Source organism: Camelus dromedarius, chromosome X (genome assembly GCF_036321535.1).
Source record: "Camelus dromedarius isolate mCamDro1 chromosome X, mCamDro1.pat, whole genome shotgun sequence".
NCBI classification, from domain to species: Eukaryota; Metazoa; Chordata; class Mammalia; order Artiodactyla; family Camelidae; genus Camelus; species Camelus dromedarius.
The window spans coordinates 16,061,512-16,117,738 of NC_087472.1; the positions used below are offsets into that span (position 1 = coordinate 16,061,512).

The window sequence follows — 56,227 nt, forward strand, 5'->3', positions numbered from 1 at the left end:
CGTATTTGCTAGTCCAAAAAAGATGTGCAACTTAACTATAACTCTGCCACCTCCTCCCCGTTCACTTGTACCCACTGCCCATTGTGGTCATTGTGGGTCTCTTCATTGGGGGAGGTGTTGGAAAGGCCTAAATGAATGGTTTAGTGGGTAATTTCACTAAGTGTTGACATTTAAAAAGTAGTCACAAGGCAGGGGGATCCAAAAGGGTTAATATCTATTTAGACGGTTATCCTCAGAATTCAGAAACCTAGGAGTAGTGGAAGTGACCCCATTAAGAACTTTAAGGTAGAGGATGGCTTCTTGAACCCTAAAGAGTTCAGTCCCTTGCCCTTCTCCTTTGGGGGTCTACTCTGTGAATGGTTATGAATTATTTAGAATATTAATGGGCTATAAATTCTCAGTTTGATTTTTCTACCTCAAACTTATGTTTGGATTAAATGTGTTTTCATACTTCTTATTTATATGAATACTGGATAGAGATTGGATTATAATGGAAACTTAAGGGCAATCCTATAAGGATTATGATCTTTTAGGTAGGAAAAATCAGTTTTCTTAGTATTTGCTGAAAAAGCACCATGTGCACAAAGATTAATGTGCTCAAATTTTATTTTCTTTAAAAATCACTTCAAATTGTAACCGTAATTTGTGCTCACAAAGCTCTAGAGACTACAAAAAGTGATACGCTAGTAAATGTTTAACAACTAGCTCTCTAAAAGAAGGGAAAACACCCTGATATATAGCATTTGACGGTTTCTGAGGCGAAAACACTCCCACCATGGCCAATTTTAAGCCACAAATGTGATATCACTAAATGCAGATTTAGGAAGAGATGCGTACTCTCGGCTCATATGAGCCAGCTCTTACAGGGCTCTGAATGAACTTTAAAATCACGGACAATCCAATTACATAGAATTATGATCACTGCCAACATTTCAGTGTTTTTCCAACTGGTCTTTCTGTAAAAATATCCATATAGGTTTTGATGAAGAGTCGTGTTACTGGTTCTTAGTAGGTAATACTATGTTTTCCCATTCAGATATTTGACTCCATTTTGTTTCCAAACTCAGATATTATATACACACTTAGGAAGGGCATAATGGTACAGTGGGTATATTTTAAGTGTTCTAATTTTTGTTAAACCTGATATTCTGAAAAGCATTGTACAGCATGACAGTTAAAAAGTTGTATGGTTGATGCAGATTTATTGCCTGTCTGACTTCAGTAATAACCTATGTAGGACTGATGAGAAGAGCATGATCCTTTATAGGAAGAGTTGCAGTTCATTTGTATGGCTTCATGCAGACTCATTACAGGTCTGGCCCATGAGAATATAAACACAAGTGAGAGAGGCCTTCTTTGTCCTATTCATATTTGCATTCCAAGTGTCTGGGATTGATCCAGGAATAAACTGTCTCCTAGTGGAGGACCTCAGGTCTAGATGAGGTCAGAGGGGCCCAGAGGCATCACTTTAAGAAGATCTGTCCAAAGTCTAGAAGGAGCTGATGAGGCTCTTCACTGTGGCCGGATCAGGCAGAATCTCCAGGGAACTCTGGTAGAATGCTGCGTTAGGACTCTGGACAGCATGAGTGCCTCAGGAAAGCCTCGTGCCTGCTAGGTCCCCAGAGAGCAGACCTGTGAGCTTCTGCTAGAGTTCTTCCAGAGTCAAGAGTGGAGGTTCTGCTCTCCTTGCTTGGGTCTTTCTCTGGCTGATGATAAAATGATTAATGTCTAGGTGAAGACTTCCTTAGAGGAGGCAGGGCAAGAGATGTCAGCTAGATGCATGGTGGGAAGAGAGTAAAGAGAGAAGAATGATTGTTCGTAGTGCACAAAGGTACATGTGTAGCCTGCTGCTCAGCGAGTAATTTCTCTAAATTTGATCTCTTCTCAACAGATCCAGTTTTACTGTTTCCACCTGGGCTGATAAGTGCCTGCCTCTCTCAGGATCCTTGTGGCGGTAAGGACACATGAGAGTCACAGAAGCGAAGCATTTTTAATTTTTAATAATAGATCATTTTGATTCACAAAATAAGCAAAATGGCTGCAGGTGAAGATTTTCACAGCTTGCATGAGTCTTAATTAGAAGCCTTGGCTGTGAGAGGAGCTTCTTCACTTTAAATATTCTATGCAAAAAAAGTGGTCCTTATCAGTTAAAGCTGTCTGATACCCAGCCATCAGGAGACCCCAAAACCCATCTGTTCCCTCGGACTTTGACCAAAACAGTCACCCACATATACCTAGTTAGTAGAAGTGTAGATCTTTTGGGTACTTTAACCCAGTAGAAATTTTGATTCCTCTATTAAGCAAAAACACTTTCCAGCTACCTATTTCAGCATTTCTCACTTACGGCTATTCTGTAAACCCGTTCTCCATTTGCACATGTAGTTAGGTTGGAAATGTCAAGGGACCACAGGGGGATGTTTATGAAATTCCATAAAAATATGCTTTCACAAAATTGAGGTTCATTGGTATTCTAGAGGAGCTGGTAATGACTTCTTTTCCATCTGAGTCTGCTCCTCACCCCTCCCCCTCACCTTGAACTTTTGCTTGCGTCTAGGAATCAATTTTGTCTAATTTCCAAATGTTGCTTGTCAGTGGTTTGGCTGGATTCATTATATATACACCCAGAATGGAAGGTAACTTGGTGCATCTTAATGACATAAATACTACTCTTATCCTGAAAGCTTTTTCTCCCTTCTTGCTATTTTGTTTTGTAATTTCTTAGCAGAATCAAGAGATATAGTGATAATTTTATTAAAATAAGGGGAACTCTTAATAGCACAATGACCCTACCGTCTGATTTCATGATGAACTCTACTCAGCATATGTAGACATTTGTGGGAATTCATATTTTTCATGGAGTTCTAATGAGTCAAAAGTGATCCAGAAAAGAATGTCCCCTGGTCACTGACTGTCCAGCTGTGGGGCTGACATACATTCCCTGCAGTCTGTCCATGCACAAACCAGTCAGGAAATAGAAGTTTGTGTTTTTTAAAACATTTCTATCAAATTTATATGAGTATGACATTTAAAGGGTAAAATAATTCCATGAGGTTTACTCATAAAAACAGTACTTCCCCAAACCCAGCACTGTTCCCCTGTTTTCTGCTCACCATGTTAATGCAGAAGTGACACCATGTGATTTTGCAATTGCAGAAATAGTGGTTCTGAAAACTGCTCAGAAAATCATGAGAGCACTAAAAGATTTAAGATGGGGTTCTTTGGCCACTTTTGCCTGTCTTTCTAAGGGGAGAAGAATTACAGAGGATAAATCCTCAGAAAGGGGGATCAGGAGAGAGGGAATGATGAATAAGAAATGGTCTCTTACCTCGGGAGGGCTGCAGCCTAGAAGGAGGGAGAGAGGGCTGGGAACAGCAGCACCGGGGAGAGCTGCTCCTAAGGCTGAGGATAAAACAGACAGACAGAAGAACAAGGGCTTTTGGTGTGAAAGGTGTCTTGGGCATTGTGTGTTCAGAGGGGTGTCTCCCGTCCCTTTCCCCCTTCTCATTCCTCCCTGTGCCTCAGCATCTCCCAACTGGACAAGTAACCTAAGGGATATCACAGATCTGGGAATTTTATTACTATGGTCTGAGATGTAGCCAACAAATACGGAAGGAAATAAATAAATATATATGTATATATACTATACATCAAGAGACAAAACCATGACTTACTACAAACACCACTTCTCCCTAACAGGTTTTAGCTTCAGAATATAGGCATTCAAAAGAAATGTCTAGCACTGTTGTCACTTGGTTTTTTAAACTTTCATGTATCTTCCCATCTTCTGCCTTGTGGTTTGATTCAATTAATAGTGAGTAATATCTAAAGATGATTTTTAGTGGGCAAAGATATCAGTGTAGATGGGACTTTAAATTTTAGTATCCTTGAAGGCAATCTCAGTTTGAGATGCATCAATTGCCTTAAATGCTTCCTGTAAATAAGCATTCCATCTGTAGTCTATTTTTTTAAACATTTGGGCAAAGAACTGGTAGCTCCATGCTTTTAGCCCTCTCATCTTTCTTGGTCTGTTATTAAAGTGGCAGAAAGACTGATTGCTATTGATACATGAGAAAAGGATGATAGTGTTCACCATCATCTTTATATCATCTAGCTGAGAATGATTCTTTTAGTCCTGCAAAGTTATTGTGTTCACCAAAACGCAGAAGATTTGGGCTCCACTGTAGGTGTTTTAGATACTAATTTCTTGGTGGTAGTTTCTCAACCTAGAAAAATGATAGCTCAAAGTCTTAAGTATGTAAGCACACGTCAGGAGTCCTCAGAAGGCCAGAAGGAGTCAGGGCAAATTAGGCAGTATGAAAGGAGTGAAGGGAAAATGTGTGAACTGGGAAGAACTCAACAGGGAATTCACCATCAGCCCATTTGTAAGGAGACCATCATCTAAGAACCTTTCAATTCTCAGAATTAGTTTATATATTTGATTCATTTCTTTCCAAAGCACCTTGAGCCGAGTGGAAAATGAGTAGTTTGGAATTGCATTGGATTGTTTATTCAAACCTGCAGTAATATGGGAAAAGCACTTAAGAATTGTAGATTTAAGGGTCCTTGATACAATGCTCCAAATACATGTAAGGAAAAAGCAGATACCAGTGCCCATTTTGAGTATACGAGAGAGAACTGCCCTTTGGCGAAGTTGAGAAGTTGGTGATGGAGGTGGCTCTTTATTTACCATTTTCTCTCTGAGTTGGTATAGGCTTTGCTGCCCTTGCCTCTTGTGGATTTTTATTGGGACTTTGAAAAATAGCTCTGGGGATAGGTGACCTCTTGACTTCTCATTTGTTTAAAGAGTTGAGTTTTCTGGGATAGATTTTTGCACGCTAGCTGCTGTTTGAGGGTGAGATTGTTCCAATATATTCCTCATGACACTTTCTTCAGCGTTTCCATATTCCGTATCTTTCTGCTGTGCTTTAATTTGAAGTCATGGTTGCTGCTTGTAATATTTCATTTCCCTCTTGTGATCTGTCATTGATTTTTCAGGAGGGCTCAGCTAAATTTCTAAGGTTTAATTCCGTATATTGGTCAGTTTCTTTTCTTTCTTATTTTGGGCTAGTTGTGTGTGCTGGGTTTTAGTGCCTTTTTCCTCTGATTTCTTATTTTCTGGCCCAGATCTTTGTTTTCTTAATGCATTCCTGTTTGTGGGGTTTCACAGCAATGACACTTCTGAAACTGATGTGTTTTATGTCTGTCAGATAGCATCCATTCTTCAACTAACTCCTGTCTCTTTTCTATGAACACCATCAGGCCATCTAAAATCTGCTCCCAGCTTTGGTTCTCTGTCCTCGTCCTGCTTGGCTAAACTTTACCATGTTTCATCTTTGATATGCCTTTCCTTATACCATAAATTTCTCTGCCACGTGCCCTTAGGAAACATGCAATGCCTATATGCCAACCCACCTACAGTAACTGTCACTAGAAAATCATCCAGTTTGTCTGTTACTATTTTATGCTGGCATTACTGGACTTTTCTTCTAATCCATCTAGTTTTTTGTTTTTTTTTTGTCTTAATCTTCAAGAGGTATTTTCCTAGTTGTGATTGTGCACACTCTGTGCTTCTTAATCATTTCCTGCTCATGGCTCCCTCAGTGAGTGGGGGTGGGGTCATCCCACTCTGATGACTGAGTTCTTAGATCTCATCATTTCTTAGTTTCTCGACAATCCTGGTCATCCTTTGTGATCTTTAACAACTTAAACATCCTTTTTTATATAATACACTCTTGAAGAGAATGTAGACCTGGGTGTATTTCCTTTCCTATTTTTATTTGTCCCTTTTGGTTTTCAAGATCTCATAGTCCCCTATCTGCACAGGTTGACTTCTAAGATGTCATACTTAATATTAAGAACTCTTACTTTGAACTTAATCTGTTTTCATTTTTCGCTGTTAATGTTCTTTGATTTGGCTGATTACTTAACTTCTCTGAACTTAATTTCTCTAAGTAGAAAATGGAGATGATAAGATCTGCCCCAGCTTCTTAAAGGGGCTGGTTATGAGGTCAGAAGTTAAGAGCATTGTTGAATACTGGGTCCTCAGAAATAACACGAGAATAACTAGTTGGTAAGGCAGAGCTGAGTTTATCCTTACCGTGGTAGGAAAGAGTACTAACTTGAAGGCAAAATGAGGATAATTATGAGGTTTGGGAATCTGATTAAAGGTGGCTGTTGGAGTATGGGAGATTGATTAGGATTGGATAAGGATCATGATATAATAGTTTGGAATTGGTGGACACAACAGGGAGAGGTTTTTGAGACAAGGTTACTGATCTTAATCCTATTTGAAAGTCTGCTGTTCATTTGAATATTTTTTTCCAGAAGTTTCTGGAATGAGCAGTGAGTTATTTGCAATGATTTTCTTCATAAGCAAGAGTTATCTGGAATAGGAAAGTCATGTTGATGAATACAGTAGAATAGTAAAATTATATTTGATAAGACAGCTGAAGAGTAAAATCATGTTAATGTAGGTAGTGAGCTGTGAGGGGGTAGATGCTTTTAGTTTTCAATATACAAAAGAACTTTTTAAATGATAAATACTATATAAATGGTGGTGGTATTCATAAGGCAAATGTTTTGCTTGTTTTTGATTCGTATGCCTTTTTACCTAAATGCAGTATTTTTATGCTTAAACTCAGTAGGAAGGGGAATCTTTATGCAAAATGACTAAGCTTCTGAAATGTCATTTAGCTCTCTTTGATGCCTGGGCCCAACCTAGCTTGAAAAAGTCGTGTGCGTAACCACTACACAATTTTCCTCAACCTTTTTAGAAAGTGAGTAATCATGAGAGATAATGAAGGGCAAATTCATGGGGTTTTAATTCAGGTTAATCCTTCAAAATGAGGTAAAATATATAGGAGCAGGTATATGCCAACTGAGTGAAACAAAACTCCTCACCTGGCCAATCAGAGACAGCCTTCTGTCTTCCTTATCTGAAAATGAAATCTTGGTAAATCCTTTCTAGCTTTCATTATGGCCTTAATGCTGGCTCACTAGTTAACTCCAGCTGCACAGTATACAGACTATTTTTAAAAACTCATTGGACATAAACTACAGAATACTTTGTTTAACCCATAGATTAATGTAGGTAAAATATCATAGGAAAATTATACTTAATATTGGACTAACAGTTAAAATTTAGTTCTCCCAAGATAGTTATTGCAGAGTCCATTATCTCCAGGCAACATAAACACCAAATTGATTAGTTCTCCTTTAATTTGATAGTCGAGTGTGAATTCCTTTTAATGTTTCTGATGGTGTTGTAGAAGATAAGTGGACACAGAGGAAAGAGTATTGTCCTTTGGCATATGTTACGGCTTCTAGTTTATTAGCTTTGAAGAGCCCTTGAGTGTTTGGAGTGGAGGGGGAAATGGCTTCAGGAGCTATTTCAAGTGCTTAGTGTTGGTTACTGTTCCAAATGGATAGCTGTGTTATCTGTGTGTATTGATGCATAAGAAATTACTTCAAAACTTAGCAGCTTAAAACAAAAATAATGATCATTTCAGAGTTTCTGTGGGTGAGGAGTATGGGTATGACTTGTCTGGGTGGTTCTTGCTCAGGATCTCTTTATAAAGCTGTGATCAAGTTGTTGCCTGGAACAGTATTGTCTTCAAAGCTCAGCTTGAGGAAGATCTACTTCCAAGCTCACTCATGTGGTTGTTGGCCAGTCCAGATCTTCAATAATTGTTGGCTGGAGACGTTAGTTTCTTGCCACTTGGGCCTCTCCAAAGGGTAGCTCACAAAATGGCGCTGGTTTCTCTCAGAGTGAGTGAGAGCAGGAGAAGATGCCCAAGATGGAAGCCACGGGTTTTTGGTAACCCAATATCAGAAGTGATATCCCATCACTTACGCTATGTTCTTTTTGTTGAAAGCTAGTCAGTAAGTCTAGCCCACTCTCAAGGGGAGGGAATTACACAAGGTTGTAAATGCCAGGAAACGGAGATCCTAGGGGGACATCTTTGAGGCTGCTTACCACAATGTCTGACTTAGTCCTGCAGTTACTTCAGAGGCCCAGCGGTCATCAGTACTGTCTTCATTATGAAATCTTGTGAACTTGAGGTATTAGCTTTTGTATGAGGCTGTATGTCCATGAGACCATTGCAAAAGAAAGAAATTCATAGAATCATAAATTCATCTTATTTTCTTGCTGGAAGGACTACAGGTATCACCTTGTTTAATGCTCTCCAGCATCTCAAGCATCAAGAAACCATCTGATTGTTTTCCCCATGGTCACAGTTTATTGTGACCTAAATAAACTACATTTAATAATAGTAGTAACACTTAATAGTGTTAATTTGGTTCCTCATCATGTAGAAATCTTTGGCACTGGAAATTATTAATTAAGGCTTCTAACAACCTATTGTTAATCCACTGAGTTGATAAATTTCTGCCTTTCTACCTTTCCATGTGGCTGAATTCGTGTTATTGTGCATGTTTATCTTAAACTCTCAGACTTGGGCAATAGACAAATAGTCTTTGACCTAGTCTACCTAGCTTCTGTTTTCACAGATAATTCAATAGATTAACACAACTTGAAAATGGAGGGGTAACATAAGTAAAGGTACTCAAATAGTCCTGATTTCCTATTATGATTTAAAAAAATAAAACTCCCTTCCATTATGGGATTTCCTCCTTTTCTCCTCACTTCTCTCTCTCCTATAGATGTGGGGCTGTGGATAAAACAGCTGTGCTTACAAGGTAATAACTGTTAATTGCAGTTGTGTTCAGTGTTGGTGAACTGTCTGACTGTCTGTCTGACAGAATCTTTTCCGATTCCCACCGTCTCCCATAACTGGGGCTTCTTTTTCGTTCCATACACCTGCCAAATACTCTCTCATCTCAGGGCTTCTGCCCTTGCTGTTTCCTCTGCCCGGAATGCAGATTTTAGCCATGTCTGCTCTGCTGGTATCTGACTCTGTACAGTCTCCTCGCACTGTGCTGTTTGACTGTTGGATGCAAGTGTGGACCATCACGCAATAGGAGAACTGGAAGAGGCCTCAAAGGCTGCATAGTCATTTTCTTCTCTTATTTGGGAGGTAGAAACAATGCAGAAATAGATTCGCTCAGGATTCAAAGAGTGCATCACATACTCAAAATAAACTCAGGACAAGACCAAACATTGAAGAGAATATGACAAAACATGGCAAAGAAATGATTCTTTTCCCAAGAATCTCACAATCTAGTTAGAGAGGCAAAACTAACTTAAATTCAGTTAATCGGTATGACGAGTTGAGAGGAAGGAAACATAGTCATTCAGATAGAGGAGTCTTAGAAATTTTTATTGGTGGGGTGCACCTGGTTTTGGCTTTCCAACAATAGAGCAAAAGTAAGAATCCACAGAGGGGAGGGGAGAGTACTCAAGAGGATAGAAAAGTGTGAGGTAAAGGGACAAAAGTGGGAGGGCGCAGATAGACCTGTGATCTTTAAAGCTGAATTGCTGATTGAAATCTGCACTGCCACCGGCTTTACACCCTTCCCAGCGCTGGTGCCACTTGGCCCCGAGTACACAGGGATTTTATTGGATTATTACATCTGTGACACTACGGCTATTAGTCACACTCAACCATCGGACCTGACAATATAATGATGTTCTATTTTTACTTCTGTCCTGATAATGTCCCAGAAGTACCAAAATTATGATCTAAAACTAATTTCTTGGCGTTTGGACAAGAAGTAAAAGAACAGAGAATAATTCTACACTCAGGCTATAACTCTCCAGAGTTGTTTAGCAGCACTGTGTTAACAGTTTTGGCTGTATTTTGCGTTAAGTTTTGCACTCCTCCCCGTAGGAACTGGTGAGAAAAATATCTGATCAGAGCATTTTTATGTTGTTCAAGGCTATCAAATGGATCCTCGCCTGTATATGTGTACATAGTTGTAACACTGATTATTTTGCAAGGTCAGAAGCAGAATGGCTGTTTTGTGCCACATACTAGTTGCTTTCCTGAATGTGGAAATACAACCAGCTACTTCATCCAGGCTTCTCAGAGGAGGTTTTCTTGGAGATCTGTGTGTGTGTGTGTGTGTGTGTGTGTGTGTGTGTGTGTGTGTGTGTGTGTATGTGTTTGACCCCTCAACAGAGAACTGAGTGAACTAATCCAGACCACACTGGAAATGACAAAGGTAGAGGCTGCCTAGAGGTTATATACTCCTGTAAATAAAAGCCACATTCTCAATACTCTTCCCTAATAATTTAGTCCACTGTCTCAGACTGTCACAGACAGGCAGCCTCTTGGAGATCGCTGTCCTCCGTAGAAGTGAAGAAATGTCAGCTTAGCTGGATCAGGACCGTGCAGATTCTGACTGAGCTGACACTGCAGTGTTGTCCCCTGCTTTGGATTGTTACTGTCATCCCACTGTGCACCTTTCCTCTTTGGAGAACTCAAAACTCACATTTCCAGGAAGTTGACAGTTAAACAAGGCTGTAAATTAGCCCCTTTTCATATGGAAGAATGGAACCATGGTGACCTTAAATGATTTATCCACAGTCACAAGGCCAGAAAGAGGCCTTGGTCAAGGATTTGTGTCACCAAGCTCTGACCACACTCCTGTTTGATAACTGCATTAATGTTTAGGAAGAAATGTCATGTAATTAGGTGGTTAATGTATCATTACTTAGACCAGCTGGTATGTACTACATGTGATTTTCAGCCATTGGAAAGTCTTTGAAATCCTTTTAGAATCCAAAGATTTAAAGTGATTTCTTATAAGTTTGTGTCTATAGAGTTGGATTAGGGTTAGGGCTGAGGTACTAGAGGTGGAAAGGGGAGCGTGATATAGTCAACATAGTTGAATCCAGGAGCTCCTTAGCATGCATGCTTTATAGTTACGTATTTCTGATTTCTTTATAAGCATGTAATTAGAAGGTAGAAAGCAGTAAGTGCTCTGACTGAGGTCTGGATCGGGATCTAATGTTTTAAATCAGCACTTGAAAGTGTTACTGTAAGGCATAGGCACAAGGGAGTGTCTTTCTTAAACACGTGTTTTCTGTGAAGTTGGGGAAATCCTCGGTCAAGATAGGAAATGAATAGAACCATTAGATGCCCTTGGAGAAAAGTGTATCATTTACTTTTTTAGTTCCCATGAAGTAGTTTTGGAGAACCATCATTCATTCCTTCATTAACTCAGCAAGCACATATTGAATTCTATTGTATTAATAGAGTAGATTGGGGACATGTAATAACTCACTATTTAGTTTATGTGTTCAAATGAGCAATGAGAGTGAAGTATAAAGCCAGGTTTAACTCTGGATGGACTACCAATTTGCTATTTTGAATAGTTTCCAATCTCAGCTTTCCCACTAAAACCTACAATTAGTTTGAATATTGTCGTACAGTGATTACCATACTGCTTGCAGTAAAATATCACCCTCCCTTAATTGCAATTTCTTTCACTCTTTCCATTTGAATTATTCATCCTAGCTTTGAAAGAATTCTATGCAAATCAACAATGTAGTAAGTGTGCTTGTAGTACTTTTTTCAGAAAACTATATTCCAAATCATTTTATAAGGCGGTGTGAAAACAGTCATATGACCAAGTTGGCTGTCTGTTGTTCCGACTCATTTTCTAAGTCAGGCCAGTCTGTGTTCACAGGCTGTCAAGAATGCTATGAAAGGGTCTTCTCAAGCGGGTAGGAGGTTAGCCCAGATGGCCTATATGGTCTTTTCTGGCTCATGAGTATGTGATTTGGTGACAGGCTAAATTGGTCTGATCAGATTGATCAGATAGAAACCATCTGCAAGTGACATTTAAAGGGTTTTGAATTTTTTTCCTTAGAGCTGATAAGGCCCAAAACTCAAAGCTTACCTTCCTGTTTATGGTAGCCGTTATTCATTTGTCACAGTTTGGAATTCATAGAGTGTTATGTTCAACTTATGATGCTATCACTTTAAGTTGTAATTTTTCTTCACATGCCTTTTACAGAATGCTCTGTCATATGTAACCATTGTGTTATTGAGGGACAGAGTAGACAGGGACTTCACAGAGGTCCTGTATATGTGAACGTATGTATTTGAAGTGGCTGCGTGGAGAGCTGAAGGAGCAGTGATAGTGTGTCTTTGGGGAACGCGCTTCCCCATCCAGTGCATGCGCCGTATGCATGCGCATACACTGCAGGGTGACCGTATGGCAGCCCATACCATCTGTGAGGCCAAGAGTTCTATTTGTAAAGATGCATTTTATTGGTTCTTAACTTTTTTTTTTTGGTCACAGATCAATTTGATAACCTCTTGACATCATATACTATCTCCTTGGGGGAAAAAATAGGCTTTTGCAAATATCCACAGATTCTTACAGTATTTAGACGTTCAAGGACTGCCTCAGGAGTCTGACATATTACCCAGGCTAAGAATTCCTCTTAATGTTATCTAAGCAATTATTCTTTTATTTGGTCATAAGACATTTGATTGCCTACCATGTACAGTGGGCTCTGCGACGGTTCCCTGCTAACCAGTGACATGACCTTGGGGCCATTCTTTTACTTCCTCAAATCTAAGTTTCCTATAATAAAAAATTAGTGTGTTCTAAAGCTATTATCCCTAAAGTCCCTCGTAGTGTTTTATTTACTCAGCCTTGTTCTAGGCACAGACGGGAATGTACAGTCCAAGCATCCAGTAAGTCAGGACAGTGACCAGAACCAGGCAAAAGCAAGAAAGAAAGGGAGCGAAAGCTGTTAGGATATTTGAAACCCAGACACTTAGGCAGAGAAACTCTGCCTCACTTGTGTGAGAGTAGTACTCACCGAGTCTGCCTCCACATGGTGGTACGTGATAGGAGAAGGATCATTAATTCTCATGTCACCAATCCTTTTGGACTATTGCGTGGTTGTTTTACTTTATTGTTGGGTTGCTTTTAAACTTTTTAGAAACTGAATTCTTTTCAACCAAGCATTTAATGGGTCAAGTTACTGTTACTGGACTGCAGGAGGTCGGAGAGATGGTGCCCTGTGTGGGGAAGCTCTGAGTGGACTTTCACACAAACCCTCCCAAGTAAATTCTCTTTAAACTGTTTGTTATTACAGGCTCTACTGAAAACATCTCTAAAGCTCTTAGTAAACTTGCCTCTAGGCTGCTTGTGTCTGTATTTATTCTGCCTTCAAATATTCATTTGCTCATGTCAGGATGTGTGTGCTTTATTTTTTATCCAATGTGATTTAATTTTATCCTCGGGTTTGTATAACTGAGACTTCAGGCTTGTATCAGGATGTCCAAATAAGTTCATTAGTTCTGGGAGATTTTTTTCTCCTAACAAGTAGAAATTCATCAACATTGAATCATGTTATCATCATTAAACCCATTACATTGAAAATATCTTTATACTCACCCTGGAGCTTAAATATGTCAGCCAGCAACAATCAAATGGCACCCAAACACTCACAGTTTTCTGAGAAGAGAAAATTAGCTGGCTGTAATATGTCTGGAAGATAAATCAGACCATCAATGTTTTATCATTCATATGAGAAATTTATATAACACATTAAATTCATCAGATCAACTGGAAAATTAGAGTAATTAAATGTTATCGAGAATTTTATTAGAAGAGCAGCAAAGACACTTATGCTGGCATACCACATCCTAAACACTGGCGGACACACTAGGCTAGAGGGTGTGATGGAGGAATAGACTCCCCGGAGTCCTTAGGAGTAAAGAGAGCCCAAGGCATCCAGACTCGTAATGGAATAGCCAGCACGCTGGAGGAGACGGCAGATACTGTAAAGGCTGACCTTAATCCCTTTTATTTAAATTTAAAACATTTTGAAGTGAAAAAATAGAAATGTTTTTAAAGATATGAATACCTTTGTGATGAAGGGCAAGAGCCTTCTCTCCCAAGGTTCTCTACCCCTCCCTAATACCTGGTTTTGGTTCTGGTATTTCCCTACATACAGATACTGCCTTAATACCCATTGTTTAAAATTTTCTCTTAGGAGGTTGCCTATTGTATTCTGCTCTAATGGCTCATTTACCCCATCCTCATCTTTTTTCTCATTCCCTCAAATTTACGTCAGTATTTCTCCTCTGCAACTTCAGCCACTGTAGTTCAGTGTCCATCTCTTGCTGCATCAAGAGGGCATGCTTAACAAGGACATTTATTTTGCACTTCTGTCCTTCCTTTCATTTCCTTCCCTTTTATGTTCTACACTCTGTCAAACATACCTTTGCTTTTACATTGTCAAGGTTGTTAAAAGCACTCTTTATTTTTTATAATCGCCTTATTTTGTGGAGTAAATCATTAAGTAAACTCCCAAGAAAGGTGTGTGTAAGGCAGAGTTTTTGAACTGGTAATTATCTGAGAATATTTTTACTTGGACCTCATACTTAATTGATCCTTGGTATAGAATTCTAGGTTCAAATCCATTGGCCCGTGTACACCTAAAACATGGTAAATCAACTGTAATTCAGTAAAGGAACAAAAGCAAAAAAACAAAACAGAAACCAAACCATGGACCTAGAGTTGGTTTACTTTCTTCTTTTTTTCTATCTTTTATTAGATAGATAATGGATCTCCTGGACCAATCATCTGTAAGATTCGTATTTCTCCTTACATGTCTCATACTTTTTTGCTCTGTGTTCTGGGAATACATTCTCAATCTTGGGAAACTCATGATTCATTGGACATACTTTTCTAGGCCACAGTGGACTTCCCACTCTCTGTCACCTGAGTCTTTCCTGGGTCCTGCTCTTGATAGTCACCACTCATAAGCTTCTTATTCATAAATTTGACCCCCACTATGATGATAGTAGACACAGATGTCATTAGTTCTAATCTCAGATGTATTCTCTAATAAATAAAATACCATCCATCTTTCCTCCCTGTCTTCTCCTTAATTTCTCATGAAAGTGTACCTTTTCCTTCCCTTGGAATGTCATCATGCAGTATGAGGCACCAATTACAGACTTCTCTACTTGCCAAAGCATGTGAAGGTTGCCTTTTACAATGCCATACCTGGGCTTTGAAGAGAATTTATTTTATGAACTTGTTGCAGAGCTAATTTCTATACCCTTTCTTCTTGAATCTGGGTAAATAAAAATAGTACAAGGTCATGCATTAAATGATCCATTTCAAAACATCTCAAGTAACAAATGGAGGAAGAGAGGAGGTTGCTTGTGTAGGAGTCTCCTTATCCAGAAGATTAGAAATTAGAAAATCTATAGTAAGAACTCTTTTCCTTTGAGTTGCTAATTAGCTCATTCTTAATTGGCAGAATGCCCTTAAAATACTGCCTTGATAATCCGAATAGTTTTTGCTTTAATATATATCAACAAGTCACTTAATTTAAGCTCTGCACTGCACTTTACTCCTTGAAATATATAGCATCCCTTCTGTCACAGAAATTCTTGCGAATTTTCCTGCTATAATGTTATGTTTTGTGCTAAATGGAGACTTTCCATGTGATGGGCTCATCCAGCCTCCCACTTGCTGTAAGATTCCTGGCACACTTAGCTCTACCCATTTCTCCTGCCTGCTAATCAGCCAAATCCTTCAGCTCGAACTGAATCCATTTTGTCAGTGGGTACAAGAAATAGGTAAATGAAGTAAGTTTTTCCTCCAACATTTAAACTATCTTGAGGTTCCCAAAGCAACAGATTGTGTGATAAGGGTAAGGCTTCTGATCCTAGAGCTTGATCTTAAAATTGGGAACTAGAAGGCACTGTTTCTTTGAAGAGATGTTTCCTGTATCTTCTTTCCCATTCATTGTTCACTTAAGCTGCTCTTATTAGAACAAAAGTTTCACATTCCATTCCTCATTTCACAACCTGTGAAAGTAAACACAGATTGTAATTTTGGAAGCAACAGATGAGGGGTATGTCTTTCATATTAGAAGTGATTGAGGGGAATAAGACATTCAACAACCATTGCTGTTCATTCTACCTCATTGAGACATTCATTAAAGACTCTCAGAGAATATGCCTCTCTATCTCTGGACTTAACGAAGCAGAGAGGGCATTCCAGAAGACAGTATCTTAGCACTTGAGAAACCATCAACTCCAACCAATCCATTAATTGCTTCTATAGTCTCCTTTTAAGATGGATCAAGGTTTTTAATAGACCGAACTTTTGGTTGTGCTTAATATTTAGAAAACCCACCATAATTATCTATTTTTACTGTATTCTGAAGCTGAATATTAAACCATCCAAGTGATGTTAAGATAAACTTACCTTGTATAGGGTTTAGACATGGTTTGCCTTTAAGATTATCCCAGTACATTTACTAGTGAATCTTTTACATGAATTGATATAACTTTTAAAACATCATTAATTTTGTGGGGAGGGTATAGCTCCGTGGTAGAGTGCATGCCTGGCATGCATGAGGTCCTGGGTTCAATCCCCAGTACCTCCATTAAAAAAAAAAACCTAATTACCTCCCCCCCAAACAAATAAACAAAAAAATAAATAAATAAAAATTAAAACATCATTAATTTTTTACTCTAATCATAAGTATAGTATGATAATCTACATAATGTTTTTAAGCACCCAAAGCAACTGTAAGAAGAAAGATTTTTACAATCCACGAAAAACAAAGTAAAGTATCAGTAGGCCATTAGTATTGGGAAAATAACAATTAAGTAAAATGTTCATACTGTGGTAAATAATGTTTTTTTAATTGTCTAATTTCAAGGCAATTCCAATAGCTGGACTGTTGTCAGATTTCTGTGCCCTTACACTAATCTGCTGACCAGAATGCACTTCAGCAGAGCAGAGCTATGATATTAGGGATTATCAGGACTCCTGTGTGTCACAGTGTCTCTTGCCACAGCAGAAGAGTGCTCCAACCTCTTAGAGAAATGATTGCATAAAACCCCAAACCTCTCATACACTAGCTCTCAATTTCACTGCAATATTGAATTCCATTTTGATGAATGCCCTTTTCTGTCATTCAGCATTCCACGTCTTGGACCCAGGAAATGCAGAGTCACAGAGATGGAATTGGCTGTGGCCTGTTGTCACTCTTTTGTGCTCTTAGACTAATCTGCTGAGCAGGATGCATTTCAACAGAGGAGAACCATAGAGTATTGGGAATTATTAGGACTTCTGCACTTCCAAAGGCCTCTTTCTTGTATCTCATATCTTGGATCATTCTTTGTTTTTTAACAGTCTCTTGGAGATTATTATCCGTGCTTTTAAGGAACGGCAGGAGTGGAAGTCAAGCCAGTAGATATACCATATGCTTCTGTTGAGAGAAGGCCTTAGCTAGGTCCTGGACCTATTTGTAGAACAGTCTTGGCTTTTGTGGCTTGATGGTAGGCATCAAAATTGAGAGGCAATCCCAGAGCTTTGCTTTAGGGGGAGATAAATTAAAGGAACTAATAACTTAGCGGAGTGTTTTTCTTTTTCTTTTTTTTTTTTTTAACTAGCGGAGTGTTTTTCTACTGCAACTTTCTTGGTGATCACAGGGAGCCTCCAAATCTATGATGCTTATATTATTATTTTTTTCCATTGTCAACCTTGTTCCCAGATTTCAGTTCTGTGAATAGGGGCACAAAACAGTAACAATTAGTGTTTGTTGAGTGCTTAGTATGTGCCAGCCAAAGTGTGAATAACATTAAATTCTAACTGCTACCTGGTGAGGTGAGCACTAATTCTCACTGTATGAGTGAGTGTAAGCTAAGAATACTAAACCTTAGAGCAGTTCAGGTCTTTCTCACCCAGTGGAGCTTGGATTCAAACCCAGGCAACTGGACTCTAGAGAAGGTGCGTGTCCTGTCTCCTGCCACAGTTAAACGCTTGAGAGACTCAACTCTTATAAGGCTAAGGAGTTTCTGAATTTTTTTAGTCTTATATTGCTAGCTGATCTGCCTTGCAAGGGATATTAAAAGAAGTTCTTCAGAGAAAACGAAAATGATTTAAGTAGAAAAGTCAGAGCTACATTAGGAAAGAGTGAGTATTGGAGAAGAAATAAATGAAGGTATAATAAAATATTTAAATTTTATTAATTTATTTAATAGGTAACTGTTCCAATAATAGTAAGAGAATGTTGGGTGATTACAGCATCTGGATAAGTGAGGCTGTTCACAGCAAAATTGTAAAGGATAGGAGTTTGGAATTGGGAATACTCTGTTATGAGATAGCAGCACTGCTCGTGAAGTAGTGTCGTATTACTAGAAAGTGAAATTAGATTAGTTGTAAATATATATTGTGAACTCTAGGGGAATCACTAAATTTTCTTTTAAAATACTGCTGATATGCTAAGAGGAGAGATAAAATGGATTTATATAAAATGCCTGATTAAAACCAGAGAAGGCAGAATTAGAGGAAAAGAATTAAAAAGAGTTAAGAAAAGGGAATAAAAGTGGTTACTAATGTCGACTGAAATAAATGCACAACTTAGAAGTTGAGAGTTATGTTTTATTTGGCGGACATTTCTGAGGACTTGAACCCCTTCAAGCCCGGAATGACAGCCTCCCAGATGCTCCGAGGGACTGCTCTGAAGAGGCTTGAGAGGAGCTAGGATATATGAGTTTTACAACAAAGACCAGGTAGTTGGAATATAAAAAGATTACTTGTTAACTAAAGAAAACCAGGCATCTCAAGTTAAAGAATTTAGTGTTTTTTTATGTATGGGAGGAAGCAAACATTTGGGCTCACTGAATTCATTCCTTTGACAAGCACCTAGCTATCTAGGGCCGTATCCTGTCCTTTCTTATTCTGAGTCCCCTCAGGGTGCACCATTGTGAGTGGCTGGGCTGCAGGCTTGTCTTCACTGTGGGGGTGGCGGCAGCCGCTGATGACTTGATGGCTTCAGCATTCTTTGTTTACTGATATGGTTTGCAGTATTTTTTGTTCACCCTAACATAATACATATTAATCCATCTTTGTCAGTAATCACTTTAAAGGCAAATGGTATAAATACGTCAGTTAAAAACCAGATTTTCAGGGTGGATGAAAAAGTTAGACCCAACTATATGTTGTCTATGAGAAACTCCTTTTAAATATAAATATTCAGGTAGTTAATGAGCAAAGGGATGGAGAAAGATGCTATCACTAAACAAAAGAAAGCTGGAGTAACTGTTTTCAGAGAAAATAGGCTTCAAAACTTGGAAAATTATTAGGGATAAAAAGGAGCATCACATAATGATAAAAAGGAGAAAACTCTCCAAACAAACAAAATTTTTAATGTGCTTACACCTAACAATAGTTTGTCAAAATATGTAAGGCAAAGCTGATAGAACTTCAAGGAGAAATGGATGAATCCACAATTAAGGTTGGTTGGTTCTGGTGCCCTTCTTTCATTAATTGATGAATCAAGCAGGCAGAAAATCAGTAATGGTATAGTGACCTGAAAAACACCATCAGTCAGTTTGATCTGATCAACACTTATAAATTACTCCATCCAACAACAGCAGAGTACATTTTCTCAAACTCACGTAGAACATTCACCAACATAGATCACCTAATTTCACGGGCTAGGAAAAGCGCCTAAACAAATTTAAAAGAATAGAAGTCATGTGAAGAATGTACTTGGACCGCAATAAGATTTAAAGTAAAAATCAATAACAGAAAAACAGCTGGAAAGTCTCAAAATATTTGGAGATTAATCAACACATTTCTAAATAACATGTGGATCAAAGAAGTCCCAAAATAAATTTTAAAATACTTTGATTTAAACAAAAAAGGGAACTACAAGTCATCAAAATTTGTGAGGATGCAGCATAAGTAGTGTTTGAAGGAAAATTTATAGCATTAAATGTATATATTAGAAAAGAAGGAAGATTTAAAAATCAGCTAATCTAAGCTTACACCTTAGGAAGGAGGAAGAGCAGTTTGATCCCAAAGTAAACATGGGAAAAGAAATAAAGGATCAATAAAAATTAGAGGAGAATTCAGTCAAATTAAAACAGGAAAATAATAGATAAAATCAAGGAAATAAAAATCTGGTTCTTTCTAAAGTGCAGTGAAGTGGATAAACCTCTAGCCAAGAGTAATGAAGATTAAAAAAAAGACACAAATTACTAATATCAGAAATGAAAGAGGAATATCAGTACTAATACAATGGGCATTAAATCTAAAACTTTCTAAAGTAACAAAGTCTATTTAAAATAAAATTTAAAAAAATGAATACTGATTAGGGGTTTACTGAGGGTATGTTCTTCTCTACAGATGATAGAGTGCATACGAAGGCTGAGCTCACAAAAGGGCTAGTTGAGTTTAGGGATCAGTTTCCAGTAGGCTATGGCTGCCGGGGATAATGGGACAAAGATGCTAGAGAGTGTGGCTTACCCAGGCCTACGAATGTATTTAGGGGCTATATTTAATTGTTGCTCACTAATCTTGGGAACATTGTTGAATTAATTTAGGTGTTCACAAAAATTGAGGCAAAAGTTTTCAAGATTGAGACTGACTTGCCTTTTATTTTCCCTTAAGGGAAATGGGCCTTGGTGGTCAGTAAAAGACAGAAATTGAATATAATGATAGCAGTCATAGTAGCAGCTAATAATAACAGTGCATATCCATTGTCTTTTAAACCGCCTTAAGCCAGGGTCTTGTCAGCGTAGCCCAAGTGCAAAGAAGAAAATCACTTTTGAATGACTTTGAATTTACATTAAGAATGATTCCCCTGATGCCAACCCTAGGATTATATGCAATTTCTTTCTTTTAATTTAGGTACAGGTGACGTACAATATTATATAAGTTTCAGGTGTACAATACAGTGAGTCACAATTTTTAAAGGCTATGCTCCATGTACAGTTATTATAAAATGTTGGCTGCATTCCCTGTGCTGTACAATATATCCTTGTAGCTCATTTTATACATAATAGTTTGTACCTCTTAATCTCCTATGCCTGTCTTGCCGCTGCCCCCTTCCCTCTTCTTACCAGTAATCACTAGTTTGTTCTGTGAGTCTACTTCTTTTTTTGTTATATTCACTAGTTTGTTGTATTTTTTAGATTCTATATATAAGTGATCATATAGTATTTGTCCTTCTCTGTCTGACTTACTTCACTTAGCCTAATACCCTCCAAGTCCATCCATGTTGTTGCAAGTGGCAAAATTTTGTTCTTTTAAAATGGCTGAGTCGTATTCCATTGTATATCTATACCACATCTTCTTTATCCATTCATCTGTTGATGGACACAAGTTGCTTCCATATCTTGGCTATTGTAAATAATGCTGCTGTTATGGACAGTGGTGTGCATCTATCTTTCTGAATTAGTGTTTCCATATTTTGGGGATATGATTATTTGCAGTTTCAAGTATGTCCCAATCTCTGCCTCTGGGTCACTGGCCTGTCAGTCTGGCTCCTGACAAAGAGAAATTCCTTAATTGGCTGTTCTTAGGGATCTCTAGCTCTCTGTTTTCTGAAAATAAATTTGTGTGGGTCAGAAAGAAGTGAAGGCAAGGAATGTCAGGAGGTTCAGGCAGGAGGGAAGAAAGACCCAAACCAATTGCCACCACATCTTCCCTACTTGTAGTAAGGGATTATGAGAGGGAAGAGGTGGAAAATTGGAGTGCTCAGATATTTGGGAAGGAGAGCCCAAGTGTCCACAGTTTGATGGCACCTGAACTCTACTATTCGTTCAAGTCATAATCTTTTTAAAAGCCGCTACCAAATACTACTGAATACTTATTCATTTCTATCCAGCATGGACAATGTCTTTTATAGATAGTTCAAGAACCCTGAGTACACTCTTTATGTTTAGTAGAGCCTGTGGATTATTCCCATGTAGAGGGAACAGCTCTCATTGGTACAAAATAATCATGCTCACAGCCACAAAGAGCATCACCTCTGCTATATGGACTAAGTTGTGTCTCTCTAAAATTCATATGTTAAAGTCCTAACCGCCCCCCCCCCACCAATGTGACTGTATTTGGAGATAAGGCTTTTAGGAAGTAATAAAGTCTAACTAAAATCATAAAAGTGGAATCTTAATCAGTTGGGATTGGTGGCCTTATAAGAAGAGAAAGAGAAAGATCTCTCTCTCTGCATGCGCACACACTGATGAAAGGCTATGTGAGACCACAGTTGCCAGCGACAACCCAGGAAGAGATGTCTCACCAGAGGACAAGCCCTCCTTCTGGAACTATGAGAAAATAGATTTCTGGTTTTTAAGCCCCCCAGTCTGTGCTATTTGTTATGGCAGCCCAAGCAGAGACACGCTCCATTCTTCTTTCTGTAGCCACTGAGGATCAGTGGGAGCGATAGCTGAACTACTGCTTACAGGTAAAGCACAGATAAAGGAATTCCTTGTGTGGAAGTCTGGCATTTACAGTTGTTTAAAGGGTAATTTGGCTTGTCTCTTTGTATTTTAATAGCAGAAAGACATTACACATAATAATTCAACTTTGTGGCTCACTCTAATCTAGGTCTGTGAGTGGAGGGTTTGCATTCTTTGCCTGAGATTTACATTGCCTGACACCTAATGTAATGACTTCCACGAGGACCATTGCTGCATCGGTGCAGCTCCAATCTGTCACTGGCAACATTCTAAGAGCTGGGGTGCCCCCCGTTCAATCAAGAAACCGGTGCTGTGTATAATTAACTACATCCCTTTCCCCCAACCCCACCAACTGCTACACATCACTTCTCTTAAAAACTCAGTGAGAGCAATATTTTCCCCACACTCCTCCCCTTTCAGTAAATGCAAACTTCGTTGTGCAATCAGTCTTTGAAACTTCAGGCTTTTTTTTTTTTTTTTTTTTCAGATATTCATGATTATGTCTCTGTTGCAGATTTCAAATGTATTCTTGTAAGGATGTCATTAGTACCTGAGCTCCCTAACTAACTACAGTGCTTCAGGAAGATCTTTGAAACTGGAGTTTCAGCCATCTGCCTGTATGCAGCAGCTCTCTCTGATTTTCTTCTAGAACTGTAACAGATGTTTTAGCTGATAAATAACACCTGTAATTTTATTGTCAGCATCGCAGTTCAATGACAGTACCTAAGAACCAGTCATTCGGTGGGCTAGGTTGAATGGGGTAATAGAATGTGGGACTGAGATTTCAAGGGTAAGATTTGATATGATTATTTAGGTTGTATCATTAGGCATTATTACACTAAATCATTTATCCAAGTGGATGGTCTTCAATTTTCAAGTCACTCAGATTTTGAGTGACAGATAAATTAAGAGAATGAGGTTCATTATGGGCAGTGAGAAGAAAAAAGTGCCTCAGAAGCTTGGAAAAGAACAGAATCTTAAAACCAGCTAAGCCCATAATGCATTCCAGTGAATTGTTAAGATGCTATTATTATGTTAAGAAGTTCTCTGCTTTCCTATAAAGGTCTCTGAGAGTATTTTCTGTTGGCCATTAAGACAGAGCAAGGCAAACCAGACAGCAATTGTGACTTGAATGCTCAGTGCTGTAAAACTATTATGTGAATCCATTTCAGCTTAGGTATGGAAGATGATGGTGTCTCAGTGCTGTTTGCATCATTAAAACTCAGGAGGGAAAATGTAAAGTGAGTGGAAAAGAGGAAGGTGGATAAAATTAATTGGAGCTGTGAGACCAATGACACTCCCACCCGGTCAGCCCCATCTGTAGTTAAAGAATTAAATGCTGTCTCTAGGATTCAGTCATTTCTTTCGAATCTCTGGAAGGCTGTTAACCTCTTGCCCACATGCAGGAAGCATAGCCTCTGGAACGGACTCTCAACTCTGTGCACTAGGAAATAGAAATCAGGATAAGGCAGAAGTTCTTAGCGTTTGTCCAGGAGAGTTCAGTTACTGAACTAGTGCATATCCTCATTACCCTGACTCTCTCCTCCGACCTAACATGACTCCTCGTGCTTTGGATCTTTGTGCTTCTCACCCACTCCTTTCACTTAATGAGTAGACTGGAAAGGTAGGATACACTCTGCGCTTAGATAGGTACCTAGGTAGGGTTTGGGTTCTAGTTTTGAGTCAGCCACTTAAAACCTCTCCGACCTGAATGCCCTCATCTGACAAACTTGGCTGTGACAATAAGGATCTTTTACATCTCAGCAGCAGCAAGAGTTCTTAAGTCTGGGCATTTACCCGCCTCGGAGAGGTCCCTGCTCTGTAGCCCATTGGCATGCAGAGGGAAATGAGATTTACTTACATCTAGAAAAGAGCATCGACCTGGCTTCTGAATTTTCACATTAAAAGATGAATCCTACTTACTCTGCTTGTCTCAAGCATGAACCTGTTTTCTATCAGTAGTAGGAAATACTAGCCCTGTACATTTTTTCTGTGCGTAGTTTTGTGAATACATGAGCTTGTACTATATTCGTGGTTAATATCCTCCTTACTTAGCATGTCCATGTCACGGGCTTGTTATAGTGACCATAGATCCCAGTGCTGTACACACGACGTACTAGGGAGTCACTTTCAATGAATGTGTTGGAAAGAAAAACAATTCAAAGTAGCTTTGAAGCAAGAAATGAAATTAATAGCATATTACTGAGAAATACTGTGGTGGCACTTAGTTTTGCATATAGTATTCTCTTTCTTTCTGTTTCTCAGCTGTGCTTTCTCTCATTCGCTAAGTCTTGGCTCCTTCCCACCTCAGAAAGGCCCTACCCATGTGGTATGAGGAGATGGCGGCCAGTACTCCCCCTTGTCTACATTGTAAGAAGAGATGCTGAGACCGGGGGACCCGGTGGTCCCCACGTGGCTCACGTGCGTCTCGTCTCCTGTACCAGTCTTGGTGCACAGGGGCCGTGGGTTACCATGACGGGCAGGCAGCGCTCTGATCCCCTGCTGACTGACAAATTCAGCAGCACTTCACTGCATTCTGCTCCTGGTCTGCTCAGCGCTCTATCACACTCTCACTGAAACCCACCCCACCATCTCCCGCCTTTTCCCGGGAATCTTTGTACAATCTCCTTGCTGGAACCACAAACACACTCTCTTTCCAGCTGAAAACAACCAAAAGACAAATCGATGTTTCCAGGGTTATCTGTGGAGGGACTTCTTTCCTCAGTTGTAAAATTCATTTTGTGAAGTCTTAAACAGGAATAAAAATCAAATTTTACATTTTCCCCACCCTTTTGGTAGTCACAGAAACATCCACTCTCTTTTCTGAATTTAAAAGTCAGCTCTTTAGATAGTTCTAAAGCCTTGTAAACATTTGGACTCACTGTATTCAGATGCCACTGCCACTTGTGATCCAAATGTCATCTTCATTCCCACCCAGTTGTGCTGTCTTAGTTGCCTTAATAACGTATAACCGGTTGTCTACTTTAGTCTCCCTTGAACTTGGACTCCACTGTCATAAATCATTTTTTCATTCTCCATCTCTGGGACCGCACCTTAAAGTCACTAAATTCCACATCCTGGTGACTCGTAGCGCCAAACTCTCCACCCAAAGGGGCTATTAACGGCTCCTGCAGCGTGCTTCATGCTCTCCCACTTCCTTAGGCTTGTTGATGCTGATCATTCTTTCTACAATTTCATCTCTGTGTTTTTTACCACTCTGTTATTGACTGCCAAAACCCCATCTGTGTAATACTAAAAGTGAACGTGAATGTGGACTAGAGACTTAAAGAGAGTATCAGGAAGCCGTTCACTGGAAGTAATTCTAGTGGCTTAAATAAGTAGGAGTTTAATTATTTTTCACATAACAACTATATCTTGGGTTGTCACAATTTCTATTTAAGGCTTCTTTTCAACATGAATATGTAGTTAATGATTAAAACTAAATATCATTTAGGCATGTTTGACTGCATGTAACTAAATATTTTACTGCATGTAATCCCAGCTACAGGGTCACATCACAGAAAGTGTGTTGCTAGTTAATTCACTCCTTGTGTAATAGCTCCAGATCATTAAGGATTGAAGCTCTTAGAATCTGTCATGTTGCTCTGCCATCCTGAACTTGTTAGCTTTCCAAATCAATTAATCTAAGATGACTTTTCCTCTCCCAGACTTTGGACTTAAACCTCATGGTACTCTTTACCCAGTGGTCCTGGGCTTTTAACTGCAAGTAACAAAATAGAACTACAGTAGCTTAAATACATGTGATGGTTATTGCAGTGGCTCGATGTCATCTTCCAGGAACCATGCTCCTGAGAAATTTTTTCACTCTCCAGTTCTGGTTGTATTTCATCTTCATACTTGTTATCTCCTGGAACTAATAAGCTTCTTTATTGCAGTCTTCATCTTCATATTGTTGTTTCGTGAGATAGGAAGGCTTCCTTATTCTAGCTGTCAAATTTGTATTCAGTCGGTGAAAAGGGAAAGTGAATGTTGAATGGCAAAATGCGTCTCTCCAGCCATCTCTCTTCTTTATCAGGTCCACGAACTCAGTAGACTCCTGCTGCTGTCTATTGACAACAGTGTCAAATGTCCCCAGCAGTCTGGGATGGGGGTTGGGTCAGCCACATGGAAGTAAATATCACAATAGAATTTCCAGAACTGGCGAGATACTAAACTATGCCTATAATCGCCTCGCTTGTGCTGTCCCACACAGTAGCTAATAGCCACCTGTAGCTATTTCAAATTAAATACAAATAAAATTTGGCGGGTGGGAGAGTATAGCTCAGTGGTAGAGCACGTGCTTAGCATGCACGAGGTCCTGGGTTCAATCCTCAGTATCTCCATTAAAACAATAATAAATAAATAAACAAACAAACAAACCAACCAACCTAATTACCCCTCCCCTAAAAAATAAATTAAAAAAATTCAGGACCTCACTCTCATTAGCCACGTTCAAGTGTTCAATAGCCACATGTGGCTGCCAGATTAGAGGCACTTCTGCAGAAAAGTTCCGTTGCACAGTGCTGTACTAAATGAAATCAGGTCTGTGAAGGGATGGTTAGTTCCCAGTTCTCAGAGTTGGCTAGTAGCAAAGCAGAGACCAGATACCTGATCTCCTAATGTTCAGATCTGTATTTTAAGTAGGTAGCATGGCTTTCTATACGTTTCTGCCTTTATGCTTAATACTGCTTTTTATTTTCAAGAAATTATACCTATATTTTGTTGTCGTTCTATGATCTACTGTACATGAGTGGCTGAAAATGCTACATGGGTAATCTGCAGTGTTTTCACTCCTCGTGCATGCAGCCACTTTACAGTATAGCAAGGGCCTAAATGACCATAAAGAAGTTAGTTGAGAGTAAGTGAGAATTGTGGTGAAGAAATCCGTTTTAGCTTTAATTCTAGTTTACTTTTCTGTGGTGGCTAAAAGGCATTGCCCCTTTAAGAAACCAGATGATAAAATCACATGCTTCTGAGGCTTAAATAAATAAACGAGGAATACCTAGAGGCACAAAATGTTGCACACTCTTTAAAAAGCTTTTTAGATCCTCAGCCTGGAGAAGGCCTAGAATGGAAGAGAAAAGTGCAGAAGCTAAGATGTTGTAAGAGTAATAAAGAGGAGGCAGGCTGTTAGCACCCAGGTTCTATGTAATAGCTAGATATAAATGGAAACATCTGGTTTAAAGCAAGTGTAAATAGCCTTGGGTGATAGGAACAAAAGAAAAGGCGTTAGTTAAATAGGGAATATTAGAAGTAATTAAGAAATAAGTGACCACGCACTTGAATTTCTTTTTTTTTTTTTGTCATCGTTTATTTAACTGGGCTATTCCACAAATAGTAAATGGAAAATATTGAGCTGAGTGTTTTGTTTTTTATCTAAAAGTATATGAGCCCCTTATCTGGTTTATTGCTGTCATTTTTGATTTCTTAATATAAATTAAGTTGGCTTGTCGGTGCTGCCTCAGTTAGTCTTCATTAATCACCTTGCAGCTATGGCCAGAGGTGAAAGCTTCCCAGAAGAGTAAACATCATCCCTCTGGTAGCAGGTCTTCATTTCTAACCCCTTTTTATAATGAAAAAACCATAACACTGAAAATCAAATACTTGGTGGCCACCCACTCTAGCGTATTAGTTAGGACATATCCAGTGTTCTTGAGTATAGGCCTCATTTTTTTCTTACCAAAAAAATTCAACTTTTCCCATAACGAATTCCTCTGATTCATTCAATCTCTGTGCATGTTTTCAAGTCCTCAGTACAGAAGTAAGTAACCAGTACAAGCACCTATAGGTTGAGAGGACACTGGTTCCTTCTACATACGTGCTTCAGCTGTTTGTACATATCCAGAAGACATAAATAGAAATCCTTACTGTGTCTTGGGAAAATACCACACGGGCAAATCCACTGAGAATCTGAGTTCAGGTCTTAGCTATGAGGATGTGTGCTTTGCCAACATGTACAGTGATATTTAAAGAATATAAGAGAATTTGTGCTCTTGAGCAAGTCATTTATCCATAAGCTTATTTTCCTCATTTGGAAATAGGGAGCTTGGAGAAGCTTTTGTGGCCCAAATTTCATGACTTTGTATTGGAAATATCCCTGCCCCTCAGTGTCTGAAAATCGTTAAATATGTCACCCCTCAGCACAAATGAAAAAATGGACTGGAAATTGCTGAAAACAACTGCAGTAGAAAATGCCCAGTACAACTCATGGTCTCTTTCCATGAGAAAATTGCAAGTTCCTATGGAACTTCTCATGAATTCTGACCTTTGTCAGGGGACATTGGATAAATCAACCTATTGATCAATCTGCTGTCATAAATCTAATTTTCTTTCCTTCTTTGAGTCTGTATACCTGTGTGGTGAGTGACATGTCCAACAGAAGTCTGCACAGTTACCCAGCAGCTCCTCCGAGGAGTTAGCACAGGTTCCCCAAATTCCAAGGCATTTTGCTTATCAAGCGGAAGCAAGTAAACGTAAAAGAAAGCAACTTGTCACTGTAGTGTTGCTCTAGGGTATGTGAGCTCTGTCACACATGCTCTCACGTGTCCGGTCAAAGGCATGGGAAAGTAAAATCCATAAAGTCATAATTATGAAAATAGGGATATAAAAACAATAAAAGCCAGATCCCTTTCGATGGCTTGAAAGTCAACCCCAAAGTAAGAACTCTTTTTACAATTACACTATGTTTGTCAAATCCAAACCAACCCATCATTTAACCCTATGAATTAATTACTTGACTTAACATTTATCAACTGGGCATACTGAATACTCGCTTTCCAAAATATCACTGGAACAACCTGTTGCCAAGAAAAAGCTAGCTGAGTTTATTGCTTACTTCTGTAAGGGAGAACTTCATATTGACAGAGTCTAATAGTGGGTTAGGATAGGAAGGGAAAGGCTGGGGTATTGAGACTTTGAAATCTGTCCTAATGGGAGGGGGAATTTGATTAAGATTGGGTAAAGATCATGATAAAATGGTTTAGAATAGGTAGGCATGGCCAAACAGGGTTTTGGAGGCAAGAGGGTCAAAAAGTCTTAGGGTATAAACTGTGGGTAGATGCTTTCTATTGAAGAGTTGCTGGAATGAGCAGTAAAGCTGTTTGCAACTTGCACCCTCCTGGGCAAAAGTCTTTTTAAAAAGTAAAGTCATATTGATGAAAATAGTGGATAGTAGACTCATGTTAATGTAGACATTAAGCTCTGTCTTGGTTCTCAGCACTTATGTACTGGGGGAGTACATGTGTCCTGCCTCCCATCAGGTGCTTGTGTATTTGAAAGTTCACAGAGATAAGAAGCACGAGTTGAGGGAAGAGGGATAGCACTAGGTAGGGAGAATGATGGACAGATTCACCAAGGAGGTAACATTTGAGCCATGTCCTGATCGTTGGTTATAAGTTTAGAGCATTTGAGTGGTAACGTAGTGTTTCATGTTAGGGGCACTTGGCTAGTCACATCTCCCTTTCTTCTTTAAGGGTTCATTCAGGGCAAGTAAAGACTTTCCCATTTTGCCAGAGTCCTGTGGAGGGGAAATGAAAGCAGAATCATTGGGTGAGGTTCAAGGCCCTGTTTTTCAAGGCTTCTGGGCCCCCTGAAGCAAAGTGGCGTGTTTCCTTGTCTGTATTTTTTTTTTAATATATATAAATGTAGCTCAGAACTTGTGGCAGAGCTTCTTCGCTCTGCCTTCTTTACTTTGAGGATGGGCTCCGTTAGCAGCACACAAACATCACTAAAGTACCAGTAGGGAAAGAAGGGGCGAGGTGGTTTGTTGGACTCTTAGGGATGCTGTTCAAGGATGCAAGTCCAGAGCAGCTGTTCATTTTCTCATTTGGGCTTTGTGAGTTCTTTTTCCTTCCAAGATGACCCAGCTGAGAGCAGAGCCCTGTTTTTGTCAAACAGTGGGTTAGAGACCATGGAAGCTGGGGCTACAAAGCTCCAGAGAGCTGTGGAAGCACTGACTTTTTTTGATTTTTGGAGAGTTCTCTCTCTCTGTCTCTCTGTCTCTCTCTCTGTCTCTCTGTCTCTCTCTCTCTCTCTGTCACACACACACACACACACACACACACGGATGCTTTTTTTTTTTTAATGGCAGCAAAGAGGAAAAAAATCTGGTATGCAGAATGAGGGACAACTTAAGTAGAGAGGTGAATTGAGAATCACTTTTTTAGGGGTTAGAGGTATGATTTAGCTTTTGGGAATCCATTCTTAAGGCTATTTCTGGAGAAGTTAAAATAAAACAAAACAATGAACAAATTAAGATAACTGCATTTCTCCTGTTCAGGGAACTGATCCTTTGGATAAGGCAGATTGGTGTTTTGAAGGCATTATGAGGGATTTCCATTCCAGCACTTGTGGCATTTAATACATTTTCAAGTTCATTTTCCCAGAAAGCAGCTATGTAAAGTTCCCTCACAGCTCTTTCTAGGCCTGACTGCGTCACATGTATCCTTAATCAAGTCGAAGATGCGTTGAATTGCTGCCTTCCTTACCTTGGAAAGGAAAATGCTGTAGCTCCCCCTTGTGTCATGTGAGGCCAAAAACATCCCGGGCTGATCCACACCAGCGGAATCCACTCCCCTAGTATCCTGCACGTATTTCCTCAGCGCTTTTTGGGGAATGGGACTTGGCCATTTGCTATACAGGAAAGTACCGGGGAATCCAGCTAATGTTTCGTGATTTCCCCCGTTATTTCCGACTTTCCTGCAGTGTATCCAAGAGCCTCCTTCTTGGAGGGTAACCTTTTTCTGGCAGTTTATTTGGGATGACTTTCCTCGTGACATTGTAGTCCACTTAGTATATCTTGTACAATTTCTTGTGCAAAGAGAGGAAGTGGAACTTGCTTTCACAGTGGCCTCCTTTTGCCCTGTCATCGGGGTCCCGGCATTCTGTATCATGACCTCTCAGTTTGAGTCAGGCACTGGTTTGCCCTTCCACCTCCAGAGTAAACATGCCAAGTCTCCCCAAGGCTCCCACACTGTAGCACATGAGTTGGGACTTAAACATTTTGGCTGCTCAATAAGTATGCAGCCAGACTGTGAGATGCAATCACACATCTCTTTTGGAAACAATTCCCCAATCTCAGTCCCTTCCCCACACTTGACTTGGACATAGTGCTCCTTATTAATGAATTTCCTTCCTTCAAATAATATTTGATAACTATCAATATTCCTCACATGTGTAGCAATTCTTATATAATGTTCTTTTCACTGATTTTGCACCTTTGCCAATATTGCAAGAGGAGAGGAAAAAGTCTCATTTTATAGGTCATTTTAAAAATTATATAAGAGATACAGATTGTTAAAAAGATTTACACAGCTTTGCAATTACGTCTATAGGACAAAACCTCAATAGAATTGCTTCATTAAAGTACGTGTGCATTTAAAATTTGATAGATGGTAGTTTTCACCTGTTCAGTTTCCTGTCTCATTTAACCCGGTCTCTTCAAGTCATAGCCGGCTTGACTGACCAGTAACAGTTCCAGCCCATTTAATTTCACCCCTTCCTGCCCTGCCAGCCCTTATTTTAACTTTGGACACTGTTTTCTTAAGGAAAGTTAGAATTCTTTGGTCCCAGTGCTTACAGGACTACTCCTTGTTAAGCTTTATGATTTCCCTCAGGAAAGAAAGTTTCACTCCACACCGACTGAAAACAAACTCATTGTTCTCCAGTATCTATTAACTTTGTGGTCGGTTCATATGAAACAGCAATGCAAGGTAGCACAGGCTAAGTGACAGTCTTAAAAAAGGGAATGCTTTGTGAACTCTGAGGCAGGAGAAATCAGGCCTGGCAATCATTCAGAATGAAATGAGACTTGGACTGGGTCTTAAAAGGAAGGGTAGAGCTAAGACAAAAAGAGATTATTAGGGAATTACAGGCAGAGAGAAAAATGCTACAAGAAGCTGAGATGGCAGAAAACACATGGACTTTTTATGTAACATGAACTGAATTTTACTTAATACACTTTCCTTGTTCTGCCATTTTTTTGGATATATTCGTCTTACAACCTATCTGAGGTCAGGAGTACTTTATCGCTTCATCTTTGGACCTTGTCTGTAGTCCATGTCTACAGTCTATAGTTGACTATCAACAAATATTTTGGTTAGTAAGTGAATCAACAAATGAATGTGATACTTAGCAGAAAGGGCTACAAAATACTAGGAGGGTTGCAATAGGAGAAAAGGAATTAATTTGCAGAAAGCCTCATTTATCATGATTTCAGTGTAACAAGTATGTACTTTCTTATGAAAGAGCACTCTTAATGAAATCATATTTAACTTCTGGAAAATAATCTGCATTCTGTTTTCCTAATCAACTATGTCTTATTAATAACACTAACATAATTATTTTAAAAGAATGAAAAACAACAACAACAAAAAAAGCTCTGCCAAATCTGTCTCTGAGAAAAGGTTCAAAGCTTGAATAGTTCATGGGAACAATTTGCTAGTCTGGAGGTTTCTTCCCGTTTTGGTCAGGGCCTCCTATGGAGAGATTTATGTGCTGTGTATGTCAAGAGGCAAAATAATGGCATTTCTCTGCTATACAATGACTTGGACATTTGCTGAGTGCAGAAATGCACCTTTAAACCAGAGAAAGAAGCCGAGTCTGCCCTGATCCAATCCTTTTGAAAAGCCATGCGCAGTGAAGCTGGGGCCAAACATAATGACAGGATTTAATTGCTAATGCCCTAGAGGCAGTGCGCCTCTTGATGTGTTGACCTTTAACCCAGACTTGGAAGGGTGAAAAAAGAGAGGGGATGCTTTTCCCGTCGTCCCCGCTTCCCCCTTCCCTGTCTGATCATGCCTGCCTCTGACCCTGTCCGCATACCTCTAACATTCAACTCCCCACCCCCATTGCCATTAGTTACTTCCAGCTTTGGGGCCAGGGGGAGAATGAATAGGAGAACAGAAAGGAAGGTGAGAGGAGAATAGGAGAAGGAAGTCTGCAAGCAGTTGGCAGCTGCTTAGAAGCAGGGGGCAGAACTATAGCTAGCTACTGGGATGGGAGCTGAACTCCTGGTCCCCTGATGCTTCTACCCGCCCCTCAACCCCGCGTTTCCTCTGAGATTTAGGCTTTTCCATGTTTCTGTTTTCCATCCCCATTACACCCTCTCTGGTCCATATTTATAGTCACTCTCCTCTCTGCACCTTCACCTCCCTTTCCCCTCTTACTTGGTTATTTATGAACAGCAAAATTGAATTGCACGAAGTGAAATTCAAGGCTCTGACTATTACACACCTGCGCCACGGCAGCCGGGCAGCTGAGTTTAGCTGGAGCAAAACACGAACATGCCGGCTGGTCTTGCTGTAAATTCATGACTACTAGCCTTCAGTTCACCCTCTGTGCTGCTCAGCAAGCTTACCACCCCATTCGCTGTCCTGCTTTTTTGTTTTAAACAAAACCTTCACACTTTCTTTCTCTTCAGATTTCTTCACTGTTCTCCAGCCAAACTGCTCTGCTTTCTGTTTCTAACGTGTCACGCACACTCCCACCTGAGGGCCTTTTTATTTTTTCTTCCCGGAGCACCCTGTATCTCTCTGTTTGCTTCCTCACTTCCTTCAAGACCTTGCTACGTAATGTCATCATTACCAGTCAGGCCTTCCGAGGCCACTCTGTGTAGAGCGATGAGCACGGCCCCACCACTACTGGCGCACCCTGTTCCCTCAACTTTATGTTTTCTTTAGCAGTTACCGCCATCTGGTATTTTATGTATTTTATGTTTGTGTACTATTATCCCCCTGATAGAATGAAAGTTTTATGAAAACATGAGTTCTTTTCTCCTATTCTTTTCGTTCTTCTATACCTAGAGCTGCAATACAATGTTTGCTAGTATGCCATATGTATTTGCTTCAAAAATGAATGGATAGATGAATGTCTGTTGGGTTTTGAGAATCCCCTCTTCCCATTTGCTGAAACCAGCATTTTCACCTACTTCCCATCCAGTATGTTTTGTTTGGTGACTGTAGTTTCCAAGCCCAGATTCAATACACATCACCTAATTTGTGGGGAAAATGCCTTTTATTTGCACTGTCTTGGGAAATCCAGTGTGCTTATTAAATATATTCTAACTAGAATTGTGGTCTCATAGAATGGAGTCCTCAAAGGAAGCTTAGATGATCATTTCCAGTTAGTTTAATGCGACCTGAGAGCGGATTTGGCTTACCCAAGGCCTCTAAACTGCGTTTAGTTTAAAATAAATGTGAGATGAAGTTGTTTGGTTGTTTAGAGCTCTTGCTTGGGCTTGTTGGGATTACCCGGAAATTTCTGGAAACCTCTATGGTAACTGAGTAATGGCCCTGTGTTTTTACTTAGTGCACACAGTGGCTAGCACACTACCTTTGGGTCCTTCATCATTTCTGTCCAGTGAGGCTTGCTTGAGTAACGCAGCAGCGTTTCTCACCATATGCTAGGTTTGTCTTTGTTCTCTCACTCTACAGGTTTTCAAACTTAAGAAGTTGTAAAAGAAAATGATAATTCAAGCTCATCACTTGTGCTAAACCACGTTCTGTACCTTGATCCTCACCTGTTCAGTGAAAGAAACATATACTTGAGTTTATATAGGTGATCACAGTTGTAATCAGGTGTCAGTGGAAGAGATCTGATATAGAGATGTTACTTTCTCATAGTCATTGAGTCTAAAGGGCCTTCTGGGTTTATTCACCTGCTTCTAGGCTGTAACCACCTCCAGATTTTCTCCTTTTGTAATGAATGCTTTGGGAATGAGAAATGCATATTGAAATTTGAAAGAGTATTCTCATTGGTTTTCAAGTTTTTCTAGTCCTTTTTTTTTTAACATTTTTTTATTGAGTTATAGTCAGTTTACAATGTTGTGTCAATTTCCAGTGTAGAGCACAATTTTTCAGTTATACAAGAACATACATGTATTCATTGTCACATTTTTTTTTGCTGTGACCTACCACAAGATCTTGTATATATTTCCCTGTGCTGTACAGTATAATCTTGTTTATCTATTCTACATATGCCTGTCAGTATCTACAAATTTCGAACTCCCAGTCTGTCCCTTCCCACCTCCCTCCCCCTTGGCAACCACAAGTTTGTATTCTATGTCTATGAGTCTGTTTCTATTTTTTATTTATGTTCTCTCTTTTTTTTAGATTCCACATATGAGCGATCTCATATGGTATTTTACTTTCTCTTTTTGGCTTACTTCACTTAGAATGACATTCTCCAGGGACAACCATGTTGTTACAAATGGGATTATGTTATTGGTTTTTATGGCTGAATAGTATTTTATTGTATAAATATACCACAGCTTCTTTATCCAGTCATCTGAAGATGGACATGTAGGCTGTTTCCATGTCTTGGCTCCTGTAAATAGTGCTGCCATGTAGTTTTTCTAGGTCTTCAAATAATGAAAGCATGAATGGTGGGAATACAGGATACAAAAGGTAAATACCCCAAAAGCCTCACAAGTCCTTATTAAATTATCTTAATATAGAATTAATAACCTAGGTTTCTAGGTTCTCGAGTTTGCAGGCATTCTTCCCAAGGACCAAATTTTTATTTGCTCTGTGAAGGATAAGGGTAAGTCTCATCATTTTGCAGCGTTGTGAGTAGGCTCGATAAATCTCAGTCCAGAAAGTGCTCTCTTTGATCAAACACTGCTCCCACCCTGGGTGTGTGTCAAGCTCCGGAAAATGGTAGTGAAAATGTTGTTTTTACACAGTGATCTTTAGAATCAAAATTGTTTAGGTACAGTGAGTGTTTATATCCCTTTGTCCCTGAGAGCACTGACCACAATACTTGACATGGAGCAGACACTCAGGAAATCATAATATGCAGCATAGAGCAGGTGCTCAGCAAATACTCAGTGACCAAGAAGATCAATGCAGAGTGAATTAGTAAATTAACAACAAAGAAAACATTTCTACCAAGAATATTTTTACTTTATGACCAGCTTCTTGACACCATAGGTCATGCCTCCAAATCTGATAAGAGTAGTGCAACTTTCTGAGTTTCTAGGTATACTTTGAGATCAGTGGCTGGCCCAGTATGTTGTACTAGTCAGTGATCAATCACATTTAATGGACTGAGAGTTTGTGGGTAAAATGAGAGATAAGTACTTTGGCTTTCATAACTTCAGAATATAGTTGTCATCAACATGTTTTGAATCTGGTGTGGGAGTGGCAAGAGAGGAGGAATATCACTACACCGAAGTTTATTTTAGGGAAGTCTTAGAGAACTGAGACATTTTAGTTTAAAATATTCCAAAGAAACCAAGCAGTCAAAGGAAGCCTTTGAATGAGGAGGCAGAATCAAGAAGGGGGTAGACACGTGAGGAGGCGGGTAGTGGTTAGATCGCTCTTCTGTGGATCAGCAAGATGATCCTTAATCTTCGTTTCCTGTGCTCAGTGGGCTCAAAGAAGTCCCCTTTATTCTGGAATGAAATGTAAGCAGGTTGAACTGTGAAAAAGGGATGACAAATAAAGCCATCATTTTGGAAATACATGTCTCTTAATTGTACCTTTGAAGGCAGAGACTGGAAATGCCATGAGAGTCTAGATGATTTCAGCTATCATTAAAAAGAGTGGACAACAATTTTTGGTAAATATAGATCAGCTGAGATTACAGACTTTTTAAATGCAGACTGGAAGTGGTTCTGGGGTTGTAGGTTGTCTCAAGTGGTTGAAATAGAAGCAATTAAGACATCTTTGTGGAGAGGAAATAGTTTAAATTCTTACCTGAATCTATACTAGAACTGTGAACTATAAATAATCCAACCACTTAGATTTGCTGTTGTGCTTGAATGTTTTTATGGCTCCATTTCCACCATGATAAATATGGTCATTCTCTCACTTGGATGCATTTGCCCGTTTGTACATGGATGGGTGCAGTCCCTACTTTACTGACCATGGGTTGATAGATAAAATACTTGATAAAACAAAAATCTCATTTATGTATGCTCCATCAATTTTCAGGTTTTGATAATTTGGATAAAGATTGAGCAGAAGTTTCATTTAGTTTTATTCATCAAGACAGGGTTTGCTGAGCAACTTAATAACGTAAACAAGATTCAGGAAGGATATTTAGCTATGTAGGAGAAAACATAACTTCCAATCAATTCTTGGATACACGCTTTCTGATAAAAACATTTGTAGTGCTAAGTGCTAACTTATTCATTAATTCCGATTGGCCCACTACAGAGTTACTCAGAAATTTTCAATTTTGAGTGATGAAGTACATCTGATCCTCCCTGCTGGTTCTGAGTACAGGGAGCTAGTTCAGATTATGTGCACCCTGTGGTCAGAGCTGGTTGTAGGAGCCTGTCTAGCCTATATGTGATGCACAAGAAATTGTTATTTGATTTTTATCAGGGAGCCACATACTCTAGAGTTGACCACGGTGTCAATGGTGTGCTAGTCACTAATACAACTTCCTTGGAGTCACTAGTGTGTCCTGCGGAAGGCTAAGCAAGAAAGAAGCAGGTAGGGGAAGAGGGCATTGATCTCTGATACCTCATTATTTAAGGTTTGGCTTGGCTTAATGGTAAATATTTGTCAGGAGGGTCACTAAACATTGCCGTTTTGAATATACTTGTACAGTGCTCAATACCAATGGGCTTATACTGTTGGCCATTGGAAGAAAACGTTCTATTTTATGGAGAAATATTCATTTCCAGTAGGATGATGTCTTGGTTGTTAGGGAGCAGCAATATATCCTAAGTCCATTTTAATGTCATCTTAGAACATTTAGGGCTTTGGGAATGGTTCCTACTTGGTACTTAAGAGTTTGTCCTTGCCTTGAACACATTATCACAAGTTTAGGGAGTGTTCACATAGGATGTTCAAGACATTTTCGGAAAGGTGGGACATTTGGTTGAAAGTTTCTGTATATTTTGACCATTTGTAGTTGATATAGAATGACAGGCAGTTACCCATGGTGGGGTTTTCTTTGTTGATCTTTTTCTGTCATATTTTTGGAACACTTAGTGATAGGTTTTCATTTCTACCCTCACTTCTTACATGTAGGCCGTGGTGATCTTTGTGTACTGTCCTGGTTCCTCATAACCTGATGGCATCTTCTCTTTCCCTATATGTCAGTGATTTGCTGTCTTACCACCTCCTTTTACTTCCTTTCTGGTAGGGTGATGTTAGGGACCCCACAGGATGCTGAACAGAATTTCCAGAGGCATCTGGCTTGTCCTGAAGCAGGCATTGTGTACTTGGAAGTGTTAACATGTGAAGAATTGGGGTTACTTTGTGAGATTAATTAAAAGGTGCTAAGGTGTCTTCATGAGTGATGTGTTCACAAAACCTTAGAACTTATTTGGGGAGTTCTTGGACTGAAGTTCAAAATGAATGACTGTGAAGTTCTCAAGCCAGAAATGACCTGAGTCAGCCAAATTTGGGCCACCCAACTTGGTGAAATGTATGTTTCACTGGTAGTTTGGAAAGCAAGGCACCTGATGAATAGAGAAGTGGGATTATCTCAAGAAATTTACTTAGTTTAGCTTGCGTTGGGTGGGGTAGATGTTAGTCACAAACTGTAATCAGTTGGAGGAGGACGTGGAAGTAACTCTAGACAATCAGAAGAAGGATAGTGCTAGACTCTTGATTATAAAAATGGTCACTTTACACTCTGCAATCCATGTAGTCTAGAACACAGACAGATCTCACACTCATTAATTCAGATCCCATAATTAGCCCTGGATGATGGCTATGTATGGCCTCAAGGTGTCAGATAGTATTTTCTGGAAAAAAGAGTATAAGACCTATTAGAGTATGAGAGGTTGTTGCATGTGATTTTCCTACTGCCTATGTCGGTTGGCCAGTTATACTGCAGGACCTCATGACAGTCCTCAGCCCAGCTGACCCAGGGAATCTACTGCTGGGTCTACTTTAGACAGGTGAATATAATATAGACCTAATTGCAGGTAGGAGGAAAGCAGGACTAAAAATCCCGGAGATGGTGTTTTTTTGTACATAATTCACCCATGTTAACCGTAGCCAGTTTTTCTGTAGGCCGTATGATGATGCATTAAGAAACAGAAAGTAGAAATATGTTTATTGGGACTTAGTAAGAAGTTTATATGTGTTAATAAAGACGCTTGAAATGCTGACTTGGTTTTACCCTGGTATAAGGGCCAAAAGGGCTCCATGCCATTGGTTTCTTTCTTTTTTTAACCTGGGGCATTCTTACTCTGCATGGATTATACTGACCTTGAAACTTTGGGCATGCCTCCATAGAAACAGTGAAGCCAACATTGGAACCAATGGGAAACTCTCCATTCATCATATCCCATTTCTTGTAAATCTTTTATACTATATGTTTGCTTGTTCAATAGTAAAGCATAGTAAGCACAATCTTTTTTTTTATCGCAGTCTTGAACTGAGTCTCAATTATCATTTTAACTAACTTTCAAAAACATGATTTTTTTAATGGTCTTGCTTAGTATAGCTTTAAATTTTAAATTACCCTGCACTTATCATATAAATTGGGATTGCTTACAACATACCAGTTCATCTCGGTTCATTGCAGCTGGAGATAGCCAATTCTTTGATACCTGCTTTTAGCAGTGGTAGTTAGGCCCCCACATGGAGTAGATTGTGAAGACTTACCCTGGTGCCACATGAAAGAAAGGAACATAACAGGATTTGGAAAGAGGTAGATTGAACTATTCATCTGTTATTGGGTTGAGGGCTGCATAGGGCCTCTCACTTTCTTATTCACTTATGGTGGTTGCCCTCTGGGGTCATTCTATGACAAGAGGATTAGCATCTTATATAAATACACTTGAGACGCTGTTCATTATGCTCTTTAGCTATGTACTGAAAGTCTTCCAAGTGTTTAATGATTTCAGCTGAAATATGGAAATTAATCAGAATTGAATCTAGTATTTCAGTGGAAAGGAGATTTAGTGCATGGGAGTGGAGTCTGAGTTCTATCCAAGCATTTCTCTGAGAGCTTAAATATTTTCTCTTGATTTTTTTCCAGTGGTGGCCTTGCCTTGAGAATCAAGATTCTGCCCTCATGTAACTGTGGACAGCTCTTGAAGGGTATTGGTTTTATCACTAAAGGACTGGATATCCAGAATCTGAAGAGGCTCTAGTCTAAAACCAACGCTTGAAACAGGATCATTCAGTATAGTGAACTAAAGAACTATTTCTTTGGTGTTGTCTCCAGAGGTGAACTTGCAAACTGGAACTTTAAGATTGTCAATAATTTAAGATACAAGTATTTTATCTGTAAAGAAAGGATGACTGCTCTAATGGTACGTGGTTTTGTCCAAATATGGAACAAGAAGACTGGGATGTCTAAGTCAAAAGAAGCCTTCATTGAAACAGTGGAAGGAAAGAAGAAAGTTAAATTGGTAGTCTATTTCATTGGAGAATGTAAAACCTTTCAGCTAAGTAATAATATTAAAAATATGATCTTTAGATCCTATGGAAAAAAACAAAATCACTTGCATTTAACTTTCCAAAATAATAGCTTCTTGTTTATTGAAAAATTATCCTCCAGAGATGCTGAAAATTTGAAGATGTTCTTGGAAAGAATCCATCAGAATAATCTTCAAACACCCATAAGACCTGACAATGACAAGAGTGTCTTTGCCAGCACCACAATACAGAAGTCAGTCAACAAAACTTCATTCAACAAAATGTATAAGAAGTCAAGTAGTCGATCTCTTGAGAAAGGAAAAAGAAATGGAACACCTGATCTTAAGGAGATGCCTCTGTTTACATCAACGTCATCAACATTTATCTATAAGGAGTTACTAAAAAATGGATATGGGAAGAGGAAAAGGGTGCTATCAACTGATTCAGAGATGATTAAGAATTTCCTGAAAGAGATTATCTCTCTAAGAAAGAAGATATCCAAGACAAATCCCTTGAGGTATGTAAGCCGCAGTGAGAAGAAAGAATTGAGGTTAAAAGTGTTAAAACAGAATAAGAAATTCAAAGTTGGATCTTCATTCAAGATCCGTTCTACTGGAAATCCTTACCTAGATGGCGCTAATCTTCTCCAGAGACTGTCTGAGAAATTATATTTGGCATTTCTGTCAGAACCAAACTTTGGTGAGGATGACCCAGAGTGGGATAAATTCAAGATGACCTTTCACTTGTACCCAGAGAAACTATGGCAGGGTCTCCCCAATTTGGGAAATACCTGTTATATGAATGCAGTTTTGCAGTCCATATTTTCAATTCCATCATTTGCTGATGATTTTCTCAGCCAGGGTTTCCCATGGGGTAAAATTCCCCTTGATGCACTTAGCATGTACTTGGTACAGCTCTTTGTCTTGAAAGATATTTATAACATAAAAGTCAAGGAGAAGTTACTTGTGAGTATTAAAAAAGCCATTTCAGCAGTTGCAGAAATATTCTCTGACAACACACAGAATGATGCTCATGAGTTTTTAGGTCACTGTTTAGATCAGATGAAAGAAAACATGCGAAAATTCAACATAATTTGGAAGACTAAAATTGAATCTAAGCAAAGAAATTCACCTCAACAGGTTTCTGCTGGCAGTGCTGCCACCAAAGTGGTCATTTGTCCTATCACCACTAATTTTGAGTTTGAGTTGCTGCGCTCTATTATTTGTAAAGCCTGTGGGCAGGTTGTTCTCAAGACAGAAGTGAGTAATTATCTTTCCATCAGCCTTCCCCAAGGAGTGAAAACACCTCCCTCGTCTATTCAGTCTAGTTTTGATCTTTTCTTTGAAGCAGAAGAGCTTGAGTATGAATGTGAGAAGTGTATGCACAGGGATTCTGTTGCGGTGCACAAATTCAGTAGGCTACCGAGGGTCCTTATTGTTCATCTGAAACGCTATAGCTTTAATGAGTTTTGGTCCTTCAGGAAAGATGATCAAGAAGTCGTTATTTCCAAATATTTAAAGCTATCTTCCCACTGCGATGAAAGTACCAAACCACCATGTCCCTTAAGCAACAATGCACATATTAGGGATTTCCAACTCTTAAAAATCTTTCAGGAGATGAATTCCAAAACCATCAGCTCATCAACACGGTCAAAAAAGCTGACCTCAAAATCCAAGGATTCCTTGCCTCCACACATTGGATCATACAAAGAGTGTAAACCTCAAAAATGCCACATTCGTCATAAAGGTTCGAGTGGAGAATGCCTGGGAAAATATTCTGACCTAAATATAATAGAGTCCGCATTGATAAACTCAGGAGATGTAGCAATCATTGCAAAAGAGCTGTTAGCAGACTTATTGATGGATCTGGAAGACAACTCCCATTCTCTGAAAGGTGAACCCACCAGCAGCCCAGACACATCTCAAGAAGTGCATAGAAATCCAAAACGAAAGAAATACAAGAGAAACAATATGTTTGTAGATTTTGAGGGTATCATCAAGACTACTGAAGATTTTTGTAAAGATAAAAAACCCAGAAGTCTTTCAGAAAGATTTCACAAAGTGGCTGAACAGACCTACCAGTATGAAAAGATGAGAGTCTATGAACAAGCCCTTTGGATGGCACTGCTTCGAAGCCTTCCAAAGCCACTTGCCCAGAGGTACACAGAGAACCTCAGAAGAACTACAGAATTAAGTTTCCAGGAGACCAATGTGAATTCCCCACGTGCATTGGGTTCCAGAAAAACCCGTCGAAACAAAGATTGTTTAGATACGAAGAAGACGGGACCTGAAGCCAAGAAACCGAAAAGAAACGCCAAGATGGGAGATCGTAATGCCTATCGGCTCATTGGTGTTGTCAGCCATCTTGGGAAGACCCCAGATGGAGGCCATTATATCAGTGATACCTATGACTTTGAGAGGCAAGTCTGGTTCACTTACAATGATCTTCAGGTGTCAAATATCCAAGAGGAAGCAATGCAGGAGGCTAGGCTTCGCACCGGGTACATGTTCTTTTACATGCACAACGAGATATTTGAAGAGCTGTTGGGAAGGGAGGATAACTCTCAGCCTCAAAGCAAAGAGGCAAGGGAGACTCCTCAGGAGTAATAAGAAGAACAGACTCCTGGTTGCACAGATCTGCTTGACTGCCTCTCTGGTTATCGCTTCCTCCATGGAAGGAAAGCTCTGAACTCCAGCCAAACATGAAGGGGCAGTTAGCATCCAGGACCAAAGTTCAAGCAGAAACACTTATGAGGAGATCTGTTTTCTAACTCTGGTATGGACACCTCAGTCACACAGTTCTGGCTGATAAACATTCATCTCTCCTCTTAGACTGGAACTGTACTTTCAATATTCCAACGTGGATTTTAAGTGCGGTCCTCAAACCAACAGCGTGAGGAGCATAGAGGAATTCGTGAGAAATGCAAGTTCTTGATTCTACCATGGACCCACTGGTTCCGAAACTCTGGTGAAGGGGTGGTGAGATGGAGATTCTGATGCTTGAGAAAGTTAGAGAACTACTGCTGTAGTGTGTAGAGTATCTTGGTATATTTTGCTGTTTGTATTTGGTAAAGGGGTTTGATTGCAATTTTATATCTTATATTCATATATGCCTTTCCTTTGTAAACTTACTAAAATGAGAACACACACACACACACACAAATTACTCTTTTGCTGATCATACTCAGCAATTTGATGGGAAAAAAATAGTTTCTGGAGTGCTGGAAAGACAGACAAATGAAAGAACCAGTTGCTGAGGTCCTGGCAATAAATACTAATGAAGCTTGTAATTTATGAATCCTCTTGGGCATATATCGATGAGACTGAATGCCGAATCAAGTCTCCAAATGGTTTGCTAAAGTCTTCCTTTTCCTCAATGCCTAGAGAGCTATATACCATCAAGCTTAAAGCTTGAGGATGGAGAAGTTGATTTGCCCTCAAGAAATTGAACGACTTCTCCAGTTTGTCTGCTAGCAAGCTGTTCTTGGTGATCTAAACCGCCGTGCCATTTTGGTCTTTTTCGGAGGGGCAGTTGCATTGATTGCCTCAAAGGAACATTGATTACCAGAACTTTATCTGAAGCCTTGAAGAATCTTCATTCAACATTACAAGACTAATATCAGATTTCTTGTGCTTACCTGTACCTTACAGTATGGTGGCTTTATTCCTTCAGTGAGTAAACCATACATGCTTTAATGTGTACTTGTAGAATTTGAAAGTCTTGTTACTGATTTGATACCATGTCAAAAAAACTTGTGCCCGAATGTGATCTGCTTCTGGGTACAAGCCTCACGGATCCTGAAGTGGTCATATTCTGTTGAAGCTCTATATAATTCAGGGATTTAGCAATTCTGATATTAAGCTCATGCCATCTCTGTAACCTAGCCTTTTGCTGTCTCTTGAGACAGTAAATCTGTAAGGCCTTGTACCTTTGTTATTAACAAATTACTTGTTCTAAGAGGCTTTCTCACATCACATAAAGGAATTGAGCTTTCAGTCGCACCTTTACCAACATGGGTATGTCCCCATTGTGTAGGAGGTACAGTCTAAGTACAGCTGTGTAATCCGAGAGCTTGTTGGTGCTCTTAATCCTGGAGATCTTTAAAGAGGTGAACTGGAATTCACTGGTGTGGGAAAGTCAGAGAATGGCCTCTAAGGGGAAAACCAGATTCCAAAGTTTGGGAAACAAAGTTGGTTCAGAACACAGTTATCTAGAAGGAGTTCTGAATAGGAGCTGAAGATTGCTGAGATGGATGGGTGGCAGTTTCCTAGACTGAACTAATCACTCCCATGAAGAAAGTGTCGCAGATACAATAATGGGAGGTTTGTTCAACTTGGGTAGTACTTTAGCAGCTGGAGTGGGTGAAGGATAAGGGTACAGTTAGATTTAAAGGAGGGGAGTGACAGTTTGTTTTCTCAATTTCTGGTTTTTGACTTCTTTAGAATAGTTATGTCTCAGCCTAGTTACATAGGCATCAAAGTGGGAATTTTGGTAAGAGTGAAGGGAATTTTGTTTTGAAAGGAGAATGGAGATGCCAGTAGTTTTAAGAGATAAAAAGTTTTTGGTGCAGAGTATAGAGTATTACACATTCTGAATATGCTGCTCGTCTGCGTGTTGCACTTCCAAATGCAGGGCAAATCAGTAGGTGAGGAAGATGGTTGGGGTGTCTGTGACAGGAGGGCTGTGTCCTCCTGGACGGATGGCTTAGGTGGAATCCATCATTGCCCTGTGAGAAGAAATCCTTAGTGCACACTGAGTGGTTGTATATGTTTTATCTGTTATAGTGTTGTTTCAAATAAAACATTAAAAATTCTTAAATGACTCAGTGGCTATTATTTATTATGTATTTTAATTGGTTCTCTAATCTATAGATCAGGTTTCTGGGTAATCCGTGGATATAAAAACTTTCTTTGACATGCAATGTATTTTCTGTTGCTTCTATAAAAAAATTGCCACAGACTGAATGGTTTAAAACAATACAAACGTATTACCTTAGAGTTCTGGAGGTCAGGAGTCCAAGATGGGTATCACTGGGCTAAAATCAAGATGCTGGCAGGGCTACAATCCTTCCGGAGATTCTAAGGGGAGAGTCTTTTCCTGCCTTTCCCAGTTTCTAGAGGCTGGCCGCCCACGTCCTTGGCTCATGGCTTCATTCCTCCACCTTCAAAGCCAGCAGTGTCGGGCTGAGTCCTCACACTGCCATCTCTGGTTCTGCCTCTTCTGCGTTCCTCTTCCTTTTTTAAGAACCATAGTGAGACTGCGCCTAAATAATCCAGGATAGTCTCCCAGCTGATTAGCAACCTTAATTCCCATTTGTCTTGTAACAGTATATTCACAGGTTCCAAGCAGTAGGATGTGGGTATGTTTGCGAGCCCCTTACTCTGCCTACCACACAATAGTACAAGGTTATGGAAAACTATCACAACAACAACAAAAGCAGAATGACTCAGGACTCAGACTCTTGGGGAACGGTTTTGGTCAGCTCGCTAGGCAAAGAATCCAAAGCATCTGAAGTTTTAACCAAGGATGAAGGAAAACTGTAGTTGGTCAGTGAAGAACTAAGACCTGGAGACCAGTTACAGAAACAAGGGCTCTAGTGGCTTTGCATATTTTCTCTGTGTTTACTATATGCCTGTGTATATTTGTGTATACTCAATATTTTCTTTATCCTTCCTATTTTTAATTTTATACACAACTTATTGGAAGTTAACTTTACAACTTAGTCTTTAAAGGTAACAAGATATTCAATGGCTGCCTGACTGAATTTGAGGAATAATAATTTGAGGAGATCCCATAATGGATGCAATGACTTGAGACTGAGCCATCTAATTTGGGGGAACAGGGAAAACATAAAAGGATTGGTGTATCTATTAGGTAGAAATACGGAATTGTTTTGCTGCTGTAAGAGTTCAAATGTGTGTATGGGGAAGCTGAGTAACCAAAGAGATGGGCTGTGTCAGTTGGAGCCTCTCAGCTCCAAGTTCACCCTTCAGTATGTGCTCTGTGATAATGGACAGAATTCCTTTAGGTATTTCTCCTTCACAGGAAGCACAAGTTGAACTTTCTCAGTAGAGGGTGTGGCACATACATGGCAAGTGGAAAGTGTTCTCTTGCCCTTTCGAGTTGTTGAGGTGGGTTAGCAGTGTGAGGTGTGATCGTGAGAAAACCTGGCAGTGCAGTCACCTGGCCGTGGAAAGCCGTGGAACCAGAAGGCGTGATTCCTGAGACATCACAGTTCTGACTCGGCCCGGCCTGGAGATGACCTTCCGGCTGCTGTTTCCACCTGGACACCGTGTGCCCTGACTCCCTTTGATCATGTGCTTTTCCCAGGTTTGTATTTCACAGCCCTTCTAATGCCCAGCCCCTCCGACAGGAATCCACACACTCCAGGCTTCCTGCCACCCCAGCCCCCTCAGTCCCTCTGCATGACTGTGTACCAGGCTGTGGGCTACAGCTCTGCTTGTGCCCTGGAGGGTTAGCGGTGGAGACCCCGCCCACTCTGTGCCCCAGCGTCCGCCCACTGCCCTGCGCCTGCACTCTGCGTGGTTGCTTCCTGCTTGTGCAGTGACTGCAGACAGGACCGGCTCAGGCCAACCAGTCAACTCTCCACCACCTGGTAGGAGCTAACCACATCTTCAGCAAGATCTCAACCCCAGCCCTGGAGATTGGGACCCCTCTCCAAATTTCTCTTTTCTTGGATACTCCCCCTCAATTCTAGGATGCAATATAGATTTTTCTTATATCCTATAGTTACTCTTATCATAGGTTAATATTAAACATCTCCTGTTTAAATAACTGTAGCTTTTCTCTCCTGATTGGACACAGACAGATACAGAGGCTGAACATGTGAGGTGTTCTAGATCTCACATTCCAATTAAATCCAGATATTGTAATATGATATTCTTTGTTTTGATTTTATTTAGTGCTGCTTTTTAGTGTAAAGCAGTACAAAGAATACCGGCGGGAGAACCATAATATTCCAGTTTCTGGTGCAACCTCTGGCAAGAGATGGCTAGGATATCAAGCAATCACTTCTTATTTTCATGCCTCATCTGCTCAGTGGACAACACGAACCAGTAGATGCTTTTATGGGGTGATTGCAGCTCAGACATCTCAATGACAGGGACCTTGGGCCAGAACATCACTCTCTAGTGTCTACATTCATCCTCTATCAACCTGGTTATACCTCTGCTCCCTATGTGGACCCCACCCAGTAAAATTTTTCAAAGCAGTCCTAGCAAAGTATGTTTCTGTAATCTAGAGTGGATTATCTCCCCCACTGAAAATTTCAGTGGCTGGCAAACAGTAGTGGGATCGTGACCTCCAGGTGTGACCTCTTCTATTTGGTGGCAAGGCATGAGTGCTACACGGAGGCTCACACACAGCACCAGGAGCTAGCTGGGCATCAAGGCTGGGCAGCAACAGCACTGTGTCCGTGCCGGACAAGGCCTTCTCTGCCTGCAAGGTCGAGTTCCAGCCCCGATCCTGACAGCCAGCCCCCCAAATCCCAGATTCTGTCACTGTCCTGAAACCCACCTGCATCAGAAATTAACTAGGTGCTCTGCTCCAAAAAAAGAAAAATCTGAAAGTTTCATACCTGAGGTTACCATTACCCAGTCTACTCTTTCAAATTTAATATGTTGTTTATGTGCGTGTATGTGTGCACATACATATTTGTTATATATATATATATGTATATATATGCATATATTTATTTATGTACATAGAGATTTGTTTTAGGGGATTGGCTAATGCAAGTTGGGGCTAGCAAGTCTGAATTCTGTATAGCAGGCCAGCTGATTGGAAACTCAAGCAGGAGTGTGTTGCAGTCTTGAGTCTCAAGTTCATAGAACAAACTGGCAGGCTGGAAACTGGCAGTCTTAAGGCAGAATTTCTTCTTTGGAAAACCTCAGATTTGCTTTTAAGACCTTCAACTGATTGGATGAGGCCCACCCACACTCTCTTTTACTTAAAGTCAACTGATTGTAGATGTTACCAATGTCTTATAAGATACCTACACAGCAACACCTAGATTACTATTTGAGTAAATAACTGGGGACTATACCCCACCCGAGTTGATACATAAAACTAGACATCACATGTGTTATATAAGTCCACCAACTCCGTGTGCCTTCAGAAAAGCATAAGAAAAAAGAAACGCATAGGAAAAAGTTTTGTTAACGCACACTATATACCTTGTGTTATAATCCTAAATCATTCCAAGATAAGCAAAGGATTCTTAGGAAGAAAACTGCAATTGGGCACTATTAAGGCCCAAAATTATAAAAACCCTGAAGTTGTTCCTTACGGTACTTAATAAAACTCTCAAGCAGCTATCTATTCAGTTTCATTATTGCAAGAACTATCATTGTTTTAAATCGCTTTTGCAGCATAAAACTTACTGCAAAAAATTAGCAGATTTCCAAGAATGGAGTATTCTCATCTGACAGACACTCCTTTCCCTTCTCTGATTCTACTTCTGTAAGTCACCACCCCCTGATGGCTCTGTAAGGCACCTCTGCAGTTCTCTCTGCAATTGTAGCACCTATAACATTCACAACCAAGGTTCTCATTGGAAACACATACTTCCTTTCTTTTTCTGCACATCACAAAATATCCTGCCACAGAAAAATGCAAGATAGATAGGTAGATGAAAGGAAATGGCCACTGCTTTTGTGTTATGATTTGAGAAACTGGAATGCCAAAAAATAAGACTGTAGACTGGAATTCAGTAAACTACAGTCCATGTGCTAAATAGGGCCTGCTACCTGTCTATGTAAATAAAATCTTACTGGAACACGGCCCTGAGACTCATTTACATCTTATCTAACTACAGCAGCCCAGTCTAGCAGTTGTGAAAAGGCCCGGAAAACCTAAAATAGTTACTATCTTGCCCTTTAAAGAAAAAAACATTCCCTTCTTTAGGCTACCACTCTGATAGTGCTTGAAATTCCCCATTAGGAAGCCATCATTTGGGGATGTTCCCATCGCTGCTGGAACAAGCTCTAGATAGATCAATATTCCAGCGTTCATGGAGTCAGATGATTTTGTCTCCCCAATTTTTGCCTAGAGCAGAAAGGAACACAGGGGGAGGAGGAGGGAGAGAGGAGGCTGGGGCATTTAGATGTGCTGCAGGGCAGAGTATAGGACTACAGGAGGGTGTGGGTGGGAACCCAGTTTACCCAGATAGGAGACCTACAGAGAACAGGGAGCATGGGGTGGCAGACTTGTACAGATATCAATCCTTGCAACATCTGTCAAGGACAAGCCCCAACACAGAAGAATGGTATGAAGAGCACTACACTGAGACTTAGAACAAATACCAGAAAGATAGAGAAAACGTTCCAGTTGAAGTGAAGTCAGTGAACTTCAACAAGGATTAATTGAAGGCTTCATCTATACTAGCAGACAAAACGTGGCTAATCTAGCCGAGAAGATCTATTTCTGTCAGTGAGGCTACCAACCTTGAAATAATAGCATCGACTCTAACTCCACCCTCTCCCTCAACCCCCATCTATCCAATCGCTCATCTGTCTCTTCCTTTTCATTTATTCCCGGTGTTACCAACCTAGACCGGACTGTAATCAACCAACTCACTCAACTAATAAACCTTTGAGTCTATGATGTATGTATGAAAACAGAACCGATAAAACCTAGAGTGTCAAAGGAAATAACTAGACTTTGAGAGGGAACAAATTTCAGAGAAGGCGAATTGTGGTCTGGGCTGAGGAAAGAAAGCTCAAAGTCAGACGTGGCAGCTGAGCTAAGCCTTGAGAGTTGCGAGAATTCAAACATGTGGAAAAGGGGGGATCTCAAGAGAAGAGATGGGCCTAGCAATGGCACGTGTGGAATGTCTCATTCTTATGTTACAACACCCAGTGGTGCTAAAGAAGAATCTACAACTCTGCCCCCTAAAGATGAGGGGGGTCATCAAGAACAGTGACCAAACCCCTCCCCAAGCTATGTGATCACGGAACAGCTGACTAGCATCTTTACGTTGCTCACCTACATTTAATCAACCAGGGTGAGAGGGTCAGCTAACTAATGGTCTCATATCCAGAGAGACTGTTACTTATGCTAAAAATAACATAATCATGGGGGGGGGGGCAGGGGAGTAAGTGACACCTCATATATACATCCTGCAAAATGGTACCCCATTGAAACAAATCCAACATGAAGAAATAAAGGTGGCATCCATGTCCATATTGAGACTGTGTTAAGAGGTTTGATAGTCCACTGATAACCTTTGTGAAATTCTTAAGAAATAACCATGATGTTATCTGTTTCTGATTTTTTTTTAACCGTATCTGTACCAACTTATCTACCACAAATCATGAACTATTCTTCAGGGCAACTATACAAGCTAAGTCTTGGAAAATCTCTCCTTTGCTATAGCTTTTAGAAAGTAATTCAATATAGAAAGCCACTGTCGAATACATACAACTATGCACTTTCCTACCCAGATATGACAAACTTCCTCACCTAAATAGCCATCTTCGTGGCACATAGGAACTGAACACTGATAACTCTTTCCCTAATGGGAATTGTCTCTGCCCGTATTACCACATTTCTTATCATATGCCCAGTGACCTCTACAAATCACATAATGGTCTCATGAAGTATGTACTTCCAGTTTGAAGAATAAAGTTCTGGGGATCTAGGGTACAGCCTGGTGCTTATAGCTAATGATGCCAATAATACTGTATTAGCATGATAATAGCATATATAATACTGTATAGACTTGTAAGGTGCTAAGAGAGGAGACCTTAAATGTTCTCATCACAAAAAAAATGGTTATTATGTGAAAGGATAGAGGTGTTGGCTAACGCTTCGGGGGTCATCATTTGGCAATATATACTTGAACGAAATCAACATGCTGTCCACCTTAAGCTTACACGCTTATATGTCAATTATCTCTCAATAGAGCTGGAAAAAAAGAGAAAGAAATCCCCCCACCTTTTTGTGTTCAAGGAAATGGCTTATTGTAAAGACTCCCCTTTCCCCATGTGGCTTAGGTAAGACTTGTGCTGACCCCTTGTTTACCTATGACGAGGCCAGACACAGACCCTCCAAATTTCCATTCTTTGTCTCATCAGTTGAACTGAACTGTTTCCGTCAACCAATCTGGACATAATACTGGCAATTAGATTTCACTAAACCTTACTCCAGCTTCTCCCCTCCCCGCTGATCCCTGAACTTTGCACTCCCAGCCTCAGAATGCAGGCCAGCCCCTCCTCACCAACCCCTCCAGGAAATCAGCAAAGAAAGACATTCCTTGATTAACGGCCCGATTTTGCCACAGGCTCACACCACTCTCCCACATTTGCTTCTTTCTACCTTATTTACTCCTTCCTATTAAAGGAAAACCTCCCCCACCCTGACCTTTGAGATGCTTGCACATCTTCTGGTCGGAAGGTTTCTCCCTATCGCAGTCGTCCCCTCCTTACCCAGGCCTCACACCTATAGTCTCTCCTTACCTAGGTCAGGGACTTTTTAATTTGGCCCAAAACCTTCCTTTCCTCCACTGTGTAGCAGTGAACTGATTTCTCCCTGGTCACCAGGACCAGACACTCCACTTAGTAGACTAACTTCACTTATGCCAGTTTGTACAGAGGCATTAGTTAATCAAAATATCCAGGTGACGCTCCCAAACCCCAGTTCTCTGGAACCATTTGTGTGGCCCCCAGGTGGAAGTCTTCCTCCCTTGGGAACTAATATCTCCAAACCAGTAGAACTCAAAATTCCTGCAATGGAAAGCAAAAATGCAGGAAGTGTGTCACTGGGTGTAAAAGTGACAGGAACCATTCCCCGTCCCATCCCTTTATTCCTGGACCCATGTGTTCTGGGTATGGGGGACACACTAAGATCTTTGATTTAAAACATAAACTGCATCTTCTGAGGCTGAATCCCATTCTAGCAAGGTGTTTTCTCCCAGTTGGCACTGTAACTGATTCTTCAGTAAGCCATTCCACCCCGCAATTAGGCCAGCTGCTTGTGGGTAATGGAGGATGTCGTTTTAAGACCAGTTATTTCCGTGGGCACAAGGCCGTGGCTGCACTTCCTTGCTGTGAGACAAGTTCCCTAATGAGATGCAAGGCCGTGTGGATGGCCATATGTCAGGTAAAGCATTCGGTGAGTCCATGGATGGCGGTGCTGGCAGAAGCATTACCAGCAGGGAAGACAAACCCATACCCAGAATATGTATCTATTTCAGTGGGGACAAATATTTGTCCCCTCTATGGTAGAAGAGGTTCAGTGTAATCAATATGTACACAGGTGGCTGGCTGGTCTTGCTGAAGAATACTGCCATTATCAGAGGCTCAGGGTCAATCCCTGCCAACAACAGGTTCCACACTTAGCAGTAGCTGTAGCCAGGTCAGCCTTCCTGAAGGGAAGTCTATGTTGTTTTGCCCACACACAGCCTCTATCCCTGCCACCACGGCCACTTTGTTCCTAAGTTCATTGAACATGAAGTCAGGTGGCTGGAGAAAGAGGCTGATTGACCTTCACAGACTACATCATTTTGTCCACCTGATATCTTCACATTCTGTGCCCATTCGGAGTCATCTTTCCACATTCCTCTTCCTCAGACTTCCTCACATCCACACCGCTGACCCACGGTACAACTGCCAGAAGCAGCAGAGAACCCTGTTCCTCCAGCAGTGTCCCTCTAGCGCCCTCTACTGGCAAAGCCCAACTTTGTGCTCACTGTAAAGGAGAAATGTTTAAAAGAATTCTGTCCTTATCACAGAGTGTGTATTGACGTGTGAATTTGGAGCTAAGAGACAATATATTGATAACTGGTACAGATTATTCACTTCAGTTTCATCAGGACTCTGCTTTATTTGGATTAGAATCCTGTGTGACCGTTGAGCTAGTAAATTTCTGAGTCTCAGTTTTCTGACCCTTGACACGTAACTCAAAGGGTATATGTATTTCCCAACCTTGGATCCATCCATAATGTTAAGGGCTTACTACTTGCATGTTTTCAGCAACATATTTCCCAAATACTTAAAAGTAAACATATCCCTTTAGAGTCTTGCCTAAAATCCTCTATCCTTCCTTCTTCTTCCCCCAAAAACACTTGCTTCACTTAAAAATTTTCAAACAAGTTATACATTGATTCTACAGTTATGGATACCCCAGAAAGGCCATTTGAATAGATTATCTGCAAACCTAGGGGTTTAAGGTTATTCTGAAGAAAAAAAGACATTGGGAAAGACTTTGGAAAATATGTATAAATGAATCACTGTGCTGGACACCAGAAATTAACACAACATTGTAGACCAACTATACTTCAATAAAGAAGAAAGACATTGGGAGTTTTCATACTAACAAGGCACTGTGCTTTGTTTCTAGCCTTTTTGGTGCAGAGAAGTTTGACTGATTTTCATTAGGGAAGAATAGTGAGTAATAATAAAAGTCCCAGCAGCTGGCCTGATGCAACAATTACTTTCTGTACCTGAGAACTGACTGCTGCTACAGGGCTTCAGGGATCGTGGGAGCAAGCAGTTTCCAACATGGCTCCGACCATCAGTAGGTCCTCTAGTACATGGTGAGTATTTTTGTGTATGATTGGTATCCTTTTATCAGGGTCTACCCAGAGGGCTTAGGGTGGCAACAAAATGTACATAGGATTGTCCCCAGTTCCCACAAGCCTCTGTATGGTTTTGAGAGAGGTAGTTTTCCACTCTGCTCAATCAAAAAGGCAAGCCCCTTGCTCCTCAGCCCCTCTGTATGCTGCCACCTGGTTCATGCGTGCCATTACACTAGACCTCTTTTGCTTTGGATTAATTCCTCTCATCTTTCATAACCCATCTTTATGTCTACTTTGACCTCATTTGGTCTCCAAAGCCTCTGCATTTATTAGCAACCCCCCTCCAAGACTGCCTTTCCCCATGGTACCACATTCTTTTTTTTTTATTAAAGTATAGTTGATTTAAAATGTTCTGTTACCTTCTGGTGCACAGCATAGTGATTCAGTTACACATCTAATTATATACATATTCTTTTTCCTATTCTTTTCTATTACAGGTTACTACAAGCCATTGAATATAGTTCCCTGGGCTACACAGTAGGACCTTGTTGTTTATCTATTCTGTACATAGTAGTTTGTATCTGCTAATCCCAAATTCCCAATTTATTCCTCCCTCCCCCCTTGCCCCCTGGTAACCATAGGTTTGTTTTCTATGTCTGTGACTCTCTTTCTGTTTTGTAAATAAGATCATCTGTGTCATATTTTAAGATTCCACCTATAGGTGATATCATATGATATTTGTTTTTCTCTGTCTGACTTACTTCACTTAGTATGATAATCTCTAGGTCCATCCATGTTACTACAAATGGCATCATTTCATTCTTTTTTATGGCTGAGTAGTATTCCATTGTATAAATATACCACAGCTTCTTCATCTGTCGATGGGCATTTAGGTTGTTTCCATGTCTTGGCTCTTGTAAATAGTACTGTTCCCCCTACTACCACATTCTAATTTCCTCATCCTCTCTTGCTTCTCTCCACCCTCTTAACCTTCCCTTACAGCACATGAAAACACCCTCAGTGGGTTGGTTCCCTCCCAGCACTTGATCATAATTGCACTGTCAAGGTGAATCCTTATTTACTGATGCTCTAGTCCCCTCTCACCGCTGGCATTTGGGGTCTTGTGGTGAAGAGATGGGGACTAGATTCTGAAATCACTCCTGAGTCTGGTAGGTATAAGACATATTTCATTTAGTCACATTGGCCACTTGGATTTTACTCTGCTGGCCGTATTTTTTTTTTTTCCATTTGGGATCATGTTCACAGTTCTGAGGGAGATGCTGGAGTTCAGCAGAGAGGAGTACAGTAGGAAATGAAATGTTTGCTGGGCAGTAGCTTTCCTTCAGCGATAGCTATGGCCATTATTGCACATGATTATCTTCTCTATAGGATTTTCAGTTTCTTCTTCTAGAAGCTTCTAATTTTCTTTTTGCCCTTTTCATTTTACAAGCAATTATCTATAAGTGCAACTAAAGTGCCAGAGACCTGAGCTTATTAAAATTGAAAACTATGAAGGCTAAGGAATAAATGCAAAGATTGATAATACCTTTCATATGCTGTCTGTGGATTTCGTTCTTGTTTGTGTTAGAGGCGCAGTCTCCATAAAGAAGGAAAACAAAGTAGTGTATTTGTGTTATTTACAAACCAGCATAGTAACCTTTCGTTTCGTAAGTCGGGGTCCAATAGTCACTCAAAGAAACCTTCACTGTGCCCGCAACTCTGCCCCAGACTGGCTGGGGTTGTAGTGAGAAGAGTCATTACAGAATTTTACTTCCGTTAGGGGTAAATTCTGAAGCTGCCTTACTTTGAACAAGCTATTTAATGACTGTGCCTCAGTGTCCTAATCTGTAAAACACACAAAACAATTTGTTTATCTCTGGATGACTGTGGAGATTAAATGAAATAACCTGTGTGAAAGTAACACGTGTAGGCTTCCATGTTAAACATGGAGGCATCTGCACTTTAGGATTACATGATGGCTACAAAACCAAATTTAAGAATCATGTGGAATAACCAAATCTTAGAATTCTAAAGCTCTCGCTTCCCAAGGAAATCTAGGATTCCAAAGCCATGCTTTCCAGGTTGGTAAGTAATTACCAATCCAAAAAAAAAAAAAAAATCCACGCTCTTCTCATTTCCCTCCTCCTTCCCATCTCTCTTCCCCTGTGCCATCCCCCTCCCCCATCACATTGTCATTTCTCTAT

The 56,227-nt window shown here is 40.0% G+C and overlaps 1 protein-coding gene and 1 non-coding gene across 2 annotated transcripts; both read left to right on the plus strand.

The window, feature by feature from the left end:
* The first annotated feature begins 16,266 nt into the window (after positions 1–16,266).
* TRNAA-GGC (transfer RNA alanine (anticodon GGC)) lies at positions 16,267–16,339 on the plus strand. Its single transcript has one exon. It is a non-coding gene; the product is annotated as a tRNA-Ala (tRNA).
* Positions 16,340–40,365: 24,026 nt separating this feature from the next.
* USP26 (ubiquitin specific peptidase 26) lies at positions 40,366–43,092 on the plus strand. Its single transcript, XM_010998994.3, has one exon. The coding sequence runs from the start codon at positions 40,366–40,368 to the stop codon at positions 43,090–43,092; it is 2,727 nt and encodes a 908-aa protein (XP_010997296.1).
* Positions 43,093–56,227: the final 13,135 nt, after the last annotated feature.

Coding starts and splice junctions, on each gene's coding strand:
- USP26 (XM_010998994.3), top strand. CDS start 40,366: ATGACTGCTCTAATGGTACGTGGTTTTGTCCAAATATGGAACAAGAAG.